The 63333-nt window shown below is 35.8% G+C and overlaps 3 protein-coding genes and 2 long non-coding RNA genes across 7 annotated transcripts in view; 3 read left to right on the top strand and 2 right to left on the bottom strand.

Annotated features, from left to right (window-relative positions):
- Nucleotides 1-3138: 3138 nt before the first annotated feature.
- fastkd3 (FAST kinase domains 3) lies at nucleotides 3139-10943 on the top strand. Its single transcript, XM_059536318.1, has 6 exons — nucleotides 3139-4727; nucleotides 5170-5258; nucleotides 7421-7595; nucleotides 7729-7798; nucleotides 7897-8011; nucleotides 10702-10943. Exons 1-6 carry the CDS (start codon nucleotides 3287-3289, stop codon nucleotides 10798-10800), a joined length of 1989 nt encoding a protein of 662 aa, XP_059392301.1. The 5' UTR covers nucleotides 3139-3286; the 3' UTR covers nucleotides 10801-10943.
- chmp5b (charged multivesicular body protein 5b) lies at nucleotides 10885-16846 on the bottom strand. The gene is made up of 8 exons (XM_059536329.1): nucleotides 16659-16846; nucleotides 16036-16140; nucleotides 14853-14899; nucleotides 13433-13526; nucleotides 13234-13305; nucleotides 13037-13145; nucleotides 12785-12900; nucleotides 10885-11248 (listed from the first exon to the last, which is right to left on the bottom strand). Exons 1-8 carry the CDS (start codon nucleotides 16725-16727, stop codon nucleotides 11198-11200), a joined length of 663 nt encoding a protein of 220 aa, XP_059392312.1. The 5' UTR covers nucleotides 16728-16846; the 3' UTR covers nucleotides 10885-11197.
- Nucleotides 12314-12746, top strand: LOC132125117 (uncharacterized). The gene is made up of 2 exons (XR_009426851.1): nucleotides 12314-12398; nucleotides 12435-12746. It is a non-coding gene; the product is annotated as an uncharacterized LOC132125117 (long non-coding RNA).
- A 61-nt stretch (nucleotides 16847-16907) lies between the features above and the next one.
- LOC132125110 (uncharacterized) lies at nucleotides 16908-19147 on the top strand. Of its 2 annotated transcripts, XR_009426850.1 has the most exons (5): nucleotides 16908-17235; nucleotides 17824-17897; nucleotides 18023-18092; nucleotides 18452-18587; nucleotides 18736-19147. It is a non-coding gene; the product is annotated as an uncharacterized LOC132125110 (long non-coding RNA). The 2 variants fall into 2 exon arrangements; XR_009426848.1 differs by lacking the exon at nucleotides 18452-18587 and having other exon boundaries at nucleotides 16943-17235.
- A 25292-nt stretch (nucleotides 19148-44439) lies between these two features.
- The window catches only part of dennd4c (DENN/MADD domain containing 4C), an 83191-nt gene continuing 64297 nt past the window's right edge, over nucleotides 44440-63333 (bottom strand). The window contains exons 17-34 of one of the 2 annotated variants that reach the window (XM_059536301.1): nucleotides 58697-58903; nucleotides 57958-58086; nucleotides 55028-55175; nucleotides 53948-54097; nucleotides 53729-53857; nucleotides 53190-53339; nucleotides 51859-52958; nucleotides 51029-51224; nucleotides 50725-50831; nucleotides 50457-50632; nucleotides 50021-50212; nucleotides 49025-49193; nucleotides 48821-48931; nucleotides 48433-48570; nucleotides 48116-48233; nucleotides 47773-47926; nucleotides 46976-47040; nucleotides 44440-46570 (exon numbers count right to left, since the gene is read on the bottom strand). In XM_059536301.1, the coding sequence (XP_059392284.1) occupies nucleotides 46434-46570; nucleotides 46976-47040; nucleotides 47773-47926; nucleotides 48116-48233; nucleotides 48433-48570; nucleotides 48821-48931; nucleotides 49025-49193; nucleotides 50021-50212; nucleotides 50457-50632; nucleotides 50725-50831; nucleotides 51029-51224; nucleotides 51859-52958; nucleotides 53190-53339; nucleotides 53729-53857; nucleotides 53948-54097; nucleotides 55028-55175; nucleotides 57958-58086; nucleotides 58697-58903 (3576 nt within the window). In that variant the 3' untranslated portion in view covers nucleotides 44440-46433. The remainder of the gene's footprint in view (nucleotides 46571-46975; nucleotides 47041-47772; nucleotides 47927-48115; nucleotides 48234-48432; nucleotides 48571-48820; nucleotides 48932-49024; nucleotides 49194-50020; nucleotides 50213-50456; nucleotides 50633-50724; nucleotides 50832-51028; nucleotides 51225-51858; nucleotides 52959-53189; nucleotides 53340-53728; nucleotides 53858-53947; nucleotides 54098-55027; nucleotides 55176-57957; nucleotides 58087-58696; nucleotides 58904-63333) is intronic. The other variant, XM_059536308.1, reaches the window with a different exon arrangement.

Here is a 63333-nt window from a genome sequence, read left to right as displayed (position 1 = left end):
AACAAATAAATTCTATGAACAATTTAAAACAGTGGGCGTTGTTGACTCCTCCCTCTTTTTTGTGATAGGCATCAATGCATCTTGCTGCTAGTAAGATCTTGTTTTTCACCTAATAAATATTGAAGTTTTGTTTTCTTATTTAACATTTTGAAGACAGGGAAGACAAATTTTGGATAAAACTTCTTTGTAATGTCTTGATAGTTAGTGCAGCTGGTGAGGACGTGTTGCTCTGTCTCCACTTCCCCATGATTACCGTATGGGCAGATGCCCATGATGTCTTTGGGCAGCCAGTGCTGTTGATAACTGCCCATCTCTGCAGTATAGTCAAAATATGATTGCTCAGTCTGTACCTTGTCATTTGTCTTCTTAATCTACAGTCTTTCACTGTACTCAGATATTCTGCAGTTGTGTAATCTCTTTTTAGGGCTAAATAACATTCAAGTTGACTTTGTTTTTCTTTTGTTTCATTCAAGTAGGTTAGATAATTTTCTTTTTGTGCTTTTATAATTTGGTTCGGCTAAATTTTGTGGATGATTATTTCAATGTCCTGATGCTGACTGTTGTTAGTCATGTTAGTTTATTTTTGCAGCTTCAGGAACATCTGAATCTGGGGACATTTTTCAGGGTTGACTTCATGGTGTTTAAGGGCTTTAAAATGGTAAGAGATAGGGTCACTTATATTTATGTGTTTCCAAAATTTGATGGCTAATTTCTCAATGCGCATTAATAGAGGGTATTGGCCTGCATGTGTTGTTTGCTGTCTTCTTCGGTACTCTGAGGACACTCTTACAGAACTCAGCATGCTGGTCTTCAATCTGATTTAGGAGAGGACTCCACACTTCACTGCCACGCCCCCCCCCCCCTCTCTAATTTCTTCAAACTACTTTGTGCTGAGACTCATGAATGTATTTTTCTTTTGTTATTTCTTTCGATAAATCACATGCAATGTTTAATGTGCATCTTGTCAGTAAAGCTGGTTCTGTAATCAATGGTAAATCACTATCACCCTTGCCGTGTGCATTCACATGGAGCAGCATTTACTACACAGAGCCGTTGTTTACTGACAAGCTGTGCAAAACTGCGATCATATTTTGCGCATGTTTTGCACAGCTTATCTGTTGACAACGGCTCTGTGTAGTAAATGCTGCTCCATGTGAATTCGTGCAGGTGATAGATTTACCGCATCTATAATCGCAGTTATTGTGCAGCCCTATTATACTGTAAAAAGCCCGGCTTTCCTTATCAGTCAGATCTTTTATTCCAGTGTTGAACTGTCCAGATGCTGAGATTGTCATACCCAAATAATTATAACAGGTGACATGATTAAAAAAATTTCTTGTATTTTTTGTCAGCAAGACAAGTATTTTTCTGAAAGATCATGATTTTAGTCTTCTCCATGTTTACTGGTAAGGCACAATCATTACTGTAGTTTTCTGAAATGGAGAGACTTGGGTGCAGCCCCTCTTCTTGAGGCGACAGCAGCAGAAGATCGTCAGCATACAGGAGGCATTTAATTTCTCTGGCCTCAAGGGTAGATAATTGCCTGATAAATAATTGAACACAAAATATTAATTTTATACTTTAAATGTGCAGTGTGTAAATTTTAGCGGCATCTAGAGAATCTAGCGGTGAGGTTGCAAATTGCAACCAATGGCTCAGTTCCCCTCTCACCCCTCCCTTTAGAGAAGCTACGGTGGTGAATTCAGGAATCAAAATGTCATCGGTAAAGACAGCAGAGAGCAATGAGATTTATTTACAAAGGTAAATTAAGAATTTATTATTATTTTTTATTATTATTTTTACTTAATTATTCAGTAAATTATTGTTTTTGTGAATATGAATGTACATCATTGTGTCAGGGTTTTATTTGTAAGAACAACGTGGCGAAATGTGCACTATGTAGAGCAGTTTTGTCTGTTTAGGGCATAGACTGTATAAAAACATGGAAGTAGTGTCCGTGACATCACCCGTGCTTTTCTGAAGAGCATTTTTGAAGCTCAAAGTGGGTGGAGCCGGCCATCACCATTTTGGCACCGTGCATTACTACCGTATCATCGAAAATAGGCAAAAAGGAGGGAGATGGTTGCTGAAGCCACGCCCACCTAGTACATAGCAGTGGCAGCAGTGGCAATCCACCTGTCACTCAAGTGGCCACACCCTTAATTATGCAAAACTTTAAGGCTTAATATAATTTAAATGGAGTTTTATTTATATATATATATATATATATATATATATATATATATATATATATATATAAAATCACCCCTCACAGTTGTCTAGAACGGCAATATTAGCTATATTTAAAATTAGCTTTTTGTACCAGGCTGTAAAGTTTTTTTTTTTCTACAGTAAAGTTGGGTATTTTAACATGGGGAGTCTATGGTATTGACTCCCTTTTGGAGCCTCTAGCGGCCAGTCAATGAATTGCCGTTTTAGTCACTTCCTCATTTAATTTAGAACTTTATAAATATTTTGTGCAAAAAATACTGAAGGTTGGGTTCATAAACAATGATTTCAATCCTCTCTGGGTTTACTTTTGCTGCAGGAACACCTGCTGATTCTCATATCATTAGTTCAGAAGCTTCTTTTATACCATTAGAAAGGGCAAACAGACCTTAATATCAGTTCACGCAAGTGCAAATCAGGGCAGTGTTCAGTTGTGACTTCAGCCGGTTTATTTATTTATTTATCTATTTATTTATTTAGAAAAGTCAATGAATCTAGTTAGGATAGTTCTTAGGACAAATTTTGCATGTGTTATTACCTAGGTAATGGTAACAGTTTATCATTGTACAACTTGGGAAAGATAAACTGTAACCATTACCTAGGTATGTATGCTATATATTTCAGGATAATATACATTTCTTTTATATTTCTAATGATTTAGTTAAAAAAAAAAGGACAACAAAAATATTTTTATTAATGTTCCTCGAAGAATTATTCAGCCACACATACAGGAACAAACCATGCAGTACAGCCTGCTGCCTATAAAGGGGAAGCATAGACAGACAAGGTAATATTGCAGGTTGTGATTAAGCAGTACGTCTGCTTAATCTAAATCTGTGGTGGCAATTAATTTAAAACATTTGTTTGACGTATGCTGAAGGCTTGAAGGACAAAGTGAGAAAACAAAGATGCATCAATTTAAGTTTTGAGACTCATCAATAGAAACCTTACTTGATCTTAAAACAGGAAAATTTCTGATTGCAAATTCAGTAGATCATGATGTTTAACTTTAACTTACATGTTTGTTTGTTTTTTGTTGTGACTGTAGGTTAAGGATATGGTGGCAATTTTTATGATGGCCAGAACACTGGCACTGAGGCTGCGTTTCCTGAGTCATTTGGATGACAAGATCCTTTCATCACTGAAAACATGCGCTGGTAAGCGGCTGTCTTATACGGGTCTCCGAACCTCTACTGTCTGCTTTCCCACATGTTCCAGCCTCAGTCCAAGGGGTGTATGCACCACAGAACGAGACCCAATGTTCCTTGTTGCTGGATCTGTTCACCCTTACCAGAAGCTCTTCCCCAGTGGAAGTGGTTTGTCTTTGTTGCACCACCTGACTTCTGATGAGGACCATACATTTATGAAACGACTCGCCTCCTGTACTTCATCTCAGCAAGTTCTTCGTCTCTTGCGATCTTACCCTCTCCTCTCAGGTGCAGCAGCAGCATCTATACTTCACCGACTGGCAGACTTGGAGCAGGACTCCGCATGTGGGCTTTGGAAACCACAGATACTGCTATCAGATGCAGGCCTTAATAAACTTTGCCAAACACTGGAGCATGATTCAGCCAAATTACAGGATGAGGTATTGGTTAGAGCTCTCCTTGGCTGTACACGTCTCTACCTTGACCCTCAGAGCCGCCTAGTGCTAAGGCTGGTGTTTGAATGTCAAAAGAGACTGAATTTGGAACAGCTCAGTGTTGAAGCACTATGTGGGTTATCAAGGGCTTTATTTGCATTGGAAGGCCCTAACAGTGGCATGATAAAACAGGCTATGAGTCACCTCCAAAATAAAGATACAGCTCAATGGAATACGGCAGAGCTAGTTGCGGTTTACTCTATGCTAGCAACTGGTTTGGGTGAAGATGGATGCTATCTGGAGCTTCTAAATGAAATGAATGCTCGGGCACTTCAGTTGGTGCAACAAATGGGCCCAGTGGCGATTAGCGAAATTCTAGGTGCTTTATTCAAATTAAGACATAAGGAAGCATTACCACTTGTAATTGCACTTTGCAAGCAAGCTGTCCATCATGTTCAAAACTTTGCAGATCCCGAACTGATTGTGGTGTTGTCAGCACTTATGCACTATGGACACAGTGACCACTTTCTTGTGGAAGCTCTTGAGCGCCATGTGCCCAAGATTGCCTTTACTGCTCATGCAGAAACCGTAACCAAGGTGATGCAGTTTTTCCGTCGATGGCGCATTCTTTCTCCACCTGTTTTTAATGCTGTGGCTGAGAGTTTTGTGTATCGTGCAGAGGAGTACTCAACGTGGCAGGTATCACAACAGATAGCTGCACTGGGAGTTTTGGGATACCTGCCACCTGATGCTGGGAGATTGTTCAGAAAGGTGGAGTCTGTTTTGCATGCCCGGTTTTCCCAATTTCAGCCCAGAGCCCTGCTAGACCTACTGTATGCCTGTACCCTTCTACAGAGATACCCACTTAACTTTGTCTCAAAAGTCTTCAGCCCTTACTTCATGCAACAGCTACAGGGTAAGAAACAATGAAACATTTTCTATACAGTACCTGGGATATTCCAGATATTTCTGGAATATTCATCATTAATTGATCACTTATTTTAATGTTAATTGATTAATTAATCATTACCATTAAGACGGAATAATAACATTTGGAGTTCTCCATGTTCAATACACACGGCCTATTTATAGATTAAATATGTTCAAACCTAAGTATTAATATTTAGCGAATAATTTAAATGTAATTCTTTAATTTATTACTAGTGTATGGTATACAGACTGGTTATGAAACAGTGATTTCACCATCTACTTGCATAATTACTGAACATATTTGTTGAAATTGACTAATAGACAGTTGAAGTTTCATTTTTTAAAAATGATTTAGCACTTAATCATTAGCATCTCTATGCAATATACTGAACTTTTTAAATAATACATTTTCCATCTCTCTTTTGAAGGGGAGGAGGGCAGTGGGATAGATCACAGAGTGCTTGCACAGTTGACCCAACTTTACATGACTGTAAAGCTCGAGTGTCCATTTTATGATGTGAGTGAAACTGCATTAATATATATATATATATATATATATATATATATATATATATATATATATATATATATATATATATATTTATTAATATATATGTGTATGTATATATATATATATATGTATGTGTGTGTGTGCATGTATATGTATTTTTTTTCTTTTACTATGCTCAAGACTGTTATAGATGCTGTTATACCAAATGTGATGTGAAAAATGCAACAAACTCCAAACAAATGGTTCTTTCACACCGAGCAAATACAATTGCTGTCAGGCTGAAAGAAATGCAACATTTATGTCAGTACAATAGAGGGCACAACATGAATCACCTTTCAGTTGGGGGTGAGGTGGGGGCAACCAACACATTCACAATCACATTCATGGTTTTATCTTATATTGGTTAATGGTCGAATAACTTCCAGGTAAACATTTTAAATATGTTTTTAGTAAGTGTTTTATTTACAGTACAGGGCTGATTGGTTTTGTAAATTATATTATGATTGTTTAGTCATATATTACTACAACCCGAATTCCGGAATAAAATTTTAATAAAATGAAAACTAAAAGACTTTCAAATCACATGAGCCAATATTTTATTCACAATGGAACATAGATAACATAGCAAATGTTTAAACTGAGAAAGTTTACAATTTTATGCACAAAATGAGCTCATTTCAATTTTGATTTCTGCTACAGGTCTCAAAATAGTTGGGACGGGGCATGTTTACCATGGTGTAGCATCTCCTTTTCTTTTCAAAACAGTTTGAAGACGTCTGGGCATTGAGGCTATGAGTTGCTGGAGTTTTGCTGTTGGAATTTGGTCCCATTCTTGCCTTATATAGATTTCCAGCTGCTGAAGAGTTCGTGGTCGTCTTTGACGTATTTTTCGTTTAATGATGCGCCAAATGTTCTCTATTGGTGAAAGATCTGGACTGCAGGCCGGCCAGGTTAGCACCCGGACTCTTCTACGACGAAGCCATGCTGTTGTTATAGCTGCAGTATGTGGTTTTGCATTGTCCTGCTGAAATAAACAAGGCCTTCCCTGAAATAGACGTTGTTTGGAGGGAAGCATATGTTGCTCTAAAACCTTTATATACCTTTCAGCATTCACAGAGCCTTCCAAAACATGCAAGCTGCCCATACCGTATGCACTTATGCACCCCCATACCATCAGAGATGCTGGCTTTTGAACTGAACGCTGATAACATGCTGGAAGGTCTCCCTCCTCTTTAGCCCGGAGGACACGGCGTCCGTGATTTAAAACAAGAATGTCAAATTTGGACTCGTCTGACCATAAAACACTATTCCACTTTGAAATAGTCCATTTTAAATGAGCCTTGGCCCACAGGACACGACGGCACTTCTGGACCATGTTCACATAAGGCTTCCTTTTTGCATGATAGAGCTTTAGTTGGCATCTGCTGATGGCACGGCGGATTGTGTTTACCGACAGTGGTTTCTGAAAGTATTCCTGGGCCCATTTAGTAATGTCATTGACACAATCATGCCGATGAGTGATGCAGTGTCGTCTGAGAGCCCGAAGACCACGGGCATCCAATAAAGGTCTCCGGCCTTGTCCCTTACGCACAGAGATTTCTCCAGTTTCTCTGAATCTTTTGATGATGTTATGCACTGTAGATGATGAGATTTGCAAAGCCTTTGCAATTTGACGTTGAGGAACGTTGTTTTTAAAGTTTTCCACAATTGTTTTACGCAGTCTTTCACAGATTGGAGAGCCTCTGCCCATCTTTACTTCTGAGAGACTCTGCTTCTCTAAGACAAAGCTTTTATAGCTAATCATGTTACAGACCTGATATCAATTAACTTAATTAATCACTAGATGTTCTCCCAGCTGAATCTTTTCAAAACTGCTTGCTTTTTTAGCCATTTGTTGCCCCCGTGCCAACTTTTTTGAGACAAAACACGCAAACTGAATGTTGATACACAAGGTGGTACTAAGCATGTGTCGAACTTGTTCTGTGGTCAACAAGCTGCATGAATATAGCTGTGCATGAGACAGAGTGAAATGCATAAAATGAAGTATCTTTTTAGGCCCCTAAAAAAAGAAAACAATTTAAAAGGAGTGTTATATATTAATTATATGCTAATGTTGCTTGCATATTCATAACAATGCTCATTTACATATTTCTTACACTTAAATGAAGGGACCACGACTTTCGCCGAAGTTTCAAGTAAAGTCATTTTTGGCTTCTGGACAGTCTTTGGAGACACCGGTGGAACTTCATTTCTATAATGCTGTGAAGTCCGCCTTAGTAGATCTGCTGGGAGCTCAATCTTACTTTGCTTCCAGAGTACTTACACCATATTGTTATACGTTAGGTACGTATTATGCCTCCCCTTTGCTTCTAAAATTGTATAGCTGTCAATTTCTCACACCAACACATGTAAACCTTCTGATTGGTATATCTCTGTGGCTGTATATGCCCCTATTTAATTGTTTGTATACATGCAGACATTGAGATAAAACTAGATGAAGAAGGGTACGTCTTGCCTGCTTCGCATACAGATGAAGTCCATAAAAGGTAAGGCTTTCCTGCTGTTTGCAAATAAAGTAGGAAATGATGATTAGTTGTCTGAGAATGCATGCATATTATATTTATATTAATTTGTTTATTATCAGAATTGCTCTCTGTATTGATGGATCAAAGCGCTTTGCAGCAAATGCAGAGAAACTACTAGGCAAGGAAGCCATCAAGCAGCGTCACCTGAGGATTCTGGGATATGAAGTTGTTCAGGTAAAACAAACTTAATTTCTCTTGCCTTTTATTTACTGACTATGTGCTCTACTAAAATGTTTTTTTTTTTTTTTTTTTACTAAAACTTTTTTCTTCCCTGTCTTTCTAAGTGTGTTTGCATATTTGATAATCAAGCTGAAATTTTCCTTTTAAAGGAATAGATCCCCCAAAATTTGTAATTTACCGTAATATAATTCCAATCTCTATCCTTTTTTGTGTTCCAGACTGGAACGAAAATTTGAGTTTGGTCATAATTTTACGGCCATAAATTGGAACCGGACGGTTTTTGCTTAAAATACGCGATCGGCAATCGGACGTTTTTTTGAGGTTTTTTTTCAGCTGATTTTTCCGGAAGTGCGCCCGCGTGCACAGACTACATTGTAATTATTCGCTATCATGTCATTTGTGTGGAAGTATTTCGAAATCTGTGCGTAGAACACGCGCAGCAGTTCATCACTGGAAGTGCTGAGCTACACGTCTGAGGCACAGATGATGTATAAGATGATCATTTTTATTTTACCTTAAAATTACATTGGCTTAATTTGATTTAAAAATCACCTGCTGTAGCACACTGAAAAAAACTGTTTCATTCATTCAACTGATTCACATCTGTATTTTTTTTACTTGAGCCAATAGTTATTTATTTTTCATTACCCTAATTCTTTTTAATTGGACGAATGAAACACTTTGCGTCTTTGTTTTTTTTTCGCCACCAACATTATTTGATTTTAACATTTTGGAATAATTTATTTATATAACATTTTAATTTAGTCTCACTGGTAAAGACCTTTTTTTTAAATTTAAAACCAAATTTAAAAACTAAAACAAATACTAATTAAGAAACATCTTATTGAATTGTGTTGTTTGGATTTTAGAACTATGCAGTTGTTGCCTTTAATTTCACATGGTTGCAGTTAATGTTTTGATTTAAGGCCGGTTCTATGTAGTTTTAACCCAATTCAAAAACAAAAGCTAAATGCTGATGTCTGTACCATCTATGTTTGTATTGAATATAGGCTACTTACTGTGCAGTTACTACCGTTAATTTCAGATGTTTACAGTTAATGTTTTCAGTAGCCGAAAGCCAGTTTATTTAGTTGTTTATTGCTTAAAGAAAAAAAAAATTGGGTATTGGAATCGGCCAGTTTGCTTATAAAAAAAAAAAATCGTTATCGGAATTGGCCATGAAAAATTATGATCGGTGCATCCCTAATTTTACGTGCACCTATCAGAACTATAATAATTATAGCAAAATAGTAAATGGTTCATGAAAATAGTCACTGTTTAGCAGGGTTAAAATATGCTAAAGAAACCAAAGAATGTTCCAAAACCTGGAGGAAAATATTTGTAGTATTCTTAGGATTCCTACCTTTATTTTTTGATTAACATTCTGCAAATTTTGTAGGTGTAAGATGAGAACTGTATTTAAAGTATTATTATTTCAATCAATTAAATCCACAAACTACAAAACATTTCAAGCTGTGAAAAGGACACCTATGTAGTTTAAAGTTATCCATACAACTCCAGTGGTTTCAATTTAAGTCTTCTGAATTTTTATCAACATGAGGGTGAGCAAATAAGTAAAATTATTTTTTGTTTTTGGGTTAACTATTCCTTTAAACCAAAGTCTTGTATGCAAATAAAAATGAGGTCATTAGCAAATAAAGTACCATGGAATAATGAGGATATTTGTATATTGAAGAGAAAATGTTGGAAAGCAGAACGAATCTGGAAAGCAATTAGACCATGTTTATTTTGAGCGTTGGAAGGGTTTATTGGTGTTTTTTTAACAAGACCGTTAAAGATGCGAGATCTGCTTATTTTTCCAATTTAATTAACACCAACAGTTGCAATTTTCGGTTTCTGTTTAATATAATTAATGATTTGGCAAACCCTCAGACTAGTATTGTGTCAAGTTCTATTGATTGTTCGTCTTTTTTTGTAATTTTTTTATGGACAAGGTCTCTTATATAAAGGCTTCGATTACCCGGTTATAGGGAGGTATTGTGGGATTGTTTTTTATCTGTATCAGAGCACGATATTTGTGAGATTGTGCAAAAGTAAGACTGTTTAAAGAAGTGGCAGGAACTAAAGGTTCTATTCTACGGTGTATAGTGAATAGTTCTCTTATTTCTGGATGTGTTCCGGAGGAGCTAAAGATCGCTACATTCCAACCGATCCTGAAGAAGCCTTCAGTATCTCCTGCAGTGGTAAATAATTGCAGGCATATCTATAAACTACCATTCATTCCAAAAAATTATGGAAAAAGGCAGCAGCCAAGCAATTGTTGAGAAATATCAGTCTGGTTTTAGAGCTGATCATAGCACTGAAACTGACCTTTTACGAGTACCAAATGATTCATTGATGGCAGAGGATGCTGGAGAATGTTCAGTTTTAGTTCAATGTGATTTTAAAAGCAGCTTTCGATACAGTTGACCACAGTATTTTAATTAATACATTGAAAACATGGGTTGGGGTTTCAGGGACGGCACTGGATTGGTATCTTGTGAATTTTGTTTACACATTGTGTATTGCTTTTCATAACGTTTTAGATTTTGTAAAGCACTTTGTGCACTGAAGCTTGAAAAGTGCTATATACATTTTTACTTACATGACAATTTTTTAAATGTACAATTCAAATTCAAACTAGTGTATGCTCCATAATGGCCTTCGTTTTACTCTCTCTCTAGATTTCATACTATGAATTTGAGAAACTCAAGGATAAAAAAGAGGTTGTGGAATATCTGCACAAGAAGATTTTTCCTCACAGCTACAGACTCAGCTGGTGATACTTGGATTACCAAATGGATATTGAACTACAATTCATTAGGTTTATTATGTATACAGAAGTTTGTTTTTTGCTTGTACAGAAATGTGGTATGTAAATTATTTATTTATGCTTTCAATAAAGTGTATTGCAGTACAAAGTAAACCACCTACTGGTGTATATCCTTCAGAAAATAAATCATATCTACACAGTCAAAATTAAACCAACCAACAAAAAACCCAATGATTGTTAAAAGATAACATGGATAGATTTCCTATGAAGCAAAAGATTATAATCGGAAGTAGATCTAGACTAAAAAAAGATGAAATCTTGACATTGAAGGTCTGTCCCAGTGTTTATGTTTGAAGATATTTGTCCAAATCTTTTAAGGGTTTGGAATGTATTGTCATTTTGTTCCATTATGTAGCTGGAATCTGAGGAAGGCCAAACTCATCCACCAGTACTCCATCCTGTTTGCAAAAAGCAGAATTCTCAAATCAGTTTTCAAAAATCATTTTCTGTAACAGTTCACATGTCTCCATAAAGCAAATAACGTGTAACTAAAAATGCAGTGCTCAGTATGAAATATTAACATTTCAGACATTTTTCAATCTGCTCTAATCTTAATCAGTATAGAGGTTGTGGTCTCTTTTTATGCAATAAAGTGACACTTTTGGCATTTCTAATTAAATTATGATTCATGAAATTGACCATCGATCTCATGAGTGCATTTGTCAACTGTATACAATTTATTACTGAAATTAAAAGTTCAGCACATTGTGTTGATGGATGCAGCTTCTTACACGGTGTGGCTTGTTAACTCTAAATGTATTAAGCATTCTATTAAAGGGTCATGAAACCCCCGGTCTGAACCTTAGCTTTGAAACTGGCAGAAAAGAAATTAGCATGTGATGCTATAGAAAGGTTGGAGGGCAGAACATGAGGAGGTCTTACTGCGTGTTCATTAGAGCAAATGTTCTGTATTATCCCGAAAAAGGGGCATCATTGGTGGGGGGTGGGACTGACTATGGGGAACCATGGCTATTGGGGGCCCATAACAATTGAAATTGCCTTCAGAGCACTTAAAATTTTGAATGTTTTATTTTTCATGTGTATACTGGCATGTTAAGCAATTCTAAATGGATCTGCATTGTAAAATAAAATAAATTATAGTGGCATTCATTATAAACATAACACAATTCAATTTTCAGTGTGTAGGAAATGCGCCATGTAACAAACTTGACATGCCTTATAAGCAAATTTTGTGGCATATAAGTTCAATGGTTTAAAAAAAACAAAAAAAACAAAGACAAAATGTTATTCTATGAACACAGACCAGCAATTTGTGAGCAGCTCACAAAAGAGAATAGTCAACATATGGCTTAATGCAAATTTTTCGTCTCACTGTAATACCATTAACTGTTATTATTTTTAACAATTTTTAAACTATTTTAAAAAGTGAAATAAGTTAATTATTTGTATTAGTAGTTATACAAAAATACTTTAAAACATTAGCATGTAGCCTTCAGATATTATTTAGTTAAGTTACCATTGCATTAAAAAGATCTAATAAAATGGAGGGGAAAAAAAACCTTTACAAGTTAACAGAACAATTGGTAAGTCTGAACATTAAGCCTAGCAGTGTAAGTGCAGTAGATCTACTGCACTTACACTGCTAGGCTTAATGTTCAGACTTATTTTCACATATTACTTTTTTGTCCCATCCATAGCAATTGACAGAGTGCTCACAAATACACATGGGAGTGTTTGAAAGCATTTTTAAGATTTTTTTTATTTTTTATTTAAGTATCGACCTGAAGTACCAACACTTTTGACAACACTACTAGAACTGATATGTCATATGTGAATGCATATTTGTTTGCTTTCGTTAAATGCACATTACAAGTTGCTTTGGAACATAAGTCGCAGTACATTTCAGATTAAATTGTTTTTCTAGAAATAAATAAAAAGGTGTTGTTGTTTTTTTTATTAATGGGTGTGTTTACCCGATTCGTGGTTCTGTCTCCTGGTACTCCTTCGGGTATAGCTGGAGCAGAAGAAGCCTCATCCAGATAGGAATTGTCATCGTCCAAAAGGAGTTCATCACCAAGTGCATCCAGCTCTTATGGTACAAACAAATAATCACATTTTATATAGTGAGCAAAGTAAATATATTTATTAGTAATAGATCAAAACAAATTACTAATAAAAAATAAAAAAAGCTAAATGCACAAAATAAAACAGCTGTTCTAACTAACCTGCTTCAAGGTCATCTTCGTCGATGTCTGGTGTCCCATAGCTGCGGCTAAGGGCTTCTTGTACTTCATTAGCATCTTCCATCATGTCCTCCAACTGGTCTTGCAGATCCTGCAGCATGAATGGCAAAACTCTAATGCATGCTCAAGTTTTTTTTTTATTTTTTAGTATTTAAGTAAAGAAATGAAAGGAATCTTACCTCAATCTGATCAATTTTAACATTCTTGTATGCTTTTTTCATTTCTTTGGCACCAATTTTCATCGCCTCCACCTATGTTTAAGACATTAACATGCACACAGAGAAAACTTGTACATAAAAATATACTTGCTACATATTGCTAATGGGAAATATAGAATAAAATCACATTTTCTTTTTTTCTGTAAAACTGCGTTCTTACAGTGGTCTTGGTGTCTTTTAGAGTCTGGATGGTGTAGTTTGCTTGTTCCATGTTAAATGACTGCTGCATCAACTGATCTCTCTGCCCTTCATACCTGGAGATATAACAATATCCCTCAGTGTTTTTTTTTTTGTTGTTGCATCAACAAAGTTTAGGAAGCACTATTATGATATAGACCAATTGTTTTTTAGTAAAGCCTAACTCCTAACTCAGATTCAGGAGAACAACAAAAAATGAACATGAAGAACATCTCCAGAACTGCACTGAGAGTCACTTCATGAGCATTTGACCGTTTTAATTGAGCAAAAGCATCATATCACATGCACAGAATTGTAAAGATATTAATTTATTTTGCAACCCATCAAAATAAAAGTCTGGTTTTGAAGTCTATTGTTGAAACAAGCATTTTTTTAAGGAATAATCACACAACATTTCTTTCTTTTTTTTATATTTTAATACCCCTCGTTTGCCAAAAAAAAGTTTGCTTAATTTTAAGTAATTAAAAGACAAATAAAATGTTTCATGCCTTGGATTTGATAACAATAAAAATGTAAATACACACAGAATTTTTGAGGGGAAAAAATTATTAGGCTTCTTTAAGAAAAAATAAAGTTGTTTTATGTATTCAAATAATTAGACATGCTAAAACTGAATTTGGTAAAAATATGGTGAGAAACAATAAAACATTTCATGTAATTTTTGTTAAACTTTTATTAAACTTATTTGAAAATGTGTACGTTTCATGATTTTATTTAATTAGACTTACTTTATGATTAATAAACTTTAACTATTAAAAAGGAGTGGAGTAAAATTAAAATGGAAAAAACTGAATCCAGAAAATTTAAATAACAGAATTTGGAAATAATTAAAATGGAATTTAGGAAAAAATTTAGCAGATTTCATAGGGCCCTATTAGAGTGTGGTAATTTCAACATTTACGATTACTATTACTGTTATTATTGTTATTATTATTATTATTATTACTACTTCTACTAATTTTTTTAGTAAATAAAGCACTATTTAAGTGTTTTTTTTTTTTCAGTATCCATTTTAAAAACTGTCGGTTAATTAATCAGTATAGGCCAGTGTGGTCCAACCTAGCTATCGGTATCGGCAAAATCCAATATCGGTCGACCTCTAGTTAGAAATGTGATAAAAAATGCGAAATACATGCTAAAACTTGCTAGAAACATCTAGCTAAATGCAAAATAGAATAAAATTCCCCTGGCATTACAGCAATTTTTTTATAATTTGCCATGAAACATAAATGATTGTTGAGAGGCTAGGGATGTGTAAAACACAGTACCCCCAGAGTGCTCCAAAGTGAAATGGCCCAATCAATGCTGCCTTGCCACTTTAATTTACAGTGCAGATTTTATACATAAACATATTAAGAATGACTACAAATAAGGGCACTTACATTCTCTTCTGTTTGAGGACTCTCATGGCTTTCTGTTTCACCATATTCTAGAATAGAAGCAGAAAAAAAAATTGGACAAAAGTGTCATGCTTTGCACTGTGGTGTGTTCTGTAAAAAAATATATATATATATATTATAGAAACTTAAATTTATTTATTTTGAGTAACCAGAAATCAAGGTAAAATCAGAAACAGAAAACTCAGAGCAGTAGCAAGAGAAAAACAAAATAAATCTTAAATCTCATTTCTCACATTTGGAGATATTCAAACCTGTCATATAAGAGTGTCACTCAAGTTTTAATGTCTAACAACACCAAACACCATTGTTTTTTTTCTACCAACTGTGACATCAACAACTGTGACACACCAGGTTTGAATATAAAGTATAAATGGAGTTTGAGAGTTATATAGGGAATGATTTTTTGATGTCTTTGGTCATCACGCATAGCCAGAGCTGGGTAGTAACTGATACATGTAATCAGATTTACGTAAACCAAAAATTAAGTACTTGTAATTAGAGTAAATTACATTTTAAAATACTCGTAATAAGACTACAGTTACTTGCAATTGTAATACAGTTACTAGTTAATAAGTTACACATTTACACAACAGCAATAATTTATCCATAATTTATTGATTCTCCCTAATTCCTCTATTTTATCTTTTAAATTGTCCTTTCTAAATTGAAAATTCACCAACTTTGTTGTTACCTGATCCTCTTTCACATAATCTGTATTTTATTTGATAGCTCAAAAGTAATCTGATAATGCATGTAAAGAATTACGTTACTAATTAGATTTTTTGTCATGTAATTTAGAATTAGTAACGGATTACAATTTGTAAGTTATCTACCCAGCACTGCACAAAGCTCAAATAGTTACGAAATCATATGGAATCGAACGATGTCATCTATAGCACAATTTTTATGGAATGCTTGTATAGTTTTTCATATTTATTTTATTTTTGCAGCTTTGTAGTACAAATCACAATCCAATTACACTGTATGGTAAAAAGCAGTTCCTCTTGTTTTTCATGGAATGGTGGAAATGTTATGGATACAATTAAAAGAAAAAGAAATGCAAGAAGGCAAAATGTAACAATTAATATTTTGAGGTGAGAGATTACTTTAATGTTTATACCAAAACACATAATTCCACCTAGGTAAAAGCTGACCCAAATTTTACCTTTGATGGGCCATCCCTCATTTTCTTCATTTGATCTTTGTATTTCATCAGTTCGGCATCGAGTCTGGCTATCTTCTTATCGACAGACTCCGCTCGTGAGTCAACCTGGAATTCATCAAGGGAAAGAAAGGCATTATATAGGATACAACATATATTCAACCATACATATGCTTACATTATTTAGGAAATGAGTAGCTGTAATTGTAAATGCAGAAGAAATTACACCCCGTGATAAGTCACTGAACTATAAATAAACCAGCAGGACTGGTTCAAATTCACACAACCTCAACACAAACTTTTTGTCATACACAGTTTTCAAACATTTTTTGTGTGTATTCAAAAACACCAACCATGCCACGTTTTTAACATAAGCAAACTAACAGAACTATAAAATCAACAAAATAAATGTAATGTTTATCTACATAGAGTCTGCTTTACTACATGACACAGCAGAACACATTTCAGCTAAATAACAAATAACATGAAACATTTTTAGGCTGATAATAAGAAAAAAGATAATTTAGTGAGAGATTTAAGCAATACTGAAGCCATTACAGTTCTCAAGAAAACGTTCTTTTGTTTTATATTCTCCAAAGTTAAATAGAAGCAAACGCATAACTTACGCCTGATATACAGTCCGTCAGGTTTGGTGGCGGTCCTTTGGGTTTCCCTCGTCCGAAGATACGATTCATGCCGACACTATTGTAAATAAACCGGATAAATAATAAAAAATAAAAGACAAAAACAGTATCTCAACCTCCGCCCGAGAACAAAACACAGCCTTTAAAAAGAATCCGGAAGTAACGACGTCATGACGTCCAAGGGGTATTGCCCAAGCGTGTACGTCTGCAGACTGCAAGACGGGGGCGTAACTTGAAGTGGACGTAACTTGAAGTTGTCCAAATCGCACAGAACCACGCGAGACCTCAAAACGATAAGTTGTTGGCAATATGGTTGCACAGAGTAGAATATTGATTACGTTTTAAGGGAGGCAGGGGTTTTAGGCAGGATTTGATGCATGATTTGTGTGTAGATATTAAAGTTAGGGGACAATATGAGAGTGTACGTTTTAGTAGAAAAACGTATTATCTGACCCACACTCCGGAACAGAAGAGGGAGGTATTGCACCAATAAGCTGGATGCCAACCGCCGTTAAACTGGAAAGAAGACGAAAATGACAGCTTGCTGTGAGAGACAACGGTGAGAATCTTATTTTTTTCCGAGATAATTATTTAAATTGAAGTGTATAAGTCATTTTCATACAGTGGTATTGTTTTTGGAGTTAATAATTTATTAAAACTAAGGCGTAATTTTTTGTGCCTTTGTGATTTAGCTGTAAACATGTTTTATAATGCATAACTAACAGGGGAGCTCCATTAAGTAACGTTACACGACTCAATAGTGGATTTACATAAACCATATATACTTCTTGAAGACTATTACTAAAATGTCTATTTATCATCTGACTGGATAATGTTTGATAAGAATTGTAGATGAGCACATCTAACAGACATGAAACAGGTGTCTGAGTGATGTGTGTGTGATATTGTGTAGAATTCACTTTTGTCAACACTGCTATAGATGAGTGGGAGTCATGTAAACAAACAAATCTACGTAAAGTAACTAAACATAAGTTATCTATTTTATCTGTCCATTTGCAATATTGATAATTTAAGGAACATTTGTGTTGGATAAAAAGTGAGTTACATCAGTTATTAACTCAACATGTAAATGCAGTATATCACAGATAGATCACAGAGGAGACTGACTCTTGTCTGGATGTTACAGGGACAGATGAGACACATGTGTGTTTATCTGCTGTAGAGTAACTGGTGAAGGAATGCTGCCATCAAAGGATTTGTGTAAGTACACTACAAAAATAAATTAAACATTTTAAATCTTAAGTTGTATTTTATTTTAATTAATTTAATTTCAAACAACTATTACACCTCCTTTCTTATTCTTGATTTCTGTGCATTTGCTGCAGATCTTTTGGGGTGCAGCAGGACCTGCAAGGAAAGGTGAAAAAGAGGGAAAACCTGAAACAAAAGAATAATGTAATTACTTTTTGTATTGTGTATGTGTATTTTTGTAGGGCATAAAATGTCTGTAGACTGGTGTGTGCACTGAGGATGGAGAAGACCACCGCATCATCCTGGAAATGAACGAGAGTCACAGATGAGACGCTCCATCACTCCAGCTCTTACTGTCTCATCAGGACCAGATGCTGCTGTGGTGTCTTCATCCTCAGTGACCCCAGAGCCAGTGAGAGCATCTAGATGATTTGATTTTGGTAAAGTTTGTTTGGCTGGTTACTGTTTAAACAATGAAGGCTGACTTTAAGAAGATTCAAAAGCATCATCAAAAAATGTGATGGAGCTTTTATCTGAAGTGATTGACAGTGCTCTTATTACAGGGGCCTACAATCCCCTGATCAACCTGGAGAAGAGAGCCTTGCTCAAGGACACACTGGTGTTCCTGTGGCTCAAGTGGTAGAGCATTGCGTTAGCAGTGCAAGGTTGTGGGTTCGAATACCAGGGAACACATGTTAGGTAAAAACTGTTAGTCTGAATGCACTGTAAGTCACTTTGGATAAATGTATAATTTATTTATAAATTTGGACCACTTCAGTTGTTTAGCCCACTACAAAAGTAATAAATCAATGCATGTACTTGTAAATTCTGTGTAAATGTTTTTCAGGTAGTCGTGCTCATGGGTTGCAGGCACACGAAAGTTTGGAGCAGACACAGCAGTCAGATTGTCCTGCACGTGTTCCCCTGCTCTAGCTTCAAGGTTGTGTGGCTCAGAGAGCCGTCATCAAGGTCTTCTTCATCCTGTTGCTCAACGACATCCCTGTTGAGAAGAGTGAGATTGTGAAGTGCAGCAGCAGAACTGTATCAGCTGTGTTCAGATGGCAGGAGGATGTTGGGTTCACCATCTGTAAATACTTGATTGTTAGAACAATAAGTTTGAATGAAGCTTTGTATCATGTGTTGTTGACTTGTACATGTATGCATTTATTGTGATGCTAACTTTTATACATTATTTTAATCATTTAGACATGTTTTTTGTTGTCAGTAAATAACATATAAATATTTTATCCATTCATGTATTAATTGCTTGACTGAAAATGGATGTATTCACATCGACTGCATTTATTTAACTAGTATATATTCATGAATTCACATTCATGTCACAAAAGAAAATACATTTGGCTTCTTTTACTAAAATGTAATTTTAAGAAAAGAAATTATATAATTATTGGTTGGCATTTATCGTTATTATTGCATGGTAAGTGTTGGGGTGGGCAAAATATGCAATTCATTATGGGGTAATGTTAATTTTCGAGTAGTACTACATTTTTAGAGTGTCAAATCAACAGTATTCTCCAAAGCTGAGATCTTCGAGCAGCTGATCGAAGTACCCTTTGTGCAGATATCGCAGAGTCGCTGTGAGGTGTTTGTGCACCTGACCCTCTTTTTTATTGTTATTGCCAAATTATTTCATAAAAGATCATGGTAAGACGGTTGTATCTAACAATAAACAATCATAATGCCATAAAACAGTAAATTAAAAAAAATCATGTTTTCATCATAGTATGAGATGCTATACAAGAAAAACATTTTTCACGTAAAATAATTGAAAGAATATTCAAGAGAAATGATTTTGGGTTTTCAAATTTAAAAAAAATGCTTTAAGGATAACACTTGGTCACATTAGTGGAGTTAAAAATATAAAAAATTAAAATCAACAGTATTGGCTATACTACAATCACAAAATAAAAAGGCAGCCGTTTCTGAAACATGTTCTTCATTATCAAGATAATTACAAATACATTAATTAAACCTGTCACTTAAGTCTTTTACGTTTTTGTGCTTGTTTTAACTTTGTAGTTCACATGATCAACATAGCGGATGATGATATACAATTTGCATTCATACTTCATACATACGCATTTAGGCTGTAGAGTATGTACTCTTTTAGCGCTCGTTAAGTTAGTACTTATTGAAATTAAGTGCCTAATTAAAGGGTATGCGGTTTCGTATACCGCATACCCCATACCCCCCGTCTTTCTCGTATTGCCAGGCCACGTCCAATTACCGAGCGCCAACCTCCCGCTCTCTCTCGTGAGGCCAATAAGGAAGTGACTAAAACTGCAATTCATCGACTGGCCGCTTGAGGCTGGCTGCAAAAGGGAGTCAGTCCCATAGACTCCCCATGTTAAAATGCCCAACTTTACAGCAGGAAAAAAACATGTTTACAGCCTGGTTCAAAAAATGATTTTGGTCTAAATAGCTCATTTTGCCCTTCATGACAACTGTGAGGGGGTGAATTTTTTTATAACTCATCCGTTTAAATTATATTAAGACTTAAAGTTCTGCATAATTAAGGGCGTGGCCACTTGAGTGACAGGGAGAGTCGCGCGGTGACGCGCTGCCAAGAAGGCGACGGCCAGCTCTACACACTTTAGGCTTCAAAAACTCTCTTCAGTAGTCTACGGGTGACGTCACGGACACTACGTCCATATTTTTATACAGTCTATGCCAATTACGCAAAGCTGAAAAGGTAGGAAGGCGAGCAACTGTCACATCCATTGTACTTTTTGAAACACTGTTTCACGCAGCTTCGAACGCCTTTTCTTTCTTTTTCTTTTTTTTTAATCAGTGGTTCGGGGCGTTTATCAGATTGGGCAAATCACGTGATTTCAGCAAACGAGGCTTCTTTACGTTACCGTTTCAAAATCCCCATGGTATGGTTGCCACTAGGTGGCGAGATCTTAAAGTAAATCCATAAAATCCGCATATTATACGCGACTTTGGGCTTATTTTTTGTAAAGTTTACGGGTTGCGGTTTTTTGGGTTTATTAAAAAATATGGTTGCTTGTTAGGAAAACCGGACAAGCAACTTCGTTACTTTTCATTTATGTTCATTTATGTTTCTATATTCTCCAGTGCACTGACTGACACTCTATCTCCTAACAGTTGATCAGTGCAAAAAAAATAAAGTAAATTACAATGTTTTAATGTATTAATTATCACGGGCTTTAATAAATAATAATAATAATAATAATACATAAGCAAGCATATACTAATACTAAAAGTATACTTGGTTCGAATAGACAATACTTGAGTATCTTGTGGCTATGTTACAGCTTATCCTTTTCCATCTCTCCAATATTATTCCTCTCACAGTTGATTGCATATGAGTTTTGTCTCTGCTTTGTTACAGTTTGCTGATTTTTGTAAAATAACTTTTTTTTTCTTTTCAGATAAAGGTTTCAGTTTAATATGTTGCAGTTTCAATAAATAAATAATATTGATGATGCATTTTATGCACACACACACACACAGACGTATAGGACTTGTTTTGGAGCTGCGACTGCTTATTCGTAATCGCAAGAGTTGGAAACAGTGAAACAGTAGAGGTGTGTTCCATTAGACAATAAGTGGACTGGAAAGTGGACTTCACAGGGTATTCCGCCATTTTAAGTGAGATTCCATTCCGAAGGGCACTGCAAACGGCATTGGAAATAAGGGAACATCGATACATCAGGGAGAGGAGAGGGAAAATCACCCAACTTTCATTTCGCACCGCCTCACCAGTCAGAAGCTGTGTCCCTAACATAGACTGTATGGACGACGCACCTTTATTCACTTCCATTGATGAAAAGTGAAGCAGCCATTGTCCCAATAGATGTGCCATGTTGTGCTGATTTGAGACCAGAGTCTGCGCGCAGTAGAAAGCGAAGTGGAGCCGCGTCCCGCCCACACTCCAGCAGAGTCAATCGCAAACACACGCCCCAAGACCCTTTTTTAAATTAGCCTGACTGGTCCAATTTTTGCCTGCTGATTTTTCGTATAAGAGGCTTGTGTTAAAATAAGGTAAATACAACTCCAATCTCTCCCTGAAGATCCCGTAAAAGTTCGTTGGCGCCTCAGTACGCTCAGAGAAGCTGTCTCAGCTGTCAAATCAGACTCCCGTTTTCTAAAACCAAACTTATTTTAAAAGGATCACCCTAACTTATATTAGAATGATAAAATCTACATTCATTGACATAAACCATGTTTGAAAAAAAAATATTTAAAGTTTTAGACCAGCCACCTGGGGGCGATCGAAACGTAATGGATTCACTTTTGAGGACTAGTGTGTGTGATCCATAGACTGGTTTGGTCCCAAACTGCATAAATCGGTAAAAAAAAAAATTGTAACATAACATTTCCTAAAAATGCATTCAGATACGTTTGTATATATCTACAGTTCTCTGGGGTTTCATGTTACCTTGACTTTTAATTACGTGTAGTACAATATACCCAGTAGCGCCACCAGGGTGGCCAGATTTGGCCACAATAAATCTTGGGGTGGCACACCAAAATATAGAAATAAAAAATACAATAATTAAAAGTTCCACTTAATGTGTGTTATACATATTTATTTCGGTTTCTGGTTAATGTAATACAACCCGAATTCCGGAAAAGTTGGGACGTTTTTTAAATTTTAATAAAATGAAAACTAAAGGAATTTCAAATCACATGAGCCAATATTTTATTCACAATAGAACATAGATAACGTAGCAAATGTTTAAACTGAGAAATTTTACACTTTTATCCACTTAATTAGCTCATTTAAAATTTAATGCCTGCTACAGGTCTCAAAAAAGTTGGCACGGGGGCAACAAATGGCTAAAAAAGCAAGCAGTTTTGAAAAGATTCAGCTGGGAGAACATCTAGTGATTAATTAAGTTAATTGATATCAGGTCTGTAACATGATTAGCTATAAAACCTTTGTCTTAGAGAAGCAAAGTCTCTCAGAAGTAAAGATGGGCAGAGGCTCTCCAATCTGTGAAAGACTGCGTAAAAAAATTGTGGAAAACTTTAAAAACAACGTTCCTCAACGTCAAATTGCAAAGGCTTTGCAAATCTCATCATCTACAGTGCATAACATCATCAAAAGATTCAGAGAAACTGGAGAAATCTCTGTGCGTAAGGGACAAGGCCGGAGACCTTTATTGGATGCCCGTGGTCTTCGTCAAAAAAAAATACGTCAAAGACGACCACAAACTCTTCAGCAGCTGGAAATCTATATAAGGCAAGAATGGAACCAAATTCCAACAGCAAAACACCAGCAACTCAAAGCCTCAATGCCCAGACGTCTTCAAACTGTTTTGAAAAGAAAAGGAGATGCTACACCATGGTAAACATGCCCCGTCCCAACTATTTTGAGACCTGTAGCAGAAATCAAAATTGAAATGAGCTAATTTTGGGCATAAAATTGTAAACTTTCTCAGTTTAAACATTTGCTATGTTATCTATGTTCTATTGTGAATAAAATATTGGCTCATATGATTTGAAAGTCTTTTAGTTTCCATTTTATTAAAATTTAAAAAACGTCCCAACTTTTCCGGAATTCGGGTTGTATGATATTATTTAGCAATTAATTACTTACTCTTTAAATAGTGTAGGTCTTTTAAATAATTATACATCAGCAAATATATAGCCTAGACAAAACCAATAAAGGGACAATATTTAGTTTGAATATTTTTCTTTTCTTTCTTTTTTTTCAAATTCAAAGAGGACATTAATGAAATACAACTTGCATACATTACACAAAATGTATCAACAATATATCCAATGTCATCTGAACAAATGGAACGATCAAAGCGATGCAAATACATGTACATATTAATGTTTGACTTGAAGCAGCACTTAGCATACCAATCGGCAATGGTGGACGAAGTACACAAATCAAGTCCTTGAGTAAAAGTACAGATATGTATGATAAAATATTACTCCAGTACATGTAAAAGTACTCTTTTTTTCAATTTTACTCAAGTGAAAGTACAAAAATACAAATTTTTTATGTACTTAAGGAAAAAAGTACCAAAAGATAGATTTAGCAATTTTATATAAGCTACTTAATTAAATTTTATATTAGCAAATATTTTTTATAATCCTACTGCTCAAAATACCTGGGATTTTCCTAAAATAACCGCTATATGGAGTCAAGATATATTTTTGTTGTTGATATGGACTATGTTTACACTGCAATGTACCTGAGAGCAAACAGTTGACCATCTGATTTTCACCAGTAAGAAAAAAGTGTTTTAAAGTTTGTTGTTTTGCAGAACATCACAGATATATATGAAATGAGAATAAGGCCTGAAGTTAGGAAGTACATATTAAGGAAAATATAATTATATTTTCATAATAATTTTTTTCTTTGAAGATAAGGCTAGGTAAATCTTGGTATCATCAGGATAGCTGTGATAGGCAGTTTTGTTCTTTTTCTCATTATTTAAATTAGTTGGAGCATATACAGGCTAAACAAGAGTGGCACAAGAATTGAGCCTTGTGGGACTCTGCATGTCATGGACGTCCACTATAGACTTATGCTCTCCTATACTCACCTAATAACCTCTCCCTTCTAAGTATGACCTGAACCATTTGAGTACCATCACAGAAAGCCTGACCCATTTTTCCCGTCTCTCTAGAAGTATGTTATATGATCTACAGTGTCAAACGCTGCTCTGAGATACAGTAATACCAGAACTGATATTTTACTAGAGTCAAAATTTAAGCGAATATAATTTATTATCTTAATGGGTGCTGTCTCTGTACTGTGATGTGGTCGGAAACCAGACTGAAAATTGTCTAGAGGTATCCATTTGAGTTTAAGTATTTGTTTAGCTGATTAAAAAACTACCTTTTCTATAATTTTGCCTTTAAAAGGAAGATTTGATATTGCCTATAATTGCTCAAAAATATGTTATTAAGATTGCCTTTTTTTCAGAAGGGGTTTAACAACTGCAGTTTTCAGCGAGATTGGAAAAGTTCTAGAAAGAAGTGAGGCGTTTACCACTTCTAAGAGATCTGCTTCTAAACAGTTTAGCACACTTTTGGAAAAAAAAGATGTGAGAAGTGTGTCAAGATAGCGGGTTGCACTACAGAAAAGACATAGTATCTTCTTTTTTATATTGCAGCCGAATCTGTCTGACCTCTGCATAACTTGAGGATGTGCTAATCGCCTTCCTGATATTAATGATCTTAAGGAAGAAAACTCATTGCATTTGCCATCTGAGAGCATTTCACTGGGAATCTGACTTGGAGGGTTTGTTAGTCTCCCAACAGTAGCAAAAAGAGTGTGAGTGTTGTTTAAGTTATTGTTTATAAGGTTTGAGAAGAAACTCTGTCTAGCTGTGGCTAGTTCCACATTGAAAACAAAAAGGCTGTCTTTATAGATGATATAGTGAACTTCAGGTTTCATCTTCTGCCACATCCGCTCATCTTTTCTGCATTGTCTTTTCATACTCTGTACTGCTGTTGATTTTCTCCAAGTTGATTTCTCTGCCATTCTTCTTACTGACTATTTCAGGAGCAATATAATTAATAGCATTCTTAATTTTTGAGTTAAAGGAATCAAGGAGAAGATCAACAGAGTCTGCAGAAATGCTTGGTGTTACAGATATAGCTTCCTTAAATAGCACACTTAGTGTTCTCGTTAATGCTACTTTTTCTGACAGAGACAGATCTAAATACAGTGGTAACAGAGATCAATATATCAAATAAAATACAGAAGTGATCAGATTAATCCTTAACAACAATGGATGAAATGTTTAGAAATGTTTACTGATGATTAAATCTAGAGTCTGTCCCTTATTTTGTGTAGCTTCATGCACATGCTGAATCAGGTCAAAAGTGCTTAAAACAGTTAGCATTTCTTTTGTAGTTTTGTTTTCTGCCTTATCTAAGATTATGACAATATAAGGTTTATTTGTGTTTTTCAAGTCATCTCCAGGTAATAAACTAATGCTGTGCTAACTGGCAGCATTTATGACAGTAGGCTATAGAAACTATAAAATACATTTTCTCCCTTTATTATGTGATAAAAATGGGGTGTGGTATATGAACAAATCATAAAATTGGCATTATAATAAAACCCCTCGCTTCTGAAATGATGGATATGCTATAACAACATAATTTCAATGTAATGACAGTCAATACTTATCACAGAAACTGTGGACATGGATAAGGACTTAGTCCATGCACTTGTTACATTATAGATGAATGGTTGTGAAAGTGTTTGTTTTAACATAGCATACAAAGTGAAAAAAAAGTGACGTGACATACAGCCAAGTATGGTGACCCATAATCAGAATTCGCTTTCTGCATTTAACCTATCCAAAGTGCATACACACAGCAGTGGACACACACCCGGAGCAGTGGGCAGCCATTTATGCTGCAGCGCCCAGGGAGCAGTTGGGGGTTCGGTGCCTTGCTCAAGGCCACCTCAAAGTTGGTATCGCCAGCCCGAGACTCGAACCCACAACCCTAAGGTTAGGAGTCAAACTCTCTAACCACTAGGCCATGACTTCCCCCAAATCACCGTGCTGCACATTTCTGTTAATTGTAATATTGACCTTGCGTGGAAATTTTTCTGAGAAGTAATCCTGAGTAATTTGTTTCACAAAATCATGTCCAGGCAGCAGTGAGTTCTGATCTGATCATCATCAGTCTGTCTGGAATGACATGAAAAAACAGAACAAACTGAGAAGAACTCTAGCAATGTCTCCAAGATGTTTCAAGAAACCTTCCTGCAAAGCTATAGTACTGTTCAAAGTATTAGGCACTTGTGTAAAAATGATGTAAAATGAGAATTCTGTCAAAAATAATATCATACATTTTACTTTATCAATTAACTAATATTAACTAAATTAAATCAACATTTGGTGTGAGCATCCTTTGTGTTTAAAGCAGGTTTTGCCCTTGATGCACTTGACTTGAGCATAGTTTCTCAGGGAGCTTTACAGGTAAGTTTCTTGGATATGCTATTTACCCATCATGCATATAAAGTTTAAGACATCATCTCTACTTGCGTATTATTGCTTTATTGTGATTGCTTCCGTTGTTCCGTGTCTGCTTAGTGACTAAAGGTAAAATATGTCAAATGCTTTGGACAAATTTTAATATGAGGGGTGGTGGTCAACTTGAAAGCTTAACATTCAAAGCTATTATGTGATGCAAGGTATTTTTGGCCTTATGACATTCAAAAAAATCTCTTGCTCTTTGTCTATTATTTATATCACTTTTATTGTTACCCTTTATCTATACAGGGGACGTTCTCTAAAAGACCAAATGTCTTTATCAGAAGTTAAGTCACTTTTATTTATATAGCTCTTTAAACAAAAAAGATTGTGTCAAAGCAGCTGAACAACATTAATTAGGAAAAAAGTGTCAATAATGCAAAATGACAGTTAAAGGCACTTCATCACTGAATTCAGTGATGTCATCATTTAGCTCAGATCAGTTTAGTTTAAATAGCCCCCATTATTGCATAATGAGCACATTCACACCCTAAAGAGAGCAGCCCAGAAAATGGAGCGCAGCTGGAGGAAAACAAAACTAGAAGTATTTCACATTGCTTGGCAGGGAAAGTAACCTATCCTACAGAAAAGCAATAAAAACTGCTAGATCTTATTACTTTTTGTCTCTTTTAGAAGTAAACAAACATAACCCCAGGTATTTATTCAATACAGTGGCTAAATTAATGAAAAAAAAACCATCAACAAGTGTTGACATTTCTCAACAGCACAGCAGTAATGACTTTGTGAACTACTTTACTTCTAAGATCGATGCTATTAAAGATACATTTTTAACCATGCAGCCGTATGCTACAGTATCGCATCAGATAGCATGCTATAGATCACCTGATGATTAATTCCACTCATTCTCTACTATAGGAGAGGAAGAATTGTATAAACTTGTTAAATCATCTAAACCAACAACATGTATGTTAGACCCTATTCCATCTGAGCTCCTAAAAGAGGTACTTCCAGAAGTCATAAATCCTCTTCTGACTATTTTTAATTCCTCATTGTCATTAGGGTATGTCCCCAAAACCTTCAAACTGGCTGTTATTTAGCCTCTCATCAAAAAAAAAAAAAAACACAACTAAACCCTAGGGCTGGGAATCGATTCTGAGGCGTTGGGAATCAAGAGTCGTTTCCAATGGTTGGAATCGATTCCATCAAGGGGAATCGACTCCTCATTCAGAGTCTTTTTCAGTTCAACAAAACTTATCTATGGAAGTCTCTCAAACGGAAGGCTATATCTGACAAAGGCTGCACACATTTAAATTCATGAAAATAAACAGAAAGAAGAATTTTAAGATGTAGCCTTCCGTTTCAGAAGCAAAATTAACCAAAGCCATAATTACAACAATTGTGAGATAAAAGATTATTTTCAATATATATATGTAATTGATAATGATAATTATGAAAGAACACGTCATGAGCATAGATCAGTGGCCGAGAGCGCATCTGACTGACAGGTAAACCATGAGCTCTATCAGTCATTAATGTTCTGGTTATTTTGTTTCAGTGTACAGTTTGTTAATATTGTGCAAAGTATACAAAGTAAACTTCATCATTCAGCTGAATTGTGCACATTTATTTTAGACACTTCTTGTCTTATTTAATTCATGCGATAAACAAATGTCCCTGCTGAGCTGGGCTATAACTAATTTCACGGGCAAAGCTGACAAAATTAAAATTTTCGTATCGTCTAAAATATTCATACTTTTTTTTTCAGCGTCATATTATTGGAAGGATACATTATACTACCTATTCTGCAGTCATCATGGTGAGATTTCCTTTAATCTAAAAAAACAAGAATCGAAAATAATTGAAAACAACAGTGAGGAATCGATTCTTTGAATCAATTATATTCTTTCTTAGAGAAAAATGGTATATGTGAGGATTTCCAGTCAGGATTTAGACCGTATCATAGTACTGAGACTGCTCTCCTTAGAGTTACAAATGACCTGCTCTTATCATCTTATCGTGGTTGTATCTCTCTATTTGCATTAAGGAAGTGCATTAGCATGGTTTAAATCATACACTACAAAAAAAAGAAAAAGTTAACGTCAACTTGAAAAAATAAGGCAACTTATTGCAAGCACTTTTTTGAGTAAACTTAACAAAGGGGGACTAAAGTCCACCCAACTTAAAATAACTAAATATCACAAGTTGTCACAACATAAATAGTCATGTTAACCTAAAAAATATCAGAACAAAATATTTTTTTGTTTACTGAACACAAGGCCTATTATCTATAAGCATACACAATTTTAAAGTGACGTGACATTCAGCCAAGTATGGTGACTTATACTCAGAATTCAAGCTCTACATTTAACCCATCCAAAGTGCACACACACACCATGATCACACACCCAGAGCAGTGTTCATCATTTATGGCACAGTGCCTTGCTCAAGGGCACCTCAGTCGTGTTATTGCCAGCCCAAGTTTCGAACCCACAACCCAAGGGTTAGGAGTCAAACCCTCTAACCACTAGGCCACAACTTTATATTATTCAAATAGTCTAAATAAATAAAAGACCATAACACGGGTCAAATAACTTTTTTTATTATTGAAAGTTTCTGTCCAAAGCACAAGGACATACCAAGTCTTGTATATTAACTTCTTTACTCAATGCATTTTACACTGAACTCAACACATGGTACATAATGCGTGTTAAATAAATCCAGTGTTAATTATACCTTAATACGTTAGCAGTCTTGTGGCATGAAGTCACATGTATTTTCAGCATTTTTGTTTGTTTTTAAAGGAACTATTACGTGAAAATTACTATATTGCGTATTTTAACATCAACCTAACCCACTGGGCAGACATTGAAAAGACGTCCACTGAGGAGACAGAATGTTTTTATGACGTCTTTTTAAAAAATGTTTTTTATGTCTTCTGTACGTCCGATATAGACGTTCACAGATTCTCATTACAAGGTTCTGTGACTTTATTTCTGTCAGACATCTAGAGAAGCTCTTATTGAGAATTAATAGAGGTTTAAATGTTGATACTTGATTCATTTGAAGTCACCATTGTGGTTACATCTTGTATTAGCTTGTGTCTTGCTGCATAGAAGACATAAAATGACGTCCACTGGACGTAACTTTGCCCAGTGGATTAGGTTGATGTTAAAATACGCAATATAGTAATTTTCACGTAATGGTTCCTTTAAAAACAAATAAAATTGTTAAATACATGTGACTTCATGGCACAAGACTGCTAACGTATTAAGGTATAATTAATACTGGATTTATTTAACATGCATTATGTACCATGTGTTGAGTTCAGTGTAAAATGCATGGAGTAAAGGAGTTAATATACAAGACTTGATATGTCCTTGTGCTTTGGACACTAACCCTCAATAATAAAAAAAGTTATTTGACCCGTGTTATGGTCTTTTATTTATTTAGACTATTTGAATAATATAATGTTGTGGCCTAGTTGTTAGAGAGTTTGACTCCTAACCCAAGGGTTGTGGGTTCGAGACTTGGGCTGGCAATAACACGACTGAGGTGCCCTTGAGCAAGGAACTGAACCCCCAACTGCTCCCTGGGCGCTGCGGCATAAATGATGAACACTGCTCCGGGTGTGTGTTCACGGTGTGTGTGTGTGTGCACTTTGGATGGGTGAAATGTAGAGCATGAATTCTGAGTATAAGTCAACATACTTGGCTGAATGTCACTTTTCACTTTTTTTCACTTTAAAATTGTGTATGCTTATAGATAATAGGCCTTGTGTTCAGTAAACAAAAATATTTTGTTCTGATATTTTTTAGGTTAACATGACTATTTATGTTGTGACAACTTATGATATTAAGTTATTATTTTTAGTTGGGTGGACTTTAGTCCCTGTTGTTAAGTTTACTCAAAAAAGCGCTTGCAATAAGTTGCCTTATTTTTTTAAGTTGACGCAACTTTTTCTTTTACAGTGTACTTATATGACCACCATCAATTAGTAGCAGTGAATGAAGAGGTATCATATTGATCACAAGTGCAGTATAGAGTACCTTCAGGCTCAGTACTAGGGCCATTACTCTTCATGCTTTACATTACTCTTGGCAGATATCTGTCAATTCTTCATCATCAGTTAGGAACCTACTGTGACTACTATTTGATAGCAATCTTTCCTTAGAAAGCCATGTTTCTAGCATTTGTATTTTTAAAAAAATTGCAACTGCATTTTTCAGCGCAGTGGAGCTTCTGGCCCGGCGGTGGAAACGCAGCACTTGTTTGGCCTCGGTGCTAAAGGTCTGTGGCAATCAGTCCCACCTGGCCCGTTTAAAGCACTGGCTCACACTGGCCCGACAGTGGAAAAGCAGCAAATGATACCACATTTCTAGCATCTCAAAAATATATCTAAATTATGGCCTATGCTCTCAATGGCTACGTACTGCAGGCTGAAACGACCCAATTCCGATTTTTTTGCCCCTATGCGACCTGTATCTGATCTTTTCATGACAGTCTGAACGACACAGATCCAATCTTTTCAAATGCGACCCAGGCCACTTGGGTATGTGGTCCTAAATCCGATACGTATCCGATCTTTTGAAATGCGACCTCCGTCTGAACGGCCAGGTCACATGTATCCGACCCGTACGTCATTGATACGCTACAAACGTCATAATTCTGCGTTGAAGTAGGCGGGAATGAGAAGATAAACAACAACCATGGTGGACGATGCTGCTTACATAACTTTAATATTGCTAAACGAGCTCCGCTGTTGACTACACTGTTGTTGACATCCATGTTTAGCTACTTCTGCAAACAACGAGTGACGTCGTTGGCCGTTGAGTACTCTTCTGCGCATGCGGATCACTTCTGGGTCATTTCACGTTCACACAGGAGATCACAAAAGGTCGCATTTAATTGGAAATGTGAACGGCCTTACAAAAAAATTTAATTTTTTTAAAAAATCGGAATTGAGCATTAAGCCCTGCAGTGTGAACGTAGCCAATGTCAAATGCAGAAATGTTAATCCATGCATTTATGACCTCAAGGTTAGATTATTGTAATGCTTTATTGGGTGGTTATTCTGCACGCTTAGTAAACAAACTACAGCTAGTCCAAAATGCAGCAGTAAGAGTTCTTACTAGAACCCGGAAGTGTGACCATATTAGCCCGGTCCTGTCAACACTGCACTGGCTCCCTATCAAACATCGTATAGATTTCAAAATATTTCTTATTATTTATAAAGCCCTGAATGGTTTAGTACCTCAGTATTTGAATGAGCTCCTTTTACATTATAATCCTCTACATCCACTACGTTCTCAAAACTCAGGCAATTTGATAATCAATTGAAATTGAATTGATTGAAAATCAACTGCGGGCGGCAGATCCTTTTCCTATTTGGCGCCTAAACTCTGGAATAACCTACCTAACATTGTTCGGGAGGCAGACACACTCTTGCAGTTTAAATCTAGATTAAAGACTCATCTCTTTAACCAGGCTTACAAATAACATACTATTATGCTTTTATTATCCAAATCCGTTAAAGGAATTTTTAGCCTGCATTAATTAGGTAAACCAGAACCGGGAACACTTCCCATACCATCCGATGTACTTGCTACATCATTAGAAGAATGGCATCTACGCTAATATTAGTCTGTTTCTCTCTTATTCTGAGGTCACCGTAGCTACCAGATCCAGTCTGTATCCAGATCAGAGGGTCACTGCAGTCACCCGGATCCAGTACGTATCCAGACCAGATGGTGGATCAGCACTTAGAAAGGACCTCTACATCCCTAAAAGACAGTGGGGACCAGGACAACTAGAGGAAACAGATGATTCTTCTGCTCAATCTGACTTTGCTGCAGCCTGGAATTGAACTACTGTATTTTTCAGACTATAAGTCGCACCTGAGTATAAGTCGCATCAGTCCAAAAATACGTCATGATGAGGGAAAAAACATATACAAGTCGCACTGGACTATAAGTCGCATTTATTTAGAACCAAGAACCAAGAGAAAACATTACCGTCTATAGCCGCGAGAGGGCGCTCTATGTTTTCAGTGTAGACTATAGGAGCACTAAGCAGCATAGAGCCCCCTCTCGCGGCTGTAGACGGTAATGTTTTCTCTTGGTTCATTTGTCTTAGTTAATTTCTCTTGGTTCATGTCAAATGAATTTTGATAAATAAGTCGCACCTGACTATAAGTCGCAGGACCAGCCAAACTATGAAAAAAAGTGTGACTTATAGTCCGGTACTGGTTTCTTCTGGTCAGAGGAGAACTGGCCCCCCAACTGAGCCTGGTTTCTCCCAAGGTTTTTTTCTCCATTCTGTCACCGATGGAGTTTCGGTTCCTTGCCACTGTCGCCTCTGGCTTGCTTAGTTGGGATCACTTCATCTACAGCGATATCGTTGACTTGATTGCAAATAAATGCACAGACACTATTAAAACTGACCGGAGATGACATCACTGAATTCAATGATGAACTGCCTTTAACTGTCCTTTTGCATTATTGACACACTGTTTTCCTAATGAATGTTGTTCAGTTGCTTTGACGCAATGTATTTTGTTTAAAGCGCTATATAAATAAAGGTGACTTGACTTGACTTGAATAAGCCTTTGTTACATTATAGTCCTCCATGTCCACTGCGTTTTTCAAAACTCTGGCAATTTGATAATACCTAGAATATCAAAATCAACTGTGGGTGGCAGATCCTTTTCCTATTTAGCGCCAATACTCTGGAATTAGCGCCAATACTCTGGAATAACCTACCTAACTCTTGCAGTTTAAATTGAAATTAAAGACCTATCTCTTTAACCTGGCTTACACATAACACACTAATACGCCTCTAATATCCAAATCCGTTAAAGAATTTTTAGGCTGCATAATTTAAGTAAACCGGAACTGGGAACACTTCCCATAACACCCAGTGTACTAACTACATCATTAGAATAATGGCATCTACACTAATATTAGTCTGTTTCTCTCTTATTCCGAGGTCACCGTAACCACCAGTTCTTGTCTGTATCCAGATCAGATGGTCACTGCAGTCACCCGGATCCAGTACGTATAGAGACCAGATGGTGGATCAGCACCTATACGTACTGGATGACCTTTACAGCCATGAAAGACAGCGGAGACCAGGACAACTAGATGAGCCCCAGATACAGATCGTCTTTACAGGGGCCTTGTCTCAGACGACCACCGGGACAAGACCACAGGAAACATATGATTCTTCTGCACAGTCTGACTTTGCTGCAGCCTGGAATTGAACTGCTAGTTTCGTCTGGTCAGAGGAGAACTAGCCCCCCCACCAACTGAGCCTGGTTTCTCCCAAGGTTTTTTCTCCATTCTGTCACCGATGGAATTTTGGTTCCTTGCAGCTGTCGCCTCTGGCTTGCTTAGTTGGGGACACTTCATTTTAGAGCCCGACCGATATGGATTTTTGGGGGCTGATGCCGGTATTAACTCGAAAAGAGCCGATTTATAAGCCGGTATTTTGATTTTAAAAATAATCTGGATATTAGACCCATTTCCTATAAACTGCATTTACACAACATTCAATAGCAAAATATCTGCCTGTTCTATGTATGTGGGCTGTATAAACCATTTTCCAGAATGGACTATGTTAAAAAAAAGCCTTAGATTACAGTCTCAATGACTTAACAATTGCACATCAAAAGTATATATTTTTTAATGATCAAAAATCACTCTGGTTTTAAACATTTAACACTTTTACTTTCTTCCAGTTGAAGCTGGTTTTAACAGTCTGTGTGTTTACTGTAAATAAATTATAATACTAAAGTTAAAGTATTTGCAGAAGTAGTCCCACACTTTGCTGCTACAGCATTCACCTTTTTCAGCCATCTGTAGGCAGAAAGAGAGACGGAGAAAGAATAAGCATGTGTATTAATAATATCACCATGTATCATTACTCATGTCATCATTAGAATTATAATAATAATAAACTGGGATCTCCTACATAGGCAAAAATGAGAAATATATATATATTTTTTATTTGTCAAGCAATAGGTATTACCTACTTATATTTAACAATATTATTTCAACATTTTCCTGTTATGTCTGTAAAGCTGCTTTGAAACAATGTGTAAAAAAAAAAAAAGCGCTTGTTCAGCTCACATTTATTTACATGTCCCCTCTGGTTTAATCATTTCTGACGCACCTACTGTAGTTACTGTAACTACACTATATTTGCTCTCACAGACACATTCACAACAGACCCGTATATCTTCTCCTCTTCTCTTTGTGCAGTCTGAATCAAAACATCGTCTTGCCTACTATTACCGGAAGATTACGGAATCAATTCGAAGTTGAATGGTTAACGTTAGTGTCATGAACACACCGCTGTCAATTTTGAGAAGAACCACCTTCAAACAAGTTAATTGCAAGCATTTAAGGGGCCTGCTAAAAAGGAAGCTATTAGCGTTAGAGTAACATAACCAGCCTGATTTCACCAAATTGTTCTCTGGACCTGAGGGTAGCCTCTTCTTCCTTGCTTCTCTCTTAATTCTCATCAGCAGGACTAGCGCTATCGCTCGCTTCTTACAACGGGACAGATACATGTTTGCTGCTGACCGAAAGGAGGAGGAACAGACTATGAAAGAGCTCCCGCTAAACGTTTTTAAAACTCCGCCTATGCCATAGCGCAGCGCAAATCGCGTTGTATCTGAAGGGCAACGCTGAGCCCAGCGGCAAGCGCAGTGCATACCGCGTACTGTGTGAAAGGCCCAATTACGCGGTCATTATGTGAGAAACACACCGCAATAGAATAAGAATAAGTTAAACGCTAACGTTATAGTTTGACCTCCTATTAACGTTCGCGCTCTTCCACTGATAAACATGGTATTAGCTTTGTGGCTAATCTAATATAGCAATGCATTAGCGGCTGTAAGTGATGTTACAGAATATTTAGAAGTAATAATGATAGGACCGTTAGCTAGAACTACCACACAGTTTTTATATACAGGGTATGAACTAAATCTACAATCATTTCACATGACGAACGACAGACTCACCGTCAAAACAGTTGATCGCTTTCTTCTGTAGTGGACTTCTGGCGCTGTTGTTAACTCTGGACCTGCAGAGCTCCCTCTGGTGGGCACACTATGCAACACTCATAACATGAGTGAAGCATGAGACTCTGTTTCTCATGTTTCATCGGCCGTTATAAATGCCGATGCCGATTTAAATGCAATTAGCTTATATCGGCCGATATATCGGTCGGGCTCTACTTCATTTACAGCGATATGGTTGACTTGATTGCAAATGATTACACTGATACTATTTAACTGAGCTGGATGATGGCATCACTAAATTCAATGATGAACTGCCTTTAACTGTCATTTTGCATTATTGACACACTGTTTTCGTAATTAATGTTGTTCAGTTGCTTTGACACAATCGGTTTTGTTTAAAGCGACTTGACTTGTGATCAGCCAGCTTCTTTGACAATTAATTTTTGTGGCTTAACCTCCTTGTGGAGGGTGTCATTGATTGTCTCCTGTACAACTGTCAGATTAGCAGTCTTCTCCATGATTGTGTAGCCTAGTGAACCAAACTGAGAGAGCATTTTGAAGGCTCAGGAAACCTTTGCAGGTGTTTTGAGTTGATTAGTTGATTGGCATGTCAGCATATTCTAATTTATTGAGATTAGCTTGGTGGGTTTTTGTTAAATGTGCGCCAAAATCATTACAATTAAAAGAACCAAAGACTTAAACTACTTCAGTCTGTTTGCATTGAATTTATTTAATACACAAGTTTCTCAATTTGAGTTGTATCTACCGAGGGAATATTCAGCCATTCTGCTCGTTGCTGTTTACATTCCTCCCAGCTCCAACAACAACAACAGGAACAATGCACTAAATGAACTGTACCAGCACATCAGTGAGCAGCAGACAGCCCACCCTGGTGCTTTTCTCATCATACCTGGGGATTTCAATCATGCAGACTTAAAGAGTGTGTTCCCAAAAATACGCCAAACACATTACATTTCCAACAAGAGGTAAAAACATTTTGGATTATGTTTACACCACCCAGAATGGAGCTTACAAAGCACTTCCCCTCCCCCACCTCGGTGCCTCAGACCACATCACTAATGCTAATGCCTGCATACAGACCGCTCATAAAAGTCGCCAAACCAGTTCACAAACAGATACAAGTGTGGCCGGAAGGGTGAAGTGCTTGAAGTGCTTTGAACGGCTAGTCATGCACCACATTAAGTCTTTCCTCCCCCCTCCCTGGACCCCTTCCAATTTGCAACCCCTTCCAGTCCAACCGCTCGACCAATGATGCAATATATTCAACCTGTTAGAAAAAAAAGGGTATGTAGAAGCCCTAAGCTTATTAAATCCTACCTTCGGTAATTACCAATACCAAATAACAATCAGCCATAACACATACATTTTGAATAATACAGAAATACTACTTCAAATTACATCCTACTTTATCTATCTATTAACATAAAGAAGACAAACAGAAACAAAATCAAGCAGCATTAATAACAATGTTGAAAAGCTCACTCTCGTCCCCCACTTCTGTATTTATCAAAAATAAATATTGTATACCTTCTTTTAAATTGAAACATATTAACACTTTCTTTGATATATCCGTTTAATCTATTACATGATATCACCCCACAAATCGAAATATACTTACTTTTGAGTTTTGTCCGTGCATTTTGCAAGCCCCTCAAAAATTATAACACCCTGTCTATCTGTGGATAATTGTTGCATATTTCTAGGCAGCTCTTTATTTTTTGCTTTATAAACTATTTGTGCAGTTTTAAATTCTGCCAGGTCATAAAACTTTAAAGTATGCGATTTTAAAAACAATAAATTATTATGCTCGTAATATCCTACATTATTTACTATCCTAATTGCTCTTTTTTGTTTTGTACTTAGTGTTTGTAGGGTGGTTTTGTAGGTGTTGCCCCATACTTCAACACAATAATTTAAATATGGCAATGGAAGTGAACTATTCAGAATATAAAGTGCTTTTTCATTCAACACATGCCTTGTTTTCGCAATTACTCCAATACTCTTTGCTACTTTTGCCCTCAGATGTTTAATGTGGGGTTTCCAACAGATTTTGTAATCAAGAATCACCCCTAGAAATGTATTATCATATACTCTTTCTATTTTAACACTATTAATCATTACTTTTTCTTGTGTATCAGTTTTAGTTTCCAAACAGCATGAATTTAGTTTTATCTAAATGTATCAATCATTCATTAAAGTCAAACCACATTTTTATCTTATTCATTTCTGCTGTGACCACCTTCAAAAGCTGCTGCAAATTTTCCCCAGCACAGAAAATATTATTATCATCATCTAAAATCACAAATTTTAAGAGATTGTTACCATACATATGTCATTTATATACAATATAAATAAAATTGGACCACATTTGTACGAATTTAAGTCTGTTATGTAACTTTTCATCCAATCAAGTACAACCCCTCTGATACCATACTTTTCAAATTTATTGATTAATAAATGGTTATCAATTGTATCAAAAGCTTTTTTAAAACTATACATACTCCCACTGCATATTTCTTATTATCTATACTACTAGTTATATTGTCAATTAACTCCATTGCCATGGATATGGATCTGTTTGACCTAAATCTACACTATCAACTAACAATTCATGCTTTTCCATATAATTTTCCAGTCCATTAATAAATTTTTCCAATATTTTTGATAAATGAGAGAGTAGAGACAATGGCCTATAATTAGTAAATTGATTTCTTTCTCCAGCTTTGTATAATGACTTTGACAGTTTTCATTTTACTTGGAAATACACCTGTTTTAAAAGACAAATTACAAATATTTGTAAAAGTACAAAAGTACAAAAGTTAACGGTTTAACAATTGCTCCAATAATTTCCTTGATTAAAGCCATATCAATGTCGTTCCAGTCTGTGGACTTTTTATTCTAACATTTGCTAACAATTTCAATAATCTCATTTTCGTCAGTTGGTTTCAAATACATATTATTTGGATTATTGTCTGAAAAAAACCACAGCCTTCTCCTCACCTATAACTGTCTGTTGCTTTTCAATTCCCTCTGCTAGTCTTTGTCCGACACTTACGTAAAAGTTATTAAACCCATTAATCACATCATTCATGTTGCTTACAGCCCCCTCATTATCTTTAAAATACTGAAGATATTCAATGGTCCTTGATCCATTATTATTTAACACATTCCATATTCCCTTTATATATTTTTTATTATCGTTTAATATTTTATTATAATAATCTTTTTTTTTTTTACAAGCATTTTGTAATCACTTTGGTCATCCATGGTTTCTCAATAGATTTATTCTTTCTTTATAAAAAATGTTTCAAAGGACATTGTTCATCATACAAAGTTTTAAATATCATCAGGAATGTTTCATCATTATCAGTTTCCTCATACAATATTTCCTAGTTATGTTTAAATAATTCACTTCTTTATTTGATTATTGATTCCATTGTTCAAATTCCCCTGTAACTAATTACATTAGTATATTTTAGCTTCACATGATCACAAGCACACATTATAAAAACTGGTAAATGGTCACATATATCATTAAATAATAAAAATAATTAAATAATATTAAAGTTGCACAGTGAGATGTTATTCTGCTTGGTTTAGTCATCAGTGGACAAAATCTCATACTAAACATAAAATCAATAAAGTAATCAATCAGTTTTTGGTTGTTGGGATTTAAAAGGTTAAAATTAAAATCCTTACATATAAACACATCTTTATGATATTTCTTATCAAATAACCTTCCACACTTTTCTTAAATATTTCAATATTGGAACCAGGAGCTCTATATACAACTTATAATTACATTTTTCTTTTTTTTCCAGAATAATTTATTTCGTTATAATTTCCATTTCATCATCAATATAAGACCTCCTTTTTTATTCTCTCTATTAACGTAATTTAGTTCATATCCATTCAATTCACAATCCACTCCCTTCTCATTACTAAGTAAGGTCTCAAATATATCTGAAATGGTTGGTTTAGATGACTTAAGTATTCTTTAATATTGTGAAAATTTGCATATAAGCTTCTGACATTCCATGCACACATTTTAAGTTCATATTCAAATTGATCTTCAGAGTAATAACAACAGTTGTTATTTATATTGTTAAGAAAATTATTTTCAGGGTCAATATCTTGTTCAGGATTATGTAAATTATGATCAGTAAATGTAAATGTTTTAAAGTTCCAACCTTCACATTCATGGTCACTCTCATTTCCAGCAGATATCAAGTTTGAACAGTCAAGCTCTTCTATAGTGTCCATATATATTTTATTTCATGTCTATCACATACATTGATATATACATGTTCTTTAGCTTAGAATTTAGCATGTTCCTAAATCACTGGTACTTATCCAGCTCCTCTATATATTACAGTCAGCACTCTGGCCTCCTCCAGTGCCCCATTAAGCTTTATGTAAACCTTACAGTTTGTTGTCCAGGATGACTGGATTTTCTTCTGCTTCTTTAGCAGGAGAGCCCTTCTTGCAATGTCTGCATTCCTTTTTTGTTAAATGCTCATTTATATAAACATCTGTACCCCTGAGTACCCCAGAACATTTTTGTTTTTCCTGTTGTTAAAACGAATTATTGTAACAGGTTTGTCATTTTTATTTTCCGGGTTAAAGGATGGCATGACTTAATGTCTGTGTTGGATATTGATATGCATCTACTGTGGAAGAAAGCAGTCACCTGTTGCTCAACAGAGTTCATATCTGGTTCAGTAAGCTCCCTAAAAATCAAGGGATATCTTTAGGTCTTCGATTTCCTCATTCTTTTTGGGTGGCATTTTTAGCATTCACTCTGTACAATATTCATCCATACACTTGGTCTTGAGTTTAAATCAAATATCTGTCAATTTAGAATCCCTCACAAAACACAATCCAGCATTCAACTCTGAACCTCAGAACCCCGAGCTCCCACAAACACTCTGGGACCTGCACCAGACTGTACAGCAGTGGTCTGCTCAGTACCTTATTCAGCATTGACACTTTAACCAGACTAAATAAGCTCTTTTTTAGACTACAGTCATTATATCTGCAGTTTACTTCACTGGTTTGCAGTCTATCTGCCATGTGCCTTGTGCTGCATATCTTTCTTTTTACATTACCTATATATTTGTATAGTTGTCCTTTATATTTTATTATCTGTATTTAATGTTCTACTGTTAGTGTCTGAGAGTAATGCAGTTTCAATTTTCTGTATGTATGTACTGTACATGTGGAAGAATTGACAATAAAGCAGACTTGACTTGACTTACTGAAATAAAATTAACTTTTCCATGACATTCTAATTTACTGAGATGCACCTGTATGCCTGATGCGCCAAATCCTAACTGATGTTGATCCAGTCTTGCTTAATCACAATTTGTGGGCTTCTGCTTGTCCACTCACCTTGAGGACTGACCACAGGTTCTCTATGGGATTGAGATCCGGAGAGTTGCCTGGCCATGGATCCAGAATTTTCATGAAATTATCTTCAAATAATTTCTTTATCACTCATGCTTTGTGACATTGTGCTCCATCATGCTAGAAAATGCATGGATCATCACCAAATTGCTCATGAATCATTGGAAGTCCACTACCTTGGTAGAAAAGCAACACCACACATGGATGGTCTCAGGATGCTTCACTGCTGGCACTACACAGGACTCATGGTACATTACATTACATTACGTCATTTAGCAGATGCTTTTATCCAAAGTGACTTACAAATGAGGACAATGGAAGCAATCAAAAACAACAAAAAGAGCAATGATATACAAGTGCTATAACAAGTCTCAGTTAGCTAAAACACAGTACACGTAGCAAGAGCTTTTAAATAATATAATAAATAAAAAGAAAACAGAGAGAATAGAAAAAGAATAGCGCAAACTAGTGTTAGAGGTCTTGTGTGTGTATATATATATATATATATATATATATATGGTAGTGTTCAGATTTTCTTCTCCGAACAATCAATTTTCCAGATGTCCCAAACATTCGGAATGGAGCTTCATCAGAGAAAATACCTTTGCACCAGTCTTCTGCTGTCCGATCCTTGTGCTTCCTGGAAAATTTCAGTCTGTCCTTGATGTTTTTCTTGGAGAAAAGTTGCTTCTTTGCTGCCCTTCTTGACACAAGGCCATTGTCCAAAATTCTTGGCCTCACTGTGCATGCAGATGCTCTCACACCAACCTGCTGCCATTATTGAGCAAGCTCTGCACAACTGGTGACACGATTCTGTAACTGACTCCTCAGGAGGAGAGAGTCCTGGTGCATGACACTCTGGGACGTCCTGAGGACTTCTTCACTGCAGTCCAACCTCTCCTTTGAGAAAATTTTGTGTAAATTAAATTTTTTGGCCAATTAAGCTTTTATCAATTATAATGCATCTGATCACTCTACACAATAATGTAGAAATAATGTGAATGAACACCACAACAGCTTAAGCAGCAAATTGTGTGTTTTGCAAAATTTGCTGTTTTAAGCTGTTGTGCTGTCTAGCAACTTTTGGCTGACTGTACAGCCGCTTCATTGTTTGGGGTTTTGCCACAGCTGCTCTGTTCAGCTATTGAATGTGAATCTTTCCTTCTCCAGCGATTGTTTGGGTGGATAATATCCCTATATCTTAGTTGTGTACAGGTTTTGTTTCAGAAAGTTTAGAGTCTTTATTTTGTGTTGTAGTTTTCTTTTGTGATTTTTCTATTCATCTTTCAAAATAGTTTGTTTTCTGTGTATGCATTTTTATTTTGGTTGTAGTTTTGTCAACCTTTTTGTACTGATTCAGTTTGTTCTTTTTGTATTGTATGTGAGTTTGTATTGAGTTTTAGCTTATATTCACTTTCAGTGTTGGGAAAAGTTTCTTTTTTAAAAGAAATACATTACAATATTGAGTTATTTACTAAAAAAGTAATTAATTACATTACTTAGTTACTTTTTTATGGGAAGTAATGCGTTACATTACTTTTGCATTACTTTTGGTTAGTTTTTAAATATGAGCAGGCTTGATTGTTTTTAATATAATAAGTTGTATTTATAGCAAATGTAAAAGCCAGATGAATTATAAGAGCTGAATAAATCTCAGGATGAAGGAAAAGTAAATTCACGTCTGTACACTACAGAAGAGGGTTCAACACTCTTCAGAGGAAGAAGAAAAAACAGGCACAATTGTAAGTTTATCTAAAGTCATTTTTGCTTATTAGTATGGTTGAACTGGATCATCAAAGGTCAGCAGCAAAGAAACTGGTTAATAAAATGGGATCAGATACATTTCTGTTAACATATTATTACAGGTTTGCATCATATTCTGAATTTGCAGTTCTCTGATTTAATTCATTTTGATAAACTTTTTTTTTTTTGATGAATTAATGCACATTTAGTCTAGAACTACATTATGTTCACACAGTACACACAACGCCTCTGTGCTTCCAAATTCTCCTATTATGGGGACAGGATACTTGTCAGTCAATAAATGGGAAAAAGTATCTGGCATTACTTTTTTGAAAAAGTAAATATATTATATTTTTATATATCTGATTATTTAATTTGCATTAATGGAATGCATTACCCCCCAACACTGTTCTTTTTTTTAATTGGTTGGATTACTTTTGTTGTTACTCTGCCTGATTTAGTTTTTATTTTTTCGTGTCTCAATTTGAGCATCTTTTAGATTTTGTGGAATCTTGTATTGTTGATTTAGCCATCTTTAGTTTCTTTAGCTGTGATTCGATATTTTGAGTTAATGTGTATTGTTTAAGAATTGTGTAGGTTGTGATCTAGGACAATTTGTATTAATCTGTGTGTGTCTGTGCGTGCTTGAGTTGTTTTCTTTAGGAGCTGCTTGCCTTTATTGACCAGGGTTGATTACTTCCCCTTTAGATGGTGGTGCTGTTTCTTCATTATGCACTGGGGTCTTTATTTTGGTATGTGAGTGTGTTATGTAGATCAAGAGCCCCATTTGGAGAGTCTCCCCTGTAATTTAGGCCACAGTTCCATGACATTTTTAATGACTAATGATTGTGTAAGCCTTTCTGAGAGATTCTGTTTCTATTTTATTGATTTTATGCTACAGTACTTAAATAAAAGATATGTGTTTAATACCTGTCTCCACGTTTTGCTTGTCACGGGGTAGGATAATCCAATAGGGCCACCCCAGGCCTAAGCCACACCATAAAATAGTTTTAATACAACTGATTTATATTGAGTTAATTATAACACTTTAATTTTACAGAGAGCAAAGAACATTTACATTATCAAAGAACATTTTCATTCAGTCTAGCCAGAGTTCGGGCACTTTCAAAAAACTTCCATTATAATCACTGAAGCGGTTTACACTGTGAAATGAAAATCTCACTTGCATTCATCACAGCTGCACTTTGTGGTTTCTGATGGAAGATAATTCAGTCAGCGAGCAAGTGAAGAAAATACTGTGTTTCAGTGATGACACATCTGAATACCTCTGGTTGCCCATTGTATTCATGAGCTCAACAGAAACGTGTGTGATTGATTATAATGCAGCGCTGTACAAACGCGTTTGTCTCCGGCTCGGCGCCAGCCAGCGATCGCAGATTTGAATTGAATTTTATTTTGCAGCACTGAATGATCTAAGCACACTGGTATGACTGTATCAAAGCATTTTCATTCACACCAAGGCCATGTTTTAGCCTGTATATAAAATAAAACTTAATGCGGAATGAGGTTGCTGTTTATGGGTCAGATCCTCTCAGCATGAAGCAAATGAAAAATGTTTTGTCTTCAGATGAACAGATTAAATAAAATTATACAGTTCCAGGTGATTATAAATCTGTTTGGTGCATCAGAGCATTTCCTCTTTAATGTGACCATGCAATGCAACCATCCAAGACTAGTATATTTACCTACTAAAAACAACTCCTATATTATCATGATATACCAAAATGTATTTGTATTGTTCTCAGGAATAATAATAAAAAAAAAAAAAAAAGCAAAAAAAAAAACACTTCTGCTGTATATAGATATATATTTAAAGTACATTATGGGTTAAACCATTGATTTGTGTGCTCTGTTGTTTAGTAATCTGTAGGTTTTATCATTTTAGAGAACAGTGATGAAGCTGAAAAGAGTTACGCATCACATACAATAAAATGTTCTTGATAATGATACAACAATTTCAAATATACTTCATTTTGATTTGTTCTAGAAATGAAGAAATGTTTCTTTTATGCTGTCAAAAATACACAAATTCAATTAAATAAAAAGAATATAAATGGAAATGATAAATAAAATCAGACCAATTTCACTCTATCATGTTAATTTATTAGTAGTAAATTAATCGCATATTTTACAAATCCACAAGTCCTACCTTCACTTGATTACAAGGCACAAGAACTATTTTGATTTCTTCAATGATTCATTCGCTAACGGCAGTAACTGAAAGGTTTTTACATCCTTTGGATTCGCATGTACAATGGGACCGGAAAAAGATTTTAATAAAATGAATGGACACTAGTTTGCTATAACTAAAGTCATCTAGTAGATTAAAAAGCAAGTTTTAAAAAGATTTCCTGTTTGAGGTTCTATGGACGATTTCCTTTCTGTGTTAAAGAGTTGTTTCTGCATACATATAATGAGATTACAAATTATTTTGTAAGTGTATATATATATATATATATATATATATATATATATAAAACACTATAAATGCATTAATGAGTTATTTCACTTCATAAATCATCTCCTCCATTCCGGATGTATGTCACAATATTTCCCACAATACATCAAAATCCTACATTTAGGATAAAAGTAATCAATTTTTAAGACATAACAGTTTATCACTATACCATCACTTGTATTGATTCTAGCCTGTTTAAGACATTAGAGATGGTTTCTGGAATGTTCTGAAATTCATCTGATTGTCCTCTCTCACAGTAATCACTTTAAGGTGTGGTCTATCTAATGAACATGCTCATAACACACTCTCGCACACACACAAACCTCTCACCTTGCACTGTGACACTCAAAGCCCACATTAACCTTAAAGGGCTCTGTATTTAAGACTCCACAAATATCTAGCCAAAGATCACTCATGTTGAGAAAAGCAAATATCCCAATATAGAAAAATATATATATAAAAATACATGGCAACAATGGAGAATGATAAAGCAACCATTTCTAAAAGTGCACATCAAATAAGACCATTGTCACTGACACCTCTCCAGAACAAACTCTCCATATCCACAAAATCCTTCCACAGGTCAACTGAAAGAGTGAAAGAGAGCCAGAGTGAAAGCAAGTGTAGAAAGACATCTTACAGTGAATAGATTTTTTTCTTTCATTTACTTCCACTGCAGTTTGAAACGGGCTCACACACAAGAGGCAGCGTTCAACATCTGAAAACCACCAGTAAAATACAGTGTCTACCTGCTGTATGGTTGGTGCCATAACATTCTCAGGAATTTCAGAACAAAGAAGCCAGGTCGTTTTTATTTCGGTGGATGATAAAAAGTACCATTTCAGGTGACGGTGCAAATTAATTAAATGACTTGACAATTCTCTCCCTGATTTTTACTGTCACTGAGATCAGATGAACAGGGCTCCGAAGCACTTGAGGCACCACTGCATGCTGTTGCTGGGTGGTCTGTCAATGGGGGATAGGACTTTCAGCTGTTCTGTGCTGAGCTCATTGTATGCAAGCCGGTATTCACGATTAAAGGCCTCTGTGGACGAAAAACAAAGCAGAGACAGTTAAAAAGTAAATCTCACAAGGAAATCTTTGGGTCCTGTTTCACCCCAAAATCAAAAACATTAAATTGGATTGACCAGAAGCATTACTTGTATTTAAATGTATTTTCTAAAAATTATTTTTCATTTTCTTTTTCTTTCTTTATTACAATAATGAGAATGACATTTTGGCAATGTCATAAAAACTAATGACATCCCAATGAGAACAAACCTAATGGTCCTAAACATACACTTCATGTTACGTAGTTTTTTTTTTTTTTTTTTTTTTTTTATGCTCTTGACCTGTTTGGTGATATTCACCCTACAGGCATTTAATTACTAATGTAACAACAGGAATTGAAAGCCCTTATATGTAAAATTGGAAAATAGCATTCACTTACCAATATCAATATTCTCCCTTCCTAAGGCAACAAGTGACAGAAACAACATTTCCCTGTAGATACTCCTGGACATGAAGAGAAGAGAGCAATATTACAAAATGAATGCCACTGCTACAACCTCAATTATCCGATAATTAAATTTTTTTTTTAGCATGTTAATGAATATGACAAAGTTATTCCATTCTAATTAACACAACTTTTCCCGTACTACGAAGCCCTGCAGACAAAAAGACAATGTGTCCATTAGATAAGAAATCCCTGAGCACTTTTTATGATTTAACAGAAAAGATGGAACTAAAATTAAGGAAAGAATACAAATACAATACAAACACAAGCAGCTGGCTATCAAATAACATTTCCAGATGTGATTTTCTTCCTTGCTGTGATGTGAGCTCTTGCAATTTAATGGACATCAGTGTCTCTAAAACATATAATAAATCTATAAATGCAAATTCTAAAGCCACACTTTTAGGATAAACAAGTTATTTATCTTACCAAGTTTTGTAAGATAAGTTTTCTCATTGTTCACTTATCTTAAGATTTTCAGAGAAACTCATGCTGCTGAACCAGCTTATAGCAAACACTAAATCAGGCTTTTTGGTTAGGAAAGCAAGCAAGCTCTGTGGTTACAGATGCAACAGAGGCAAATTTGCATGTGCCATATAGTAAACAATGTGATTGCTTGTAAATTATCTAGAGCTTTATGCCTAAACTAGTTATATATATATATATATATATATATATATATATATATATATATATATATATATATATATACAAAATGTTGCATGTCCAACCTCTGGCGTTTAACTTCTGGGCGTTTCTTGATCTCTCTAAGGAGCATGTTGATGGGGCCGTAAACATCGTTCGTCTGAATGCTCCGTACAATGCTGTTCAGCAGAGTCCGAGTCTCCTGGTGGTCAGTGGGGGCTAGAGTGCCCTTTTTTTGCACTGCATGACAATGATACTCACATTCAGTGACATGAAGTAGTCTACTGGCAATCCATTCATGAGGTTTCTCTACATTATTTATTAAGTTTATAAAGATGTGCACATTCTCATTTATTGTTTCTTAAAACATTGCAATACTGAATAAAGAAATACATAAAAATAATTTCAAAGTGCTCCTGCTGTACTCACAGAAAGTCCTCCAAAGCTGATAGAGGGGCTCTGTGGGCTCCTGGTGTAAGTTGACATTGTCCCACAGCAGCTGCACATACACCAGCTTACTGTCCTGAGACAGAGATGTCTGTGGGAGCTACAGGAGAAAAACAGAGAGGGGATCATCATCATTCCAGTTCAGTTCAACCAGCATTTAGCAAACAAGTACCTTGCTAAAATACAATTTAAGGCACACAAATATGAGGCATATTTTCAAAAAGAAGTCAAAAACATTTAAAAGTCTCATTCTGAACTTGTTAGTAAGAGCATCAACAGTGTGAATAAATGTCAAGTACCTGCACTCCATTGTTGCAGTGTTCAGATGTGAGAATGAGTCCAGGCAGAACACTTGGCAGGTCTAAACGGCGAAAATACCACACCAGATTCCAGAAGATGATGGGGTGCTGACTGAGAAACTTATGAGTATAGATTACCTGAGAGATAATGAATATGGATGAATTCGAGGCCATACATACATAAAGCCAAAACCACCATACAAGGCAATAGTTGTTTGCCTTCTGCACATCTTAATGATACATACTTAACACAACTAGAGACCAACACAATTAAAGGATTCACAGGGTTATTTGCCTGAGACTCAAAACAGGAAAGGGCAACAGGGAAGTATTTGATGAATATCACCTATATCTATTGAAAGGTTGTAGTAAAGTCAAGCTTGAATACCTGATCCCCCTCATTCTCTAACAGTGATTCCAACTCTTTGCGAAGGACCAGTGGACCAAGATACGGCACAGAAACTGGTTTTGGGTTTGGCCGCTTTTGACTCAGGGTGTCCTGGAACATCAAAATACAGAATGAATCAATAGTGAGCAATAAGTATAATTCATAAAGCTCACAGAATATTAAAACGGGACATTTCTCACTCACCGCCACCTCTTGTAGGCTGTTGGGCAGGCTGATAGTGGAAATGCCATGATTGGGTCTGTGGGATGAGTCCAAACTCTGCAGCGGGCCTCCCACGCTGTTGCTCCGAGTTAAAGTGTTGCGTCTCTCCATTAGACCCAGGGGGTCCGAATGTGCTGGCTCTGGTACAAGGCTATAGTGCAAAGTCAGAAATCATAATGTGATCTGAGATTCATGACACAAACATAAGTTTTGCCCAAAACATTCGCATTTGATCTACTAATTTAAAAATATTTAAGTAATATAATAATAATAAATATTATATCACTTACATACAGATCTCAAAAATCAAGACTTCTGTATTTACGCATACATAGGGTTGCCACCTTCAGCGAGCCAAAATACCCACATTCTTTAAAGTATTTTCTTTTATGTTCAACAGAACAAAGACATTATAACTGGTTTAGAACAACTTTTGGGATTGTAAATTATGACTTAATTTTCATTTTTGGGAGAAATATCGCTTTAAGTCCGTGAGCAAATACTTCTCTGCAAACTGCATGTTCATCATTAGTTACTGGACAGACCCACTGATAACTTTCCCATTCAGCTGTACATCTGGAGAGTCTTGTGTTCAAAGGGCAGACGTGAGCTCCTTGATGTTTTAAACTGTGCAGGTTTAGCGCATATGGTGCACATGTGATAGGGCTTTAATGGCACCAGTTATAATCGACTCCATCGCTATGGAAACAAAGGCGCTAAGATAAGCTTCTTTAACTTCTTATGAAATTTATTTAATTATTATTGCTATTAGCATTACAAACGGTGCAAAATAATTATTTGTTGATTCAGCTTTTTGGCCTTTGTAAAATACGGGACAAATCGCGTTTGATTTGATTATGGACGCATAATTTTACATTTAAATATGGGACGATTCCATATTTTAAGGGAAGCGTGGCAACCCTATGCATAGACCACATAAAAGTTGTTTTGTTACATTTCAAGAATATGCTCACATACATCTTTGGGGTTCCAGTTTGAATGACAGGCATCTCAACAGGACCCTTGCTGTCTTCAGGAGATTCTGGGAAGTTCATGAGGCCTGGAGGGTCACTAGAACAACCCTCTTTCACTTCAGAAGAGCCGGAGGTGGCTGGATGTGTGCTGGAGCTGTTGATACTGTCTCCTGATGTGCTTGTCTTTAAGTAGAAGCTGTAAACCAAAAATACACAGCAGGAGTTTATTGTAATTATTACTCTCTATTAATCAAAACAGCATTTGTTTTTGTGGTGCAAAACACTGAACAAACACAGTTGAGTTTAATTTCCTAGTTGCATGGATAATGTGTTATTATAATATATGTATAGTATAATATTTATAAATATAAAAAAATGAATTTTTTAAAATATTTTTCTTCAACACAATAAAAGCAAGTAAAAGTGGTTTAGTAACTCACCCCGGTGTAGAGCGCAGGTCGCGGAACTCAACATGGAGTAGAGGGAGAAAAGTGATTTGACAGAAAGGACAAGTGCAGTTGAGATTGGAGTCATCAGCTGTCCAGCCAGCCATGATCTCCTCGTCATACACCAGAGCTTCACAAGACCGACATTGAGAACAGCTGGACATTAGAACCTGCCAAAAAGAAACATGAAGTTCTACTTTACTACTTAAATCTACTTAAAGTGATACTGTATTTAAGCATCAGTAGAGGGCAATGCTCTAACCTCTAAAGCACAATTCTGGTAAATGCTAGAGGTGCTGGCATGATGAGAGGAACTATGTTCAGACCTCTCTGAGTCTGCACCTCTCTTTGAGCGGCCTGGAGTCAAAGCTGTAAAGAATGCCAAAATTAAATAAAAACATTTTCAAACAAAAGAACATGGTTTACAGACTATTAACCTTGCACTAACAACACATTATCTTCAAATTAGAAACAAAATGACTGATGAAACAAATCTTTGTTGGCTTCATGCTGATACATGTGTTTTGGAGTGGATATTCAACATGACATGCATGAATGAGTCTTACGTGTTGACAGCTGTGCTCGGCTGGTATCGCTGCTTTCACTGCTGCTTCCCAGGCTGGTGTTGCTGTGTGTGAGCCCGTTTGAGGCCAGGCTGGGCATCAGGCCTCTGGGTAAAGTGTTCTCTGTTGCTCCTTCTGCAGACAACAACTGCTCTTCTAGCCTAGCAGGGAAACTGTCTTGGAGCTGTGAGCTTTCCTCCTGAATCACAGACATTCAAAATAAAGTCCAGACTAAACATTGTCCAAAGATTTACCATGAGGAAAAACTGGAAAGCTTAAGAGATTAGCTTCGGTACTAAACACACATGGGGAGTTTTGGTACTGATGATACTTCATGAGATGAACTAGTGGATATTTTTTAGTTTCTTAAACCAAATTGAGGTCTATAGGGACACTCAGGGGCAAGAGGATGCTAGGACACATGAAGATTAAATCAGGGTATAAATTTCCTTTTATTTTTAAAATTTTAATGGAAAATCCTGCATTGTAAGTGTTCCTCATGAAACACTTTAAAGTTAAAAATAAATAAATAAATGGAAATTCATTCACCCTTTAAAAGCTAATGCTCTCAACAAACTTTAGGTAGGTATTGGCGTATTTTATACTACGTTATATCCCCAGCTTTCATTCATAACAATGCACACACTTGGAACATATTTTTAACATAATCACCATCAAGGGTTTAACAAGAATATTAGTAAAGTGGAAGATTGTTACTAAATCTGTTTGTTGACTCAGAATTTGGTTTGTGTGCATCATGATCTCCCATCATGAAGATGGTCAAGAAAACCTATCTGGATTTCCTAATAACTTTATTTCTTACAGTCTCTCACCTCATCATCCGAGTAGGAGTAGGCTGAGGCCACTGCATCCCACATTTTGCTGGCCACATTGGCTGCTTGCTTCATGCCTGACTTGAGCATATCTACTTTAGGCCCTAACAGCAGAGAGTCCATCTTGATGCCTGATATGGAGTTGATGACGGATCCCAGTGAACTGCTCTGTGATGACTTTACAAGCGCAGTCAGCGATGATGACCTTTGACCTGCAGAGCCTGGTGTCTTGGGGGATTTGACTGCAAATGTCTTAGAGCGTGTGACAGCGGGGCTACGCTTCGGAGTCTCTATTAAACTAGCAGGTTTGACTGGACCGATCGGAAGGCTCGATCTTCTTTCCAAAGACTGCTTTATTTCAGGAGAGTCTGGACAGTTAACTGATGTGTGGTTTGATCCCTGCTGCAACTCCATGCTGGAAGATTTACTATTCAAGGGGCTCTGGAGGCTCATGTACATCTCAATCTCATCTGCAAGATTTCTTGACACCATAGGTGGAAAGGGCCGTGTGGACTCCTGGCTCTGAATGGAGGTTGCATCCTCAGTTTCTGATGCAAAGAGTGAAAGAGGATCTGCCCCCACCTCAACATCCTCCCTTTCCACAGTTTTAGAGGAGGAAGAACCACTGCTTATGCTTCGGCTAACAACTTCGCTCCCTTGGGGTGTGTCTACTGAATCTTTCTGCTCTCTAATTTTACCCACTTTCTCTTCCGCAGAACTGAAAGATTTGTGTTCCTTCTGCTTATCTTCATGTTCCTGCTGGAGGGCCGAACTCGTTGTAGACTCCATCTTACACTCTTTAAAGGGAGTGATGGTTGTAAATGGAGGAGGCGTCAGACTGCCGGAGAATGCAGATGCAAGGATTTTTGCATCTGCACCCATGTGATCAGCACTGAGCTCCAGACTGCCCTTCTTTTGTAGCATGCCAGCTTTGCTCTCTGCGCTGAAACTGCAGCTGCGCTCCACAAAGGCTTTTATCCTCTGTTGCTGTCCAGCCTGTAAAAGTTGTGAAACTGTGATTACAGAGTCATCTTCCACAGGCAGGGCCAGATCTTCACTCTTCTTACGGGGAATGAAGAGCTTAGCTGTACATACACCTGCTGGAGACATTTAAGACAACAAAAACAATGTTACTTACTTTATAAAGCTCTAAATAAATATTAGATTTTGCATGTCTAAAAGGAAACAAAACTAAACAAAACAACAACAAAATAACAATGTTAAAGTTCTAAGTAAGTTAAGGTTTCTGTTCTGTGAAAATAAAATGTAGGGAAAATAATTTGTACTTAGTCTTTTTGTTAATCAGAGTAAATTTTCAGTGACTGACTGACCAGTTTCTCCACTGTCTGCAGTGCTGTCAATGTGGACCGGGATCTCAGTAGACAGTTTAACAATGCTGGCTACAGAAGGTGCTATCTCAGCAGGGCTGGAGGGCTCCGTCACAGCTACAACACTGTCTACAGAACTAGCAACATCATCCCCTTTAAAGATACAAAAAGATGAAACTATCCTAAATAAATTATTTTGATAACAGTGTATAATAGACAATACAGGGCTGTAAAAAAAAATAAAACATTAATGTATGTGTCTGAAGATGTTTAAAGATTATATTATTGGTTTCATTCTGTTTCAGTGATTTAATTATCATAGAACCTCAACAAGAATAAAATATCACCCACAAAACAATGCAATTTGTAATTTGAGTGAAATGGCATTGAAGTAGTACTGTGGCAAAGACATTTTTGAAGTATCAAGTCTATAACATGTGGGACAATTGTTGTATTATTTAGTTATTGCAAATTTGTATTAACATCTATGCATTTCATCTGCATTTTAAAGCTACAATAAGTACAACAATCCAATACAGTACCACTTTGGATCTTGGTTGCTTTGCTACTGCTAGTGTGGTTGGTGAAGAGAGGTGGAGAGGTTATAGGTTCATCAGTAAGGTCCTGGGCCAGCTCGTTCTTAGATCCATAACCCTGATCAGACTGACCAGCTTATGAAATCATAAATACAAAACATGTTCAGTAAACAATATATAACAGAAACTTAAATAAAATTATATTTAATGTCACATCTACAGTACCTGTACTATAGTGACTGTCAATCGCGTCCTCAGCTATAAGGCTGTGAGGGAAAAGCATGTGTTCCTCTACAATAGGCTCATTTGAGCTGTCTATACTGCCACGACTCAGTCTGTCTCCATCAGCACCTGCTGCTGGACCCGCTGAAAGCTCTACAGAAAAACACAAACATTTTCACAAATTAATTTCATAATGGTAAGAACTGAAGATCAAACTAAATATCAGTACTTGTTTATGTTATTGAATATTTGCTATCACACATGTCTAAATAAAACTGGTCCTACATTTTTAATACCTGTTTTACATTTTTAATTTGAAAGTTGCATTTTCTAAATAATTAATGTAAATTTAAACCACTTGCTGGAGGTTATAATGTGCTCCAAGCCAGCATTTGCCAGGCTACAGGTGCTCAGGTCTGCCAAAACACCTACTGGCCTGTTGCTCAATTAAATGTTAATTGTAGTGCAGTTTTGTGAATTTTAGCCTGTATGTTCAATGTAGGCAAACTATTTGTTTTTCCATAGCAATTTTTTCAATTGCATGACATTTTCAATTTTCATGAAACTACATCATACAATTACTTGTTTTTTTATATATATAAATGCTTGGCGATGATACTTTTCTATTTAAGCATGACAATAACCTTTTGCACAAATCAGGTCTCCAAAACAAATATACCTATTTTACAGAGTTGAACCAAGCCCCGGCACGGGGACCACATCAAGATACTGTACACATACCCAGACTGTGATTGACCAAATTAAAATCTGCTTTGGTCTCATGAAAGAGTAGTTGCAGTGAAAGTGCATTGCAGTAGCTAGTAAAAGTGTTGGCATGCCATTTATGAACATTAGACCTAAAATTATAAAGTAATATCAGTCTAGTTACTTACCATTCCACTTTTTTACTTCCCATTCCCATTTGTAATGCATAATTTAATGTAAATGCATTCCCGTCTGACCAGAAGCGGGGATAAAGTGTCCAATCAAAAGCAGTCAACCACCAAACTGCATCCTGTATCTAAGGACCAATATGTATAAAACATTTCAAATGCATGAGCATAGGAAGGAAGCAACTCAAACCTGTGGTTATCAGAGAAGGTCCTCCTTTAAGTGCTGTTCTACGCAAAGCCTGCTTAAACTGCACCACTCCTCGCACCAGGTTCCGCATTTTGGTCCACATGAAGAGTCCGCTACGGTTACGACTTGGCCAAGGACTTTCAAGTACAGCCTGGACAAAGCACAGCCATTTACAGGTCAGCAGTAACCATGACAATATTTTTCATAATGATAACACACTGACATTTGTAATGGTCCTGAATTTGTAATTCAATGGATATGTCAGGTCATTATTATTTTAATAGTGCTTGGTAACAATGAGATTGTTTCAAAGCAGCTTCACAGTATTAAACATGAAAGTAACAGAATCAGTAGTTGTATTTTCATTACCCTTCAAATTGCGCAAATTGAAATTGCGAACAGTAATGGAAATGCGACAATTTCGTAAAAATGGCCATATATTGCAAAAACTTTATGCTCACATGAGATAGTTTTTCAGGCAATGCGAAAAAGGAATTAATCGCAAAACTGCAGTGGAAACTGCTTTTTGTATTTACAGGTCACATGTTGTATGTAAAAAGTAATTTGATCATCTTCAATATACTATAACCTCAAAGAAACCGCTCTCCAGTAGCCTATAAGGGGCTCTCTGTGCTGTTTCTCTAAAGATACATGCATATGCCTCCTTTGAATCAATATAACCTAAATCAGTTTCCATGACTTATCACGAGAGGCAAAATGTTACATTTTAGTCGCATAACATTTGTTAATGGAAACACTGTCATTTTTGCAATACTTTTTAATCGACATTTATAAAATATCGCCAAAGTTTTGTGCAAATCTGTAATTGAAACGCACTGTGATGCAAACATATAAATACAATAGAAAGACGAAAGCATAGGAAGACAATAGCATCATTATACATGTAAGTACAGTGCTGCGGTTCTGTTCAGTTCAATAAATGTGTAAATCTTATGAACAAATATCAGTTATGAACAAATTCAAACTATGTGTAAAGCAGAAGACAATAGTGACTGCTAAACTCTTGAGTGGAATAATCTCATCTGTCAGTAAAGAGCTTTGTTTTAAATACATCATTGAAGTTTGTGGTCTACAGGTCAATTAACAATAATAACAAAGTTATGGAATTTGAATTGCTCTCAAAACACGTATGAATTAATTTGACAAGGATCATGTCAAAATTGATAAGCGGCAATCTATCCGCAAGACTTTGGAGTATTCATACCAAACTTAATATGTATAATGACAAGCATGACCTGTGGATATGCTTATGACTTCTGAATAGTGGACTTTGGTCTCAATGATCAAAAATCATGAGACTCCTTAGATTAAGTGCAGCATTTGAATTGAATGGTGCATTTTTTTTAATGATCCAAAATAATGTCTCCCTTTTTGGGTGTCTGTCATTTTGAACTTGGTATTTTGTATTATCACAAAAGTCTGTATGTGTCATTGACACCATGCCTTTTCAAAAAATGCTAAAAGCTATTGATTTCTTTAGCCTATTGTCATGAGACTGATTTTAATAGATTGCCTGGCCTGGGTCATGTCGTTAACATCAATACCAAATGCAAGAGGCAATTAAGTGTCCAAGAACAACAGTGGCAAAAGTAGAAGCTAAGTATGGCAGGGAGCACCAGACCAACTGCAGTATCTAGTAATTTATACAATTTAAGTTGAAATGGCTGAAAATCATAAACACAACCACTAGTAATATGACTTAATGGTTTATCACATTTGACTAATAGTTGGCAGCTTGGCTGTAATGTGTTGTGGTCAGTGTGAGGTGATAATGACACACAGTTAAGGTCAAAAGTTCCCCATAGCAGAATCTACAAAATGTTAATTATTTTACCAAAATAAGATGGATCATACAAAAAAAGCATGCTATTGTTTATTTAATGCTGACCTGAATAATAGATTTCACATAAAATACATTTACATATAGTCCACAAGATAAAATAATAGTATAATTTATAGAAATGACCTGTTCAAAAAATTATTAATACTGTGTTGTTACCTGAATGATCAGCTTTTTTTTATTTTTTTGTGATCGTTTTTCCTGAGTCCTTTGTTTGTCTGAACAGTTCAACTGCCTGCTGTTCTTCAGAAAAATCCTTCAGGTCCCACAAATTCTTTAGCTTTTTTGTGTATTTGAACCCTTTCCAACAATGACTATGGTTTTGAGATGCATATTTTCACACTGAGGACAACTGAGGGACTCATATGCAACTACTATAGAAGTTTCAAGCACTCAATGATGCTCCAGAAGGAAAAACGATGCATTAAGAGCCAGGGTGTGAAAACTTGGAAGATCATTGTTGTCTTAACATAGACCACCATTTTGGTCTGTATACACTAAACCGTTGCTGAGATGCATGTTCATTCTGGCATGCTCTTTGCCATATTTGCTTGTGCCTTATTTGATTATGGTCTGACTAATAAACTTGAACTAAATAAACTTTACAGTTTAAAAGTTCTTAGCATAAACGTGAGTGCAGCTCTGAGCTATTGGTGGCACTAGTGGGTTTGAGTAAAAGACTTCAGTTTCACTGAGGGACTATCACTCTATCTGTCTGTCAGATTTCAACTATTTGAAAATCTGGAATACGAGGTTGCAAAAAAATTTTTTTTGATATATTTACTATAGGAAATTTGCAAAATATCTTCATGGAACATAGTCTTCATTTCCTAATTATTTTTTGGCAAAAAATAAAAATCAATAATTTTGACCCACACAATATATTGTTGGCTATTGCTACAAATATACCTGTGCTACTTTTGACTGGTTTTGTGCTCCAGGGTCACAAATAAGACCATGCTGCTTTGCAATATAAATATGTAAAGGAACAGTGGTCTTCACAGGTCTGAATTGCATTGCTGTGTTGTGCAGTGCTTTTGTGTATGTTATTGTGTAAGGGAGTGTTCATCACCTTGTTGTAGTATCCGTAAGTAATAGCATTTGGTACAACACCAGCCTTTTTCATCTCCATTAAGACACGCACGGCCATGACAGGCATCTCCCACAGACCACACAACTGCATCACCACACGGTAACACACCTGTTAAACACAACGGTTGTGCTGTAGGGTCACACCAAGGTCTACAGACAGTCATTTCTTACACACACAAGTACATGAATACATGAATGAATATACAAGTCACACAAGGCAATTTAAGTGTAATTTCCTGAAAGAAAAAGTGTATAGTTTCAGATCCCTATAATCCCATTTAAGCTTGGTATTAACAATGTGTCAAGATCTGAACACAAATAGACAGTGCTAAATGCATAAAATGCTAAATACATCCATTCTAAATAGAAAGTTTGAGATGTATTGTAATCTGATCACTCAAACCATCTTTATTGGTGGTCAGGGATGCATATGTGTTTAATTAATGAAACATTATAAACAAATTCAGACCATCTAAGGTTTAGGGCACTTGCATAAATAATCCTATATATATATTTATTTAGCTTACATTTGCTTAATTATAATTATATACAAATATTTTAGCTGCCTATATTTTATAGTGTTGCAGTCAAGTGAATTGCAACTAACAATCAATAAGAGATCTAAATCCCTGCAAGATATTTTCAATAATAATACATAAATAAATGCTGCAATAATAATAATAATAAAATACACTACAAAATTGATGTTATCTACACACCTCATCAAGCACCTCCACCTCAGAGCTCCTCATCTTGAGCAGAAGATTGAAGGCCTGCTGCATGGTGCGGGATTTGGATTGGGCAGTACGCATGCTGGCAGGAAGACAGATGAACCACAGACTGTAGCAGTGACTAAACAGACACTTTGCCCACTGGGGAGGATTGGAATAGAAACGCTTTGCCAGCTTGTAGGCCATTTTGATTTCCTGTGTGGAACAAAAAAGTACTGCTTCAGGTTCTGAGACCACAAAAGGGTATTGAAGGGTATTTTCTGTTAAACTGCTTTCAGGTGCAAGAAACAGTTTTGTCTATATTATTAAATCAAACCTATTTTGATTGAAACTCGACAGCTGCAGTTACCATCCACTTTCAGAACAGCCTGTACATACTATAAAGAAATTACCTTAGTGTTGCTGTCAGGACTCTGGTTTGATCTCTCGATGTGTTTTTTTTTTCATTTTGCTTTGTTTCTGTCTATTTCATGTGCTATTATCGCTCATCTTTGTTTCTTCTTATATCTTAATTTCTCCGCTATATTTATCCTTCTGTGACAGTGGTTACATTTTTACTCTGTGCTGCACAGTTCTATACGGTATTTTAGAGTTTTAAACCTTTATCAGGTGTAGTGTTTTTATATCATTGAATCATGTCACATAATCATGTTTACTTTACATCAAAACATTAAAAGTGGTAGCATGTTCAAAACATGGATTTATATGCTAAAATGTCTTTATTGTCACATTGTCACAAATTCCAATGCTAGAAATATACACTGAAAAAATGAGTTAATGCAGCATAGTTTTAAAACTTTTATTTGTAAAATGAATGGGGTCACAATAGTGACAAAGTAAATGTGTTTAGAAAACTAGGCCTGGCCTAAAACACAATTTTTTACATTTACAGTAATGACCTTTTTGATTATTTAATTTATTTTATAGCATAATAGACTCCTCTTTAAATGTATAAGAATCTAAAATACAGTGTATTGTTGTACAGAATAAAGTAAGCACACTTCAATCACTGCTGTCGCTGTAACAGAAGTTACATTAATTAACTGTTATAATGCTATATTATTATCGTTAGTAATGTTATCAGTTATTTATTTTATTTCATCTTCATTCACAAGTGAAAATGTCACAATTTCTGATTTTTTGTGCAACAGTGCCAATGGTTAGAGCTGAAGATACTTAATTTATATCATTTTACATGGGCCGGGGTTGGGCTTGCACTCCAGTTTGCGAGGTAAATGAGTGGTCATGTGATGCGTTTCGATTAGCGCGAGAAAGATGCGAAAATTTATGCTGAGTAGGTGAACAGAGAGGCTTGCCTCTGGCGATTACATTTTGGTCACACCAGCAACTAAAGCAAAGTCGGAGGTGTGAAAAAGTTTTGACCATGTTTACGATGAGAATAATGAGATCAGTGAGCGCAGGAACGCACTGAAGCCATCTACAGTGGATTCAATTTTCCTCTACAAAAACATGTAGACATAGCATAATCTTGGTGAGTAAAAGTTTTTCAAATTATAACTAAATATTAATTGAGTTTTAAATGCATAATGTAGACGGAGTATATAGGCTAATGTTGGCATTATTCTTTGATTAAATTTCAGCTGCTAGTGGCGAAGCAAATCCGGCAGAGCCTTTATCTTAATTTCGTTATTGCCAAATATCCATCTTTTTTTTGAATTTATCTTAATTTAACTGGTTAAGAAAGATTCGTTTTTATTAGAGCTTTGGCCTATTTATAGGCTAAATGAGACTGTGCCTATTAAGAGTGCTGAGATGTTACAGAGGACTTATTTTATTTTCTTTGTTCCAAAGTGGCCTTGTCTACATTAGTCATGAATAAATTATGTTAAAACATGTATAAATGACTCATTCTTGACAAAAGGCAAAAGAGCTGTGTGCGTGTGCACATTTGAATAATGTCGGGCTGTAAACGGGTTCGGGCTTTTAAAAAGCTTTCAATCAAAATGTACTTGTTGGGCTCGGGTCCTGTCGGGCCTAACTTTTAAGGCCCGATTACAGCTATACCAATGGTCCCCTTTGCGTGACCTGATGGTGATTTCAAGAATGAGTTTCACAAGTGATTGGATGGCATTTATATGCAGCTGTAATGGGCAAACTACCTACTGTAGTTAACATTTATTTATGTTTTTAAATGTAAGCTCTTTATTATAATTGCATATTTTTTAAAAAAATAAATAATGGCGAATTTGAAGTCCAGCAATAAAGAATGGGAATAAATAAAAAAAATATGTGACAGCCTAAAGCTTCTCATGAAATGTTCACAGATATCTAAAAACTTTATTTATATTACATAAATTGTAATAGCAATTGTATACAATTGTAAATTGTAATAGCACCTAAATTGAAAAGAGAATTCCATTAAATGCATATACATTTGTCTTATTTAATTATCTATCTATCTATCTATCTATCTATCTATCTATCTATCTATCTATCTATCTATCTATCTTTACAACTGCTGCTTCAGCAAATGTGTACAATACATTTGTCAATTTCTGTCACCGATGGAGTTTTAGTTCCTTGCTACTGTATCCTTTGGCTTGTATGGTTGAGGACGCTTGACTGATTGCACAGACACTGTTGGAAGAGAGCTGAACAGGATGATGACATCACTGAAACATCAATAAACTGAAATTAATTCTTTTCTTTTGGCAAATTTGACAAACTATTTTCTACAGTGGCCTAGAGAGCTCAACGCCCTGCAACTTCAGAAAACACATGCAAATAGAAAAAGCAAACTGTAAATTCTACTAAGTTCACAGAACTAAAAAAAAATTGTTTGTAACAGATTAGACAAAAACAGTGACATTTTAAAATGTTTTAAGTTTACATAAAATGTAAAATTACATTTCCAGTTGCCTTAAATTATCTCAATGTCATCTTATAAATTGATATTTTTCAACTTATAATTAGGGGGTAATTCACACAAATTTTTCACACTATTTTTCAACTCATATAATGTGGGAAATACACTCAAATTTAGTCTTATGCTGTCCATCCTCAACCTAACCACAGGCTCTACTCTTTACCACAACAGTAACATTACAAAACCAACATAACAGAAAACTTTGTAAATTCTAATATAACACAACATTTAAGTACTAACTTATGTCCCTCTATGTTAATCTTGTGTAAAAACACACAAAACACTTTTTTAACAAAAAATTATTTTCCTTGTGTTTGATGCAAAGCATGCTGGGAACTAGAAAACACAATCATTTTAAGTTCACTTACAACAACAAAATTTTGAGTTTACAGAAATTATTTGAATTAAGTTCAGTGAACTTTCATTATTATTTGAGTGCAATTAATTTAATTTGATTAATTTCACTGTTTGGTTTTACAGTGCACCAGCAAATCAAGAAAACATCTTAATCAGTTTGACAGCAGGTGTTGCAAATGCTCACAACGCAAATAAATAAAGGTTTTCTCAATTTGGAGGTGTTTTTTTTTATTTGCAGTGCATCTCTTTATTTGGTTGTGTTGTGAGAATTTGTAGTGCGTGTTGTCAAATTGATTAGGTTGTTTTCTTAAAGGGGTCATATTTTTCCTTTCTCTTTGGAAAGTTACAAGCTCTTGGTGCATAAAGAAGATCTGTAAAGTTGCAAAGACTAAAGTCTCAAATCAAAAGAGATATTCTTTATCAAAGTTAAGACTCTGCCACGCCCCCCTAAAACGGCTCATCCTAACACACCCCCACATGTCTATGTCACTATGTGGAAATATTTGTGTAATGCTGCCCAAATGTTGAAAAGCAAAGAAAGAAGGCATGGTTTCAGTAAACGCAGTTGAAGCAGACATGTCAGGGACATGCTGTGTGTATCTATTCAAAAGCAAAAGCACTTTATTTGGCCTTCCAAAAGTAGATGCATTTAGGAATCTTTAAGATTACGTACGTAACAGAACAGCAACGCATTTTATGGACAACCGTTTCATGAACCTAGGAGAAGACATAATTCTGTCTTTTCTACTACAATCTGGTGCTTCTGAATTTTGTTATAAGTTTAAGTATTGCTACTGCTACTGAATCTTCAAATGCGGAGTTTTGCGCACTGCACATTGGTGTGTGTGTGTCTGTGTGTGTGCGCGCATGTGTGTGTGTGTGTGAGAGAGAGAGAAAGAGAGATGGTCAAACAGTGGAGTCGGCTGTCTTAACCATCCGTGGCTTGTGTACTGCAAACACATACAAGCTTCATCACTGTGTCTGTCCTGCCACTCTGTGCATCATATGACCCCTTTAATTTAAGTGTTTTTTTTTTCTATTTGCATTGTGTTTCTTTATTTGGTTGTGTTTAGAGCATTTACAGCACAAAAAGTTGTTTTTTTAATTTGCAGGTGTTTCTTTCTGTTTGCAGTGCGTTTTGTTTTTTGGTTATGTTGTGAGCATTTGTAGCGCGTTTTCTCAAATTGATGAAGTTGTTTTCTTAATTTGCAGATGTTTTTTTTTTTTTCAGTGCGTTTTGTTATTTGTTTGTGTTGTGAGCATTTGTAGTGTGTGCATTGTCAAATTGATTAAGTTTTCTTTTTTTTTTAATTTGCAGTTGCTTTTTCTATTTCCAGCACATTGAGCTCTCTCGGCCGCAATAAATTTATTTAAGATGTAT

This window comes from Carassius carassius, chromosome 3 (assembly GCF_963082965.1).
Source record: "Carassius carassius chromosome 3, fCarCar2.1, whole genome shotgun sequence".
Lineage (NCBI taxonomy): Eukaryota > Metazoa > Chordata > Actinopteri > Cypriniformes > Cyprinidae > Carassius > Carassius carassius.
The sequence above is the reverse complement of the archived record's forward strand: the minus strand, read 5'-3'. Positions and strand labels throughout refer to the sequence as shown.

What these genes read in the sequence shown, in the direction of transcription:
- fastkd3 (XM_059536318.1), top strand. Translation starts at nt 3,287, where the DNA reads ATGGTGGCAATTTTTATGATGGCCAGAACACTGGCACTGAGGCTGCGT. An exon ending in TCGAGTGTCCATTTTATGAT is followed by an intron (nt 5,259 to 7,420) that starts GTGAGTGAAACT and finishes ACTTAAATGAAG; the next exon opens with GGACCACGACTTTCGCCGAA. An exon ending in ACCATATTGTTATACGTTAG is followed by an intron (nt 7,596 to 7,728) that starts GTACGTATTATG and finishes GTATACATGCAG; the next exon opens with ACATTGAGATAAAACTAGAT.
- chmp5b (XM_059536329.1), bottom strand. Translation starts at nt 16,727, where the DNA reads ATGAATCGTATCTTCGGACGAGGGAAACCCAAAGGACCGCCACCAAAC. An exon ending in GTCCTCAAACAGAAGAGAAT is followed by an intron (nt 13,527 to 14,852) that starts GTAAGTGCCCTT and finishes TTATATCTCCAG; the next exon opens with GTATGAAGGGCAGAGAGATC. An exon ending in TAAAAGACACCAAGACCACT is followed by an intron (nt 13,306 to 13,432) that starts GTAAGAACGCAG and finishes TCTTAAACATAG; the next exon opens with GTGGAGGCGATGAAAATTGG.